The sequence below is a fragment of the Neofelis nebulosa genome, chromosome 10 (genome assembly GCF_028018385.1).
Source record: "Neofelis nebulosa isolate mNeoNeb1 chromosome 10, mNeoNeb1.pri, whole genome shotgun sequence".
NCBI lineage: Eukaryota > Metazoa > Chordata > Mammalia > Carnivora > Felidae > Neofelis > Neofelis nebulosa.
The window spans coordinates 61,655,367-61,726,013 of NC_080791.1; the positions used below are offsets into that span (position 1 = coordinate 61,655,367).

The 70,647-nt window shown below is 41.3% G+C and overlaps 4 protein-coding genes across 7 annotated transcripts; all 4 read right to left on the minus strand.

Moving 5' to 3' along the window:
- Window positions 1-23,341: 23,341 nt before the first annotated feature.
- LOC131487346 (hemoglobin subunit beta-1-like) lies at window positions 23,342-24,686 on the minus strand. Its single transcript, XM_058687979.1, has 3 exons — window positions 24,529-24,686; window positions 24,172-24,394; window positions 23,342-23,596 (listed from the first exon to the last, which is right to left on the minus strand). The coding sequence occupies exons 1-3, from the start codon at window positions 24,618-24,620 to the stop codon at window positions 23,468-23,470; spliced, it is 444 nt and encodes a 147-aa protein (XP_058543962.1). The 5' UTR covers window positions 24,621-24,686; the 3' UTR covers window positions 23,342-23,467.
- A 2,754-nt stretch (window positions 24,687-27,440) lies between these two features.
- On the minus strand, window positions 27,441-28,966 carry LOC131487348 (hemoglobin subunit beta-1). The gene is made up of 3 exons (XM_058687980.1): window positions 28,809-28,966; window positions 28,452-28,674; window positions 27,441-27,695 (listed from the first exon to the last, which is right to left on the minus strand). Exons 1-3 carry the CDS (start codon window positions 28,898-28,900, stop codon window positions 27,567-27,569), a joined length of 444 nt encoding a protein of 147 aa, XP_058543963.1. The 5' UTR covers window positions 28,901-28,966; the 3' UTR covers window positions 27,441-27,566.
- Window positions 28,967-31,051: 2,085 nt separating this feature from the next.
- LOC131487349 (hemoglobin subunit epsilon-2) lies at window positions 31,052-32,716 on the minus strand. 4 transcript variants are annotated; one of them, XR_009249711.1, is made up of 4 exons: window positions 32,504-32,714; window positions 32,169-32,391; window positions 31,669-31,784; window positions 31,203-31,319 (listed from the first exon to the last, which is right to left on the minus strand). XR_009249711.1 is itself a non-coding variant. In XM_058687983.1 (4 exons), exons 1-3 carry the CDS (start codon window positions 32,593-32,595, stop codon window positions 31,709-31,711), a joined length of 318 nt encoding a protein of 105 aa, XP_058543966.1. In that variant the 5' UTR covers window positions 32,596-32,713; the 3' UTR covers window positions 31,203-31,319; window positions 31,669-31,708. The 4 variants fall into 4 exon arrangements, 3 of the variants coding, with proteins under 3 accessions (XP_058543965.1, XP_058543964.1, XP_058543966.1); XM_058687983.1 differs by having other exon boundaries at window positions 31,669-31,711; window positions 32,504-32,713; XM_058687982.1 differs by lacking the exon at window positions 31,669-31,784 and having other exon boundaries at window positions 31,052-31,256; window positions 32,504-32,716.
- Window positions 32,717-42,995: 10,279 nt separating this feature from the next.
- HBE1 (hemoglobin subunit epsilon 1) lies at window positions 42,996-44,552 on the minus strand. The gene is made up of 3 exons (XM_058687985.1): window positions 44,399-44,552; window positions 44,053-44,275; window positions 42,996-43,252 (listed from the first exon to the last, which is right to left on the minus strand). Exons 1-3 carry the CDS (start codon window positions 44,488-44,490, stop codon window positions 43,124-43,126), a joined length of 444 nt encoding a protein of 147 aa, XP_058543968.1. The 5' UTR covers window positions 44,491-44,552; the 3' UTR covers window positions 42,996-43,123.
- Between the last annotated feature and the right edge of the window lie 26,095 nt (window positions 44,553-70,647).

Consider the following 70,647-nt stretch of genomic DNA (forward strand, 5'->3'; position numbering starts at 1 on the left):
AGAGAGAGAGAGAGAGAGAGAGAGATTCTTAAGTAGGCTCCATGCTCAGCACCAAGCCTAATGAGGGACTCAATCTCAAAACACTGGGATTATGACCTGAGTTGAAATCAAGAGTCAGATACTCAACCCACTGAGCAACCGAGCCCCAGCAGTTAAATTTTTTAGTATAAACACTGCAAGTGTTACAAATGTTTTTTTTTTTAATTTTTTTTTTAATTTACATCCAAGTTAGTTAGCATATAGCGCAACAATGATTTCAGGAGTAGATTCCTCAATGCCCCTTACCCGTTTAGCCCATCCCCCGCTGCCACAAACCTTCCAGTAACCCTCTGTTTGTTCTCCATATTTAAGAGTCTCTTATGTTTTGTCCACCTCCCTGTTTTTATATTATTTTTGTTTCCCTTCCCTTATGTTCATCTGTTTTGTCTCTTAATGTCCTCATATGAGAGAAGTCATATGATGTTTGTCTTTCGCTGACTAATTTCACTTAGCATAATACCCACCAGTTCTATCCATGTAGTTGCCAATGGCAAGATTTCATTCTTTTGGATTGCCGAGTAATACTCCATTATATATATATATATATATATATATATATATATATATATATATATATATTGGGGCTCTTTCCATACTTTGGCTATTGTTGATAGTGCTACTATAAACATGGGGGTGCATGTGTCCCTTCGAAACAGCCCACCTATATTCCTTGGATAAATACCTAGTAGTGCAATTGCTGGGTCATAAGGTAGTCCTATTTTTAATTTTTTGAGGAACCTCCATACTGTTTTCCAGAGTGGCTGCACCAGCTTGCATTGCCACCAACAATGCAAAAGAGATCCTCTTTCTCCAATCCTCACCAAAGTCTGTTGTTGCCTGAGTTGTTAATGTTAACGATTCTGACAGATGTAAGGAGGTATCTCATAGTGGTTTTGATTTGTATTTCCCTGATGATGAGTGATGTTGAGCATTTTTTCATGCGTCAGTTGGCCATCTGGATGTCTTCTTTGGAGAAGTGTCTATTCATGTCTTTTGCCCATTTCTTCGCTGGATTCTTTGTTTTGTGGGTGTTGAGTTTGATAAGTTCTTTATAGATTTTGGATACTAACCATTTATCTGATAAGTCATTTGCAAATATCTTCTCCCATTCTGTCAGTTGCCTTTTAGTTTTGCTGATCGTTTCCATTGCTGTGCAGAAGATTTTTATTTTGATGAGGTCCCAGTAGTTCATTTTGGCATTTGTTTCCCTTGCCTCCAGAGACGTGTTGAGTAAGAAGTTGCTGCAGCCAAGATCAAAGATGTTTTTGACTGGTTTCTCCTGGAGGATTTTGATGGCTTCCTGTATTACATGTAGGTCTTTCATCCTTTGGAGTTTATTTTTGTGAATGGTGTAAGAAAGTAGTCCAGGTTCAGTCTTCTTCATGTTGCTATCCAGTTTTCCCAGCACCACTTGGTGGAGAGACTGTCTTTATTCCACTGGATATTCTTTCCTGCTTTGTCAAAGATTAGTTTGCCATACGTTTGTGGATCCATTACTGGGTTCTGTATTCTGCTCCACTGATCTGAGTGTCTGTTCTTATGCCAGTACCATACTGTCTTGATGATTACAGTTTTGTAGTATAGCTTGAAGTCTGGGATTGTGATGCCTCCTGCTATGGTTTTCTTTTTCAAGATCACTTTGGCTATTCAGGGTCTTTGCTGTTTCCATACAAACTTTAGGATTATTTGTTCTAGCTCTGTGAAGAATGCTGGTGGTACTTTGATAGGTTTGCATTTAATATGTAGATTGCTTTGGGTACTATCGACATTTTAACAATATTTGTTCTTCCTATCCAGAAGCATGGAATCTTTTTCCATTTTTTGGTGTCTTCTTCAATTTCTTTCATAAGCTTTCTATAGTTTTCAGTGTATAGATTTTTCACCTCTCTGGTTAGATTTATTCCTAGGTATTTTATGGTTTTTGGTGCAATTTTGAATGGGATTGATTCCTTGATTTCTCCTTTTGTTGCTTCATTTTTGGTGAATAGGAATGCAACCGATTTCTGTGCCTTGATTTTATATCCTGCAATTTTGCTGACTTCATGAATCAGTTCTAGCAGTTTTTTGGTGGAATCCTGTGGGTTTTCCATATAGAATATCATGTCATCTACGAAGAGTGAAAGTTTGACCTCCTCCTGGCCGATTTGGATGCCTTTTATTTCTTTGTGCTGTCCAGTTGCAGAGGCTAAGACTTCAATACTATGTTGAATAACAGTGGCAAGAGTGGACATCCCTGTCTTGTTCCTGACCTTAGAGGGAAAGCTCTCAGTTTTTCCCCATTGAGGATGATATTAGCTTTGGGTCGTTCATATATGGCTTCTATGATCTCGAGGTATGATCCTTCTATCCCTACTTTCTTTTTTTTTTCCCTTTTTTAAAAATGAATTTTATTGTCAAATTGGTTTCCATACAACACCCAGGGCTCATCACAACAGGTGCCCTCCTCAATGCCCATCACCCACTTTCCCCTCCCTCCCAACCACCATCATCCCTCAGTTTATTCTCAGTTTTTTTTTTAATATATGAAATTTACTGTCAAATTGGTTTCCATACAACACCCAGTGCTCATCCCAAAAGGTGCCCTCCTCAATACCCATCACCCACCCTGCCCTCCCTCCCACCCCCCATCAACCCTCAGTTTGTTCTCAGTTTTTAACAGTCTCTTATGCTTTGGCTCTCTTCCACTCTAACCTCTTTTTTTTTTTCCTTCCCCTCCCCCATGGGTTTCTCTTACGTTTCTCAGGATCCACATAAGAGTGAAACCATATGGTATCTGTCTTTCTCTGTATGGCTTATTTCACTTAGCATCACACTCTCCATATCCATCCACGTTGCTACAAAAGGCCATATTTCATTTTTTCTCATTGCCACGTAGTATTCCATTGTGTATATAAACCACAATTTCTTTATCCATTCATCAGTTGATGGACATTTAGGCTCTTTCCATAATTTGGCTATTGTTGAGAGTGCTGCTATAAACATTGGGGTACAAGTGCCCCTATGCATCAGTACTCCTTTATTCCTTGGGTAAATTCCTAGCAGTGCTATTGCTGGGTCATAGGGTGGGTCTATTTTTAATTTTCTGAGGAACCTCCACACTGCTTTCCAGAGTGGCTGCACCAATTTGCATTCCCACCAACAGTGCAAGAGGGGTCCTGTTTCTCCACATCCTCTCCAGCATCTATAGTCTCCTGATTTCTTCATTTTGGCCACTCTGACTGGCGTGAGGTGGTATCTGAGTGTGGTTTTGATTTGTATTTCCCTGATAAGAAGCGACGTTGAACATCTTTTCATGTGCCTGTTGGCCATCTGGATGTCTTCTTTAGAGAAGTGTCTATTCATGTTTTCTGCCCATTTCTTCACTGGGTTATTTGTTTTTCGGGTGTGGAGTTTGATGAGCTCTTTATAGATTTTGGATACTAGCCCTTTGTCCGATGTGTCATTTGCAAATATCTTTTCCCATTCCGTTGGTTGCCTTTTAATTTTGTTGGTTGTTTCCTTTGCTGTGCAGAAGCTTTTTATCTTCATAAGGTCCCAGTAATTCACTTTTGCTTTTAATTCCCTTGCCTTTGGGGATGTGCCGAGTAAGAGATTGCTACGGCTGAGGTCAGAGAGGTCTTTTCCTGCTTTCTCCTCTAAGGTTTTGATGGTTTCCTGTCTCACATTCAGGTCCTTTATCCATTTTGAGTTTATTTTTTTGTGAATGGTGTGAGAAAGTGGTCTAGTTTCAACCTTCTGCATGTTGCTGTCCAGTTCTCCCAGCACCATTTGTTAAAGAGACTGTCTTTTTTCCATTGGATGTTCTTTCCTGCTTTGTCAAAGATGAGTTGGCCATACGTTTGTGGGTCTAGTTCTGAGGTTTCTATTCTATTCCATTGGTCTATGTGTCTGTTTTTATGCCAATACCATGCTGTCTTGATGATTACAGCTTTGTAGTAGAGACTAAAGTCTGGGATTGTGATGCCTGCTGCTTTGGTCTTCTTCTTCAAAATTACTTTGGCTATTCGGGGACTTTTTTGGTTCCATATGAATTTTAGGATTGCTTGTTCTAGTTTTGAGAAGAATGCTGGTGCAATTTTGATTGGGATTGCATTGAATGTGTAGATAGCTTTGGGTAGTATTGACATTTTGACAATATTTATTCTTCCAATCCATGAGCAGGGAATGTCTTTCCATTTCTTTATATCTTCTTCAATTACCTGCATAAGCTTTCTATAGTTTTCAGCATACAGATCTTTTACATCTTTGGTTAGATTTATTCCTAGGTATTTTATGCTTCTTGGTGCAATTGTGAATGGGATCAGTTTCTTTATTTGTCTTTCTGTTGCTTCATTGTTAGTGTATAAGAATGCAACTGATTTCTGTACATTGATTTTGTATCCTGCAACTTTGCTGAATTCATGTATCAGTTCTAGCAGACTTTTGGTGGAGTCTATCGGATTTTCCATGTATAATATCATGTCATCTGCAAAAAGCGAAAGCTTGACTTCATCTTTGCCAATTTTGATGCCTTTGATTTCCTTTTGTTGTCTGATTTCTGATGCTAGAATTTCCAGCACTATGTTAAACAACAGCGGTGAGAGTGGGCATCCCTGTCATGTTCCTGATCTCAGGGAAAAAGCTCTCAGTTTTTTCCCCATTGAGGATGATGTTAGCTGTGGGCTTTTCATAAATGGCTTTTATGATCTTTAAGTATGTTCCTTCTATCCCGACTTTCTCAAGGGTTTTTATTAAGAAAGGGTGCTGGATTTTGTCAAAGCCTTTTCTGCATCGATTGACAGGATCATATGGTTCTTCTCTTTTTTTTTTGTTAATGTGATGTATCACGTTGATCGATTTGCGAATGTTGAACCAGCCCTGCATCCCAGGAATGAATCCCACTTGATCATGGTGAATAATTCTTTTTATATGCTGTTGAATTCGATTTGCTAGTATCTTATTGAGAATTTTTGCATCCATATTCATCAGAGATATTGGCCTGTAGTTCTCTTTTTTTACTGGGTCTCTGTCTGGTTTAGGAATCAAAGTAATACTGGCTTCATAGAATGAGTCTGGAAGTTTTCCTTCCCTTTCTATTTCTTGGAATAGCTTGAGAAGGATAGGTATTATCTCTGCTTTAAACGTCTGGTAGAACTCCCCTGGGAAGCCATCTGGTCCTGGACTCTTATTTGTTGGGAGATTTTTGATAACCGGTTCAATTTCTTCGCTGGTTATGGGTCTGTTCAAGCTTTCTATTTCCTCCTGATTGAGTTTTGGAAGAGTGTGGGTGTTTAGGAATTTGTCCATTTCTTCCAGGTTGTCCAATTTGTTGGCATATAATTTGTCATAGTATTCCCTGATAATTGTTTGTATCTCTGAGGGATTGGTTGTAATAATTCCATTTTCATTCATGATTTTATCTATTTGGGTCATCTCCCTTTTCTTTTTGAGAAGCCTGGCTAGAGGTTTGTCAATTTTGTTTATTTTTTCAAAAAACCAACTCTTGGTTTCGTTGATCTGCTCTACCGTTTTTTTAGATTCTATATTGTTTATTTCTGCTCTGATCTTTATTATTTCTCTTCTTCTGCTGGGTTTAGGCTGCCTTTGCTGTTCTGCTTCTATTTCCTTTAGGTGTGCTGTTAGATTTTGTATTTGGGATTTTTCTTGTTTCTTGAGATAGGCCTGGATTGCAATGTATTTTCCTCTCAGGACTGCCTTCACTGCGTCCCAAAGTGTTTGGATTGTTGTATTTTCATTTTCGTTTGTTTCCATATATTTTTTAATTTCTTCTCTAATTGCCTGGTTGACCCACTCATTCGTTAGTAGGGTGTTCTTTAACCTCCATGCTTTTGGAGGTTTTCCAGACTTTTTCCTGTGGTTGATTTCAAGCTTCATGGCATTGTGGTCTGAAAGTATGCATGGTATAATTTCAATTCTTGTAAACTTATGAAGGGCTGTTTTGTGACCCAGTATATGATCTATCTTGGAGAATGTTCCATGTGCACTCGAGAAGAAAGTATATTCTTTTGCTTTGGGATGCAGAGTTATAAATATATCTGTCAAGTCCATCTGATCCAATGTATCATTCAGGGCCCTTGTTTCTTTATTGACTGTGTGTCTAGCTGATCTATCCATTTCTGTAAGTGGGGTGTTAAAGTCCCCTGCAATGACCACATTCTTATCAATAAGGTTGCTTATGTTTATGAGTAATTGTTTTATATATCTGGGGGCTCCGGTATTCGGCGCATAGACATTTATAATTGTTAGCTCTTCCTGATGGATAGACCCTGTAATTATTATATAATGCCCTTCTTCATCTCTTGCTACAGCCTTTAATTTAAAGTCTAGTTTGTCTGATATAAGTACGGCTACTCCAGCTTTCTTTTGGCTTCCAGTAGCATGATAAATAGTTCTCCACCCCTTCACTCTCAATCTAAAGGTGTCCTCAGATCTAAAATGAGTCTCTTGTAGACAGCAAATAGATGGGTCTTGTTTTTTTATCCATTCTGATACCCTATGTCTTTTGGTTGGCGCATTTAATCCATTTACATTCAGTGTTATTATAGAAAGATACGGGGTTAGAGTCATTGTGATGTCTGTATGTTTTATGCTTGTAGTGATGTCTCTGGTACTTTGTCTCACACGATCCCCCTTAGGATCTCTTGTAGGGCTGGTTTCGTGGTGACAAATTCCTTCAGTTTGTGTTTGTTTGGGAAGACCTTTATCTCTCCTTCTATTCTAAATGACAGACTTGCTGGATAAAGGATTGTCAGCTGCATATTTTTTCTGTTTAGCACACAGAAGATATCGTGCCAAGCCTTTCTGGCCTGCCAAGTTTCAAAGGAGAGATCAGTCACGAGTCTTATAGGTCTCCCTTTATATGTGAGGGCATGTTTATCCCTTGCTGCTTTCAGAATTTTCTCTTTATCCTTGTATTTTGCCAATTTCACTATGATATGTCGTGCAGAAGATCGATTCAAGTTACGTCTGAAGGGAGTTCTCTGTGCCTCTTGGATTTCAATGCCTTTTTCCTTCCCCAGTTCAGGGAAGTTCTCAGCTATAATTTCTTCAAGTACCCCTTCAGCACCTTTCCCTCTCTCTTCCTCCTCTGGGATACCGATTATGCGTATATTATTTCTTTTTCGTGTATCACTTAGTTCTCTAATTTTCCCCTCATACTCCTGGATTTTTTTATCTCTCTTTCTTTCAGCTTCCTCTTTCTCTGTAACTTTATCTTCTAGTTCACCTATTCTCTCCTCTGCCTCTTCAATCTGAGCCGTCGTGGTTTCCATTTTGTTTTGCATTTCGTTTAAAGCATTTTTCAGCTCCTCGTGACTGTTCCTTAGTCCCTTGATCTCTGTGGCAAGAGATTCTCTGCTGTCCTGTATACTGTTTTCAAGCCCAGCGATTAATTTTATGACTATTATTCTAAATTCACTTTCTGTTATATTATTTAAATCCTTTTTGATCAGTTCATTAGCTGTTGCTATTTCCTGGAGATTCTTCTGAGGGGAATTCTTCCGTTTGGTCATTTTGGATAGTCCCTGGAGTGGTGAGGACCTGCAGGGCACTTCCCCTGTGCTGTGGTGTATAACTGGAGTTGGTGGGCGGGGCCGCAGTCCGCCCTGATGTCTGCCCCCAGCCCACTGCTGGGGCCACAGTCAGACTGGTGTGTGCCTTCTCTTCCCCTCTCCTAGGGGCGGGATTCACTGTGGGGTGGCGTGGCCATCTAGGCTACTTGCATACTGCCAGGCTTGTGGTGCTGGGGATCTGGCATATTAACTGGGGTGGGTAGGCAAGGTGCACAGGGCAGGAGGGGCAGGCTTGGCTCGCTTCTCCTTAGGTGATTCACGTCAGGAGGGGCCCTGTGGCAGTGGGAGGGAGTCAGATCAGCTGCCGGAGGTTTGGCTCCGCAGAAGCACAGAGTTGGGTGTTTGCGCAGAGTGAGCAAGTTCCCTGGCAGGAACTGGTTCCCTTTGGGATTTTGGCTGGGTGATGGGCGGGGGAGATGGCGCTGGCGAGCGCCTTTGTTCCCCGCCAAGCTGACCTCTGCCGTCCGGGGGCTCAGCAGCTCTCCCTCCCTTTGTCCTCCAGCCTTCCCGCTTTCTGAGCAGAGCTGTTAACTTATGACCTCCCAGACGCTAAGTCGCGCTTGCTGTTGGAACACAGTCCGTCAGGCCCCTCCGCTTTTGCCAGCCAGCCTCGGGGGCTCTGCTTGGCCGGCGAGCCGCCCCTCTGCCCTGGCTCCCTCCCGCCAGTCCGTGGAGCGCGCACCGCCTCGCCACCCTTCCTACCCTCTTCCGTGGGCCTCTCGTCTGCACTTGGCTCCGTAGACTTCGTTCTGCTAATCCTCTGGTGGTTTTCTGGGTTCTTTAGGCAGGTGTAGGTGGAATCTAAGTGATCAGCAGGACGCGCGGTGAGCCCAGTGTCCTCCTACGCCGCCATCTTCCGGAACTCCTCTATTCTCAGTTTTTAAGAGTATCTTATGATTTGGCTCCCTCCCTCTCTTTTTTTTCTTCCCCTCCCCCATGGTCTTCTGCTAAGTTTCTTAGGATCCACATAAGAGTGAAAACATATGGTATCTGTCTTTCTCTGTATGACTTATTTCACTTAGCATAACACTCTCCTGTTCCATCCATGTTGCTACAAAAGGCCATATTTCATTCTTCTCATTGCCATGTAGTATTCCATTGTGTATATAAACCACAATTTCTTTATCCATTCATCAGTTGGTGGCCATTTAGTCTCCTTCGATAATTTGGCTATTGTTGAAAGTGCTGCTATAAACATTGGGGTACAAGGGCCCCTATCCCTCAGGACTCCTGTATCCCTTGGGTAAATTTCTAGTAGTGCTATGACTGGGTCCTAGGGCAGATCTATTTTTAATTTTTTGAGGAACCTCCACACTGTTTTCTAGAGTGGCTGCACCAGTTTGCATTCCTATCAACAGGGTAAGAGGGTTCCCATTTCTTCACATCCACTCCACACCTATAGTCTCCTGTTTTATTAATTTTAGCCACTCTGACTGGTGTGAGGTTGTATCTCAGTGTGGTTTTGATTTGTATTTCCCTGATGAGGAGTGACATTGAGCATCTTTTCATGTGCCTTTGGCCATGTGGATGTCTTCTTTAGAGAAGTGCCTATTCATGTTTTCTGCCCATTTCTTCATTGGGTTATTTGTTTTTCGGGTGTGGAGTTTTGTGAGTTCTTCATAGATTTTGGATACTAGCCCTTTGTCTGATATGTCATTTGCAAATATCTTTTCCCATTCTGTTGGCTGCTTTTTAGTTTTGTTGTTTCCTTTGCAGTGCAGAAGCTGTTTATCTTCATGAGGTCCCAAGAGTTCATTTTTGCTTTTAATTCCCTTGCTTTTGGAGATGTGTCAAGTAAGAAATTGCTGCAGCTGAGGTCAGAGAGGTTTTTTTTTCCTGCTTTCTCCTCTAGGGTTTTGATGGTTTCCTGTCTTACATTCAGGTCCTTTATCCATTTTTAGTTTATTTTTGTGAGTGGTGTTAGAAAGTGGTCTAGTTTCATTCTTCTGCATGTTGCTGTCCAGTTCTCCCAGCACCATTTGTTAAAGAGACTGTCTTTTTTTGTTGGATATTCTTTCCTGCTTTGTCAAAGATTAGTTGGTCATACTTTTGAGGGTCCAATTCTGGAGTCTCTATTCTATTCCATTGGTCTATGTGCCTGTTTTTGTGCCAATACCATGCTGTCTTGATGATTACAGCTTTGTAGTAAAGGCTAAAGTATGGGATTGTGATGTCTCCTGCTTTGGTCTTCTTCAATATTACTTTGGCTATTCAGGGTTTTTTGTGGTTCCATACAAATCTTAGGATTGCTTGTTCTAGCTTTGAGAAGAATGTTGGTGCAATTTTGATTGGGCTTGCATTGAATGTGTAGATAGCTTTGGGTAGTATTGACATTTTAACAATATTTATTCTTCCAAGGCATGAGCACGGAATGTTCTTCCATTTCTTTGTATGTTCTTCAATTTCCTTCATAAGCTTTCTATAGTTTTCAGCATACAGATCTTTTACATCTTTGGTTAGGTTTATTCCTAGGTATTTTATGCTTCTTGGTGCAATTGTGAATGGGATCAGTTTCTTTATTTGTCTTTCTGTTGCTTCATTATTAGTGTATAAGAATGCAACTGATTTCCGTACATTGATTTTGTATCCTGCAACTTTGCTGAATTCATGTATCAGTTCTAGCAGACTTTTGGTGGAGTCTATTGGGTTTTCCATGTGTATAATATCAGGTCACCTGCAAAAAGTGAAAGCTTGACTTCATCTTTGCCACTTTTGATGCTTTGATTTTGTTTTATTGTCTGATTGCTGATGCTAGCACTTCCAACACTGTGTTAAACAACAGTGGTGAGACTGGACATCCCTGTCATGTTCCTGATCTCAGGGGGAAAGCTCTCAGTTTTTCCACATTGAGGATGATATTAACTGTGGGCTTTTCATAAATGGCTTCTATGATGTTTAAGTATGTTCCTTCTATCCCGACTTTCTCAAGGGTTTTTATTAAGAAAGGATGCTGAATTTTCTCAAAGGCCTTTTCTGCATCGATTGAGAGGATCATATGGTTCTTATCTTTTCTTTTATTAATGTGATGTATCACATTGATTGATTTGTGAATGTTGAACCAGCCCTGCAGCCCAGGAATGAATCCCACTTGATCATGGTGAATAATTTTTTTTATATGCTGTTGAATTCAATTTGCTAGTATCTTGTTGAGAATTTTTGCATCCATGTTCATCAGGGATATTGGCCTGTAGTTCTCTTTTTTTACTGGGTCTGTCTGGTTTAGGAATCAAAGTAATACTGGCTTCATAGAATGAGACTGGAAGTTTTCCTTCCCTTTCTATTTTTTGGAGCAGCTTCAGAAGGATAGGTATTATCTCTGCTTTAAATGTCTGGTAGAATTCCCCAGGGAAGCCGTCTGGTCCAGGACTCTTATTTGTTGGGAGATTTTTGATAACTGATTCAATTTCTTTGCTGGTTATGGGTCTGTTCAAGCTTTCTATTGCCTCCTGATTGAGTTTTGGAAGTGTGTGGGTACTTAGGAATTTGTCCATTTCTTCCAGGTTGTCCAGTTAGTTGGCATATAATTTTTCATAGCATTCCCTGATAATTGCTTTTATTTCTGAGGGATCGGTTGTAATAATTCCATTTTCATTCATGATTTTATCTATTTGGGTCATCTCCCTTTTCTTTTTGAGAAGCCTGGCTAGAGGTTTGTCAATTTTGTTTATTTTTTCAAAAAACCAACTCTTGGTTTCGTTGATCTGCTCTACCGTTTTTTTAGATTCTATATTGTTTATTTCTGCTCTGATCTTTATTATTTCTCTTCTTCTGCTGGGTTTGGGGTGTCTTTGCTGTTCTGCTTCTATTTCCTTAGGTGTGCTGTTAGATTTTGTATTTGGGATTTTTCTTGTTTGTTGAGATAGGCCTGGACTGCAATGTATTTTCCTCTCAGAAGTACCTTTGCTGCATCCCAAAGCGTTTGGATTGTTGTATTTTCATTTTCGTTTGTTTCCACATATTTTTAAATTTCTTCTCTAATTGCCTGGTTGACCCATTCATTCTTTAGTAGGGTGTTCTTTAACTCCATGCTTTTGGAGGTTTTCTAGACTTCTTCCTGTTGTTGATTTCAAGTTTCATAGCACTGTGGTCTGAAAGTGTGCATGGTATGATCTCAATTTTTGTATACTTATTAAGGGGCTGTTTTGTGACCCAGTATGTGATCTATCTTGGAGAATGTTCCATGTGCATTCGAGAAGAAAGTATATTCTGGTGCCCTAGGATGCAGAGTTTTGTATATACATCTGTCACGTCCATCTGATCCAATGTATCATTCAGGGCCCTTTTTTCTTTATTGATCCTGTGTCTAGATGATCTACGCATTGTTGTTAGTGGGGTATTAAAGTCCCCTACAATTACCACATTCTTATCAATAAGGTTGCTTATGTTTGTGATTAATTGTTTTACATATTTGAGGGCTGCTGATATCAGTGCGTAGATATTTATAACTGTTACCTCTTCTGATGGATAGACCCTGTAATTATTATATAATGCCCTTCATCATCTTTTGTTACCGGCTTTAATTTAAAGTCTATTTTGTCTGATCTAAGTATGGCTATTCCAGCTTTCCTTTGACTTCCAGTAGCATGATAGATAGTTTTCCATCCCCTCACTTTCAATCTGAAGGTGTCCTCAGGTCTAAAATGAGTCTCCTGTAGACAGCACATAGATGGGTCTTGTTTTTTTTTTTTTTATCCATTCTGATACCCTATGTCTTTTGGTTGGAGCATTTAGTCCATTTACATTCAGTGTTATTACTGAAAGATGTGGGTTTAGAGTCATTGTGATGTCTTTAGGTTTCATGCTTGTAGTGATGTCTCTGGTACTTTGCAGTCCTTGAACATTTCACTCACAGAATCCCCCTTTAGGATATCTTTTCAGATGGTTTATTGGTGATGAATCCCTTCAGTTTTTGTTTGTTTGGGAAAACCTTTATCTCTCCTATTCTGAATGACAGACTTGCTTGATAAAGGATTCTCAGCTGCATATTTTTTCTGTTCAGCACATTGAAGATTTCCTGCCATTCCTTTCTGGCGTGCCAAGTTTCAGTAGATAGGTCTGCCACTACTCTTATATGTCTACCTTTGTAAGTTAGAGCCTGTTTATCCCTAGCTGCTTTCAGAATTTTCTCTTTATCCGTGTATTTTGCCAGTTTCACTATATGTCGTGCAGAAGATCGATTCAAGTTACGTGTGAAGGGAGTTCTCTGTGCCTCTTGGATTTCAATGCTTTTTCCCTTCCCCAGATCAGGGAAGTTCTCAGGTATGTTTTGTTCAAGTACACCTTCAGCCCCTTTCTCTCTCTCTCCTTCCTCTGGAATTCCTATGATATGGATATTGTTCTGTGTGATTGCACCACTTAGTTCTCTAATTCTCCCCTCATACTCCTGGATTGTTTTATCTCTCTTTTTCTCAGCTTCCTATTTTTCCATAATTTTACCTTCTAATTCACCTATTCTCTCCTCTGCTTCTTCAATCCTTGCTCTAACTGCCTCAAGTTTATTTTATACCTCATTTATAGCATTTTTTAGCTCCTCATGACTATTTCTTAGTCCCTTGATCTCTGGAGCAATAGGTTCTCTGCTGTCCTCTATGCTCTTTTCAAGCCCAGTGATTAATTTTATGACTATTATTCTAAATTCTTGTTCTATTATATTGCTTAAATCGTTTTTGATCAATTCGTTAGCTGTCACTACTTCTTGGAGTTTCTTTTGAGGAGAATTCTTCCGTTTTGTCATTTTGGATAGTCCCTGCAGTGGTGTGGAACTGCAGGGCACTTCCCCTGTGCTGTCCTGAGTAACTTGTGTTGGTGGGGGGCCGCAGTCAGACCTGATGTCTGCCCCCAGCCCACTGCTGGGGCCACAGTCAGACTGGTGTGTACCTTATCTTCCCCTCACCCAGGGGCAGGACTTACTGTGGAGTGGTGTGGCCCTGTCTGGGCTACTTGCACACTGCCAGGCATGCGGTGCTGCTTCCATGGGATCTGGCCTAGGGCGTATTAGCCGGGTTGGATCCTTAAGGTGCACAGGGGTGGGAGAGGCAGGCTTAGCTCGCTTTGCCATCAGTGATCCCCTGCAGGAAGGGACCTGCAGCACCGGAGGGAGGCAGGTCCAGAGGAGGGATGGATCCACAGAAGCACAGCATTGGGTGCTTGCCCGGTGCAAGCAAGTTCAGTGATGGGAACTGGCTCCCTTTGGAATTTCGGCTGGGGGATGGGAGAGGGAGATGATGCTTGCCAGTGCCTTTGTTCCACCGCCGAGCTGAGCTCTGTCTTCCGGGGCTCAACAACTCTCCCTCCCATTGTTCTCTCGCCCTCTCCACTCTCCGAGAGAGCAGAGCTGTTGACTTCTAACATTCCAGATGTTAAGTCCCCCTGGCTGTCAGAACCCATGGAGTCTGGCCCCTCTGCTTTTGCAAGCCAGACTTCAGGGGCTCTGCCTTGCCAGGCGGGCTGCCCTTCCACCGCCCCAGCTCCCTCCCACCAGTCCGTGTAGCATGCACTGCGTCTTCTTCCTTGCTACCCTCTTCCATGGACCTCTTGTCTACTCTTGGCTCTGGAGAGTCTGTTCTGCTAGTCTTCTGCCAGTTTTCTGGGTTATTTATGCAGATGTGGGTGGAATCTAAGTGATCAGCAGGATGAGGTGAGCCCATCGTCCTCCTATGCCGCCATCTTCCCAGGTCTCCTATCCTTAATTTCTTGAGGGTTTTTGTCAAGAAAGGATGCTGTATTTTGTCAAATGCTTTCTCTGCATCTATTGAGAGGATCATATGGTTCTTGTCCTTTCTTTTATTGATGTGATGAATCACGTTAATTGTTTTGCAGATATTGAACCAGCCCTGCATCCCAGGTATAAATCCCACTTGGTCATGGTGAATAATTGTTTAATGTATTGTTGCATCCAGTTGGCTAATATCTTGTTGAGGATTTTTGCATCTATGTTCATCAGGGAAAATGGTCTATAGTTCTCCTTTTCAGTGGGGTCTCTGTCTGGTTTTGGAATCAAGGTAATGCTGGCCTCAGAGAAAGTTTGGAAGTTTTCCTTCCATTTCTATTTTTTGGAACAGCTTCAAGAGAATAGGTGTTAACTCTTCCTTAAATGTTTGGTAGAATTCCCCTGGAAAGCCATCTGGCCCTGGACTCTTGTTTTTTGGGAATTTTTTGATTACTAATTTGATTTCTATACTGGTTATGGGTCTGTTCAAATTTTCTATTTCTTCCTGTTTCAGTTTTCATAGTGTATACATTTCTAGGGGAAAAAAATTGAATAAATGATGCTAGATCCTAAGTGTGTTTGGGTCTGCGTGTTGAAAGTGGTTTGTTCGATTAGAGAAAAAAGAGGGAAAAAAGAAATCATTTGAAAATTTGAAAAAATGAATACACTAAAGTAGACTAAAATGAAATGATAGAAGTAAAATAAAATTTGAAAAAATTTACAAAAAAGTAAAAAATATAGTAGAAAAAATTCTAGAAAAATATGTTTAATTAAAATTGAAAATAAAAATGAAGTTTTCCTCTTTCTGTATTCAAGAAAAATAAAAGAAACAGAAGAGAGAAAAAATAAATAAAAATTAAAATTAAGAAAAGAAAGAAAATTGAATATATGGACCAGATAACAACTGAAATATGACTGAAATTGCTTCATTTTCCCCTAGAAGTCAAACTATGAAGCGCTTTATAGTCCATAAACTAAGCAGGCAGTGAGACTTGTGTTCTTGAAGAGCAAGGTTGGCCCAGTTGGCTGGGGCTTAGTGTAATGGCTCTGTTCTCCACTAGATGGTGCTGCTAGCCTACTGGGATGCATTGTTGTGGCGCTGGTAGGTGCTTAGTAGCATGCGCTGGAGCAGTGAAAATGGCGTCACCCAGCTACCCAGTCTCTAGTATTGGAACTCTATTCTCCCCAATCAGCAATTGTGTACCCGTCCTTCATCTTCAGCTTCCGTCCACTCCCTGCTTCCACATTGTCTGTGACCAAGCCCCAGGCAGCACCTCCCTCCCTAGTTTTGTCTCAGATGCCACTACCTTCCCCGTCCCCCCACTTCTGAGGCACTGCAGCCTTGACCCATTCTTCCCCTTTGCAGAGGGTCTCACCGAGCAATGGCCAGGTGCCAGCCACACCCAGGAGCGCTTGCGGGACCGTGCTGCTGCTGATACCCAGATACTGCGGCCACGTGCCAGTGCGCCCCAGAAAAAGTTCAGGAGACAGTGTAGCAGCAGCGTTCCACGGATTATGGAAAATCACAACACACATCTGACACCAGGCTTCACCCCCAATGACCTTGTTCCAGCACCAGCGAATGTGGCCATTCTCTGGGGTCTGCTGGGCCCAGGTGGCCTCACAGCCTCTATCAAATGTCCTCCCAGCAGTGGAACCACTTCTCCCCATGTGGCCCAAGAACCTCTCACACGCTACTTTGCTCCTGGGGATCCAGCCTTCCTACCAGAGTACCTCCATGTATCGAGTTTCAGACTCTGCGTGCCCCCTGTTTACAGTCTTAATGGAATTTAAACCCTCTCCTTTCTCCTTTCTCCCTTCTCCCTTTTTAGCTCAGTCCCTGCAGCTGTTTCCCGTTTTCCACTTTTTCTTCAGCTGCCTTTGGGGAGGGGTGCTTTTCCTATATTCTACCCCCCCCCCCCCGCAGCTGTCTCCATCCTCTCTCCTCGTGCAAAAGTGGCTCCCTGCCAGCCGCTGCTTCTCTTTCCTCAAATTTGTCTCTCCACACCATGTACCTGCTGAATTCTGTGGTTCAGGTTATACAGATTGTTGTGTTAATCCTCAGACCCATTTTCTAGGTGGGAAGGATGGTTTAGTGTTGGTCTGGCTGTATTTCATGGACGTGAGACACACAAAAAACTTCCATGCTGTTCCACCATCTTGGCTCCTCCCAAGTGTTCCACATATTTTAAATTGTCCCCTGAAGTTTACAGAATAGGCCAAGACTATCTTATTCATCCCCTATGTTTTCAAGATAAAAAAACTTGCAGGGTCTTTCTAGGAAATTGAGTACCAGAATACACACTGCTAGACTCCTGCTGTTGTCCAAGTCATTTCTATGACTTTAGTGTAGGCACCAACAATCACCATTTTCATTACTTCTCTTGTTCTGTAATCCTCACACAGTGGAGAAGAATAGCTTGGCCAGCAATAAAAAAATGTATTGTCATATTAAATCAGTAAGGTCTTCAGAAAGACCTAGAAAACTGGAAAAATTTAATAATGAAATTTTGAATTCACATACTGGCATTAATTTCCAGTTCCACCCTCCTTTACAGGAAGAGGATATAAGAAGAAATAAATTAGTTCCTTTGTTCCTGTTTCATCCCCAACAGAGAGAGCACTACTTTGCTGAGAGTGGAACCTAGGCCCAGATAACTGGTTATTGTGTCTCCAGAGCATGGGAGAGACAGATACCATAGACAAGACTGAACTGGGGGATTCTCAGATGACTGTTCAAACTCCTTCACAATCAGTGGGAACCCAAACTCCCAAGGGCAAAAAGGGCTTCCAGGGCACCCCTAGATAACATGCCTTGCCTGCTAGCCCTACTACTGCCACAGAGATGAGGCTCTTAGCTGCAATACCTTGTGCAGAGAGTAATGCTGGCCATATCTTAGGATGGTAAGCTTGTGGAGGGGCAAAAGTTAACTCACCCAGTGAAACTCTAACCTTAGCCAGATGAGGGAAGGGTGAGAATATAGCCACAGTATCTCAGGGAAGGGAGTTACTCAAAGCAATTTACCAGGATGTTATTGCTAGGATGTGTTGTTTCTGGGGATAAAAAGATGGTGGGTAGACTTCCCTCTAGGGCTTATGTGAAGCCATGGGTGACTAACATGGCCTTTGCTTACCCTATCCAAGATTCTTCTGCTCTGATGATGCAGTGCTGGGAGACTGCTCTTGCTGTGGCCTTTGATAATGTTTTTTTGCATTATGTGAGAATAGATCACTTTTTATTTATGGGAACCAAATTTCAGTGCTTCTCAGCCATTGTTATATTGTGACATTACAGAAAATGTCAAATTTTAATTGCTTAAGTTCCTACAATTCCTAGATCCTTGAATTTCTGAACGCTTCAAAGATGATAAAGGCTCATTACCTGAGATGCTAGTGTCTCAGGTTCTACAGACTTACAAATCAGGTATGAGCCAGGCCATGTCTTTCAGAATAGAAAGAGCAACTATTTGGAAGGTGCTATTGTCCTTGAATGGGACAAAATGCCCAGGAAAAGCACTGGTACCATAGAAGTGGTTCATTCATTTAATCCTTCATAGACTTTATAATTTTTGTCTTTCTTTTTAGCTTTTTTTGGGGAGTGGGAGTTTGTTTTATTTCATTTTGTTTTTAAAAATACACTGTATACAGGCACTGAGGTCCAGGTTCTATGGTTAAAAAAAAAACACAAAGACCATAATCACAGAGTTTGTAGGTTAGTGAGTAATAGAGTTTGGCGTGATACCTACTGTACCACTTTTAATGCATCTCTATGGAAATATAAACGAAGGTCACAGTTAAAGACTTTCAGAAGGAGAAAAGGTCAGAAAAAAATATATTGTAGGAAGTAACACCCAACACTGGAAATACCTTATATATCAGTAAAAATAGTGGCAGTGACGATCCAGGAAGGGATGGTAGCATGTGTAAATGTCTAAGAATAAAAGAATATGTATGGTATATGTGCAATCTCTCCATCGTTAATCTTATCCTGATTTTTCTCATTTTATCTATCATGATTGATTCATTTTCCTCTTTTTAAAATGTATATGTATTGAGCTCTATCATTTTCTTAATATCTGACTTATTTATGCAACATAATATTTGTGAATTGGATTCATATTGCTGACATAACTATAGTTGACTCTTTTCCATTGCTGGATGGTATTCCATTTTATGTGTATACCACAAATACATTTATTGCTACTACTCTGGATGGACATTTGAGTCCTTTCTAGCTTTCGACTGCAATAAATAATCTTGCTATGAAGATTATTGTAGATATTTTGTACACACACAAGAATTTCTGGAAACTACTGGGTCATAGGGTATGTATATGTTCATCTTTAGCATATGCTGCTGAACAGTTTATCTTTCCACTGAAGAAGCTGAGTTCCAGCAAGTTTAAATTGTTCATGGCTACATCCAGGAACAATAATAAGTACACATATTTTTGCCCATATTTGACTAGAAATTGTATGAGAAGAACAATTGTGGGAAGTAACGTGGTCCCAAATAGACACAAAATGAGAGAAATACAAGGGTCTCTCCTCTCAAGGTCATCTCCCAGAAATATCTGATTAAACTTTGAAGAAGGCTATAAGTCATCTTGGTAAGGTAGAAAATCTCTTCCCTGCAGACAGTAGATCATTCTTTTTCCATAGCTGGGTCTAATGTGTAAAGTGATAGCAAGGAAGAAATGCTTATTTTTAATACTTATTTATTTATATTAGAGAGAGACTGGCCAGAGAGAGGGAGAGAATCCCAAGTAGGCTCTGTGCTTTCAGTGCAGAGCCGGATGCGGGGCTCGATCTCGTGAACCATGAGATCATGACCTGAGCCGATATCAAAACTCAGAGAAAGGCTTAACTGAGTGAGCCACCCAGGCGCCCCGAGAAATGCTTATTCTAAATTTTCTATTATTTTAGTTTACTTATGGTAAATAAACAATTAAATTAATGTCCAGGTTTCCTTCAGAATTGTTCTGCTTTTTCCCTTTCATAATTTTTTTTTACCTTTTAGATATTTTTTGTTACTTTTATTTCCTCTCTCCTCTTCATGGCTAGCCTTAGTTTAGGTGAAAAAGCTGATATTATGGTGAAGTTTAAGGCCTAGCCCTACCACCTATCTGAGCAGGCAGGCAGACAGGGAGCTGAGAAGGGAGGGGACCAGTCTCCTACTTCCCTCATGTGCTCTCCACTTCATGAAGAAACTCCCCAGCTCAGGGCTTATCATAGACTGAGAAAGTCAACTTTGTTATGCATTCCACTCCCTTACCAACAAAGCAAAGCTACCTTCATCTCCTTTTTCCCCTTTTAATAATTCCTCCATGAACTTCTTTGTGGTATTTCTTAGTCTTTTTGATGTCCTCTGATTTCCTTTCAGAGATAGGACTTGAGTTAGTTTAAGGACTACAAATTAATATTAGCGATTCAGGTTGGCCAAGGAGACCAAGGGGTGCATCAAAACTATGTGTAGAAATATTTATTGTCCCATGCATCTGAGAAGAGAAGGGTAGAGGTAATTTAATATATTGAAAGAACAGGAATCATCTTGGACTAAATTGTTTATACTGTCTACGTTATTTTTTTTTAATTCCTATGTATAATTAATGTACTGTGTTATATTAGTTTCAGGTGTACAATATAGTGATTCAACAATTCTATACATTACACAATGCTTTTCATGATAAGTGTACTCTTAATGCCCATCACCTATTTCCCCATACCCCCCACTTACCTCCCTTCTGGTAACCACCAGTTTCTTCTCTATAGTTGAGTCTGCTTTTTTTATTGTTTGTTTATTTTTTCTTTGTTTGTTTGTATCTTAAATTTCACCTATGAGTGAAATCATAAGGTATTTTCCTTTCTCTGACTAATTTCACTTAGCATTATACCCTCTAGATCCATCCATGTTGTTGCAAATGGCAAGATTTCATTCTTTTTATGGCTGAGTAATATTCTATCATATATACATACCACATCTTCTTTATCTGTTAATCTATTGATGGATACTTGGGTTGCTTCAATAGTTTGGCTATTGTAAATAATGCTGCAATAAACATAGGAGTGCATATATCTTTTTGAATTAGTGTTTTCAAATTCATTGGGTAACACTCAGTAGTGAATTTATTGGATCATAAGGTATATCTAATTCTTTGAGGAACCTCCATACTGTTTTCTATGGTGACTATGCCAGTTTGCATTCCCACCAATAGTGCATGAAGGTTCCTATGTTTCCACATCCTCGTCAACACTTGTTGTTTCTTGTGCTTTTGATTTAAGCCATTCTGACAGGTGTGAGGTGATATATCATTGTGGTTTTAATTTACATTTACTGATAACTAGTGATGTGGATCATCTTTTCATGTGTCTGTTGGCAACCTGTATGTCTTCTTTGCAGAAATGTCTGTTCATGTCTTCTGTCCATTTTTAATAAGATTATTTGGGGGGGGGGGGTTGGTTTTGAGCTATCCCTCAGGGCTCATCAGCTCCCAGGTAGTGAAGATTAGAGTGCTTGGTGGATTCAGAGTGCATCCTTCCCCATCCCTCATGGCCTTCACCTCCTTGGTTTCTCTTACTGTCTTACTGTGATAACAATATCCTTTCTCACTCCTACTGTCTACACTAGGATATGATCCAACTCTCCTCCTCTGGCTCATAGATCAACAGCCTCTGTGCTTGATTGGTCATCTTGCTTGCCATGGGCCCATATTTCTTTTTAATAGTGCTTTCTTCTATTCTGATTCTCATATCTGAAGTGCCCATTGCCTCCTGAAGGGAGTAACTCAAAGCTTTCACAGCCATGTGTATGTCACATTCTGATATACTTTATGTTACTTTATGTCCCTCTGCTAGGCCCTTCCATTGAAGGCCATTCCTCCTTCCTCATCCATTTCATCATGGGCAAAGTGTACATCTTCTTTCTATTGTGGATGAACCCAGTCATTCATAGCATTAAGACCGACTGGATCCACTGAGCCATTATCAAGGTATTCTCTCTGAAATGGATGGAAATCCTGTGTGTTCCCAGTAACAAAGTGATTAGTTGTGACAAAATTTCAGGCCTCGTTCAGCTCTAACACCAGGCCCTCACCTAAATCTGAGAATCCCCTTTCTCATTTAGTTGTAAGAATTTAGTAAATGCATTCATTTTAATACATTGCCCAGAGACAATCAGAAAATAAAAATCAGTCCTAGAAGAAAAAATAAGTAACTTTATAAAGAAAGTTGCAGAAGCAAGAGTAATTTTGGAACATCTCTGGCCCTTTCCTGTTTTATGAATGTGAATAATTGAGATTGTTCTGTGCTGCTTGATACCTATTGAAGTGAGAGACTCCTTCCCATGAGAAGCACAAGTGCTAAGCGGCTTTCAAACAAGAATAGTAATCTCTATACATGAAATACACACCCTATGTACTCTGTTTCTCTCTTTCATCCTTCTCTGCCTCCAACTAATGCTTGTACTGGAGTAGAACAGCAGCCAGATGGTACCTAGTCGTGTCAAAATGGGGCATTTGTCATTTGGAGACACTATACCTTTGGCCAAGTAAGTGTCAATAAAGCCATCTTTGGCTTAAATAATTTTGCACAATTCTGCTTAAAAAGAGTGCTCTGCTAATAGAATCATCACCAAATTGCACACCCTGGGCCACTTAATATTATTAATGTTTCCCATCCACTGTCAGGCCCTTCTTTTGACCTCCTAGACTCTTCACCTTCCTCCCTGCCACACCTTGCCACTCCATTCAGATGCTTATGTGGACATGTGTAGTCCTCTTTCTTGTAGATACTTGCATGACTCTTCGTTCCACTTTGCTTGTATCAAAGATCTATCTAGATCTACAGGAGCTCTGCTCTTCCATACTCTCTCTGTATGCAAATTCATTAATACTCAGGTCAATAACAAATGTGAAGATTCCTTCAGCAGACGAACAAAGTTGTCAGCAAGGCACACTTTTAACTCCCTTCTGATCCTGAAAGTTTAGAGAATCATCAGTTATGCATTTAGAAGGACAGCTTGTATTCATCTCCATTCTGCGTTTGAATGAAGCCTGCATATTAATTTAATTAATTGATTAATTTACTTGTTGGTTGCAATACTTTCAGAGTCTTCCTAGCTATATTCAGAATGGGAATGTGGGAAAGGACAAGGACCACTTCAAAGTCATTTGATTTCCAGAATCTAGGATCCACATAAGTGGCTATTGACCAGGAAATGAAATCAGGGTGTGTTGCTGATGGTAACACTATACTAATAACTAGAAAGGCAGAGATGTCATCAGAGGCATCAGAGAGAGACGGAGGAGGGAACAGGCCTCCAATCACTTCCTGGGTATGCATGCTGAAGCATCTTGAGGAGAATGGTATTCCGTTTGGTGTGAGCCCACAAAACGATTGCAAGACATTAGTGAATATCAAGACATGAAAAGTCCCTTTTCACATTCTCCTTAGTCATATATTTCTCAAAATATTACTTGTTCCTTCCTTCCAATGCAGACTGTGAAAGTCTCAAGGCCAGGAGCAGTGAAACTACCTCCCCCGCTTTGGGTCCTTCATATGGAGTCTCTGTTATAAGATGATAGAGGGAACCAGGATAAGAGTGATGAGGAGGGCAAATAATGGGACAGCAAAAGACGAAGGGAAATCTCAGAGGAACAGTGGAATCTTCAGGAAGAAAAACTTGGTGGATTTAGGGCTGTGAGGCTCTGGACAACTGGAGAGAAGGAAGACATTTATAAGGAAGGCTAAATAAAATAAATGATTTAAATAAAGCATAGGAAAAATCCAAACCCCAAATCAAGCCTCCACTTGAATCCTTCTCTAAGGGAAAGTAAAATAGGCAGCAGGATCTGTTTCCCACATATGTAGCTATTTACGACCTCTCCTGTCATGGAGGCTAAGATATAGATGTATTTTCCCAAGGTCTGAACTAGCCCCTCATTTCTTTATGTTTTAAATGCTTTGCTCTCCCATACCATGTACCCATTCGAGTGAGAGATGCAGAAATAATTTAAATACACCAGTGCAATGAAAATAAATATTCTTTATTAGGCAGGAGCCAGATGTTCAAAGAATTTCATGATTTAGACATGTCCAGGTATTAGGGTCTGGGGACCAAGGGAGTTTCCCTGGAAATCAAGAAAAGGAGCTCAGTGGTATCTGTGGGCCAGGGCACTGGCCACACCAGCCACCACCTTCTGAAAGGCAGCCTGCACCTGGGGGTTGAAATCATGGCCAAAGTGGTGGGCCAGCACACACACCAGCACGTTGCCCAGGAGCTGTGGGGAAGAGACAAGAGGTATGTACGTGGTTAGCAGAGGGATCCAGCTTAGGCTCAGAGTACCCCAGCCCCATCCACAGATGCAAGTTGTGCACATAGAATATAAGCAGAAACGTACGGGATTTCAGATGCTGCTATTGATGTGACTCTAACCATATCAGCCTGATTTTACATTTAGAAATGTTTCTTTCCTTCTGACCTAAACTGGAACTTAAATATCACGGTTATTCTTTCAAACTATGTAAAGAAGCAATCATATTTTACCCTCCTTGCTTTCAAAGGAAGAGATAAGGGAAAAAATCATTAGACTAAAAAATTTTAGATGGATTAAGAGAAGTGTTTAAATTAAACACTCAAAAGTTTAATTGAAACAATCAAGGAAAGTCATTACAGAGAACAAAAAGAGGACAAGCAAAGAGGGTGAAATAAACAAAATAGTCCTGAATAGTCCATATTGGTGCAACTAGAATACCTCTTTCCCATTTTAAACAACATCCGGATGTCCATACCCTTTACGGAAAACATGAGCTTGTCCAGAAAAAGGAAGAGAAGGAGACTACCCCACAGACTCACCCTGAAGTTCTCGGGATCCACATGCAGCTTGTCACAGTGCAGCTCGCTGAGCTTAGCAAAGGCGCCCTTGAGGTCGTCGATGTTTTTCAGGCCATCACTGAAGGAGTTCAGCACCTTCTTGCCATGGGCCTTCACCTTAGTGTTGCTCATAATGGCATCAGCAGAGGACAGGTCCCCAAAGGACTGAAAGAACCTCTGAGTCCAGGGGTAGACAACCAGCAGCCTGAGGGGTGAAAACAGCACAGAGGGACAGAGGGAGTCAGTGCCTGTCAGAAGCCCCAGGCTCAGTCGAGCCTTCTCCACCTGCCCAGCATCCATTCACTCTCCTTAGGCCTGCCTTGCAACCTGGATACCAACCTGCCCAGGGCCTCACCGCCAACTTCATCCACGTTCACCTTGCTCCACAGGCCATTGACCAGACCCTTCTCCTCAGCACTCAGAAACGACATGTTGTCTGTGTGGTTGCTAGCGAACACAGTTGTGTCAGAAGCAAGTGTAAGCTGGTACTATCCCTGCTCTTCCTTTTATGCCCAGGCCTGATCTTACCCTCCCTGCTCCCGTGAGCAGATTGGCCCAGGCCTAGGTGTGGTCCTGCAGGGGGAGGTCTGAATGATGACAGCCATACCTGTCCTCCAAATGTTCTAAATGTTTCAAAAGCAAATACACACACACACACACACACACACACACACACACACACATTTTGTTTGACCTGTAGGCTTTGAGTTTCATTTTACTAAATTTAAACCTCCATTAGCTTTACCATTGCTTTACATTCAGACTGTTTCCAAGACTCTATTTCACACTCCTGATATCAGAGTTCAGGTGTAAGTGTGCAAAGGGAGGTCTGGACATATCTTTTGTAGATATGTCATGAGAAATTCAGATGCCTTACTAAATAACAATATGGAGTATGTTTATATTTTAAATGTAAAGTACCAAATTGTCAAAGCCATAGCTTTGCTATTTTGACTGACAGAAAGTAGCACCTACTTAGACTTCCCCTACCATTACTTGTACTCAGAAATGGTTCCCCTAAGTTCTGTTATATCTTCTTCCTTCAGTCTTCTTTGGCCACGAATGTATGGACCACTCTTTTGTGCTGACAACTGCTAGAGTCACCATCTTCCTGGCTTCCGGACAGGAACTGCTGTTCTATCTTACCATTGCTACTTAGCATGACTGAAGAGGGAAATGGACTTCTCCTTTTCTTACTCATGACTCTGCAGTGACAAGGCTGAAAGTTGTAATAAGACACCAAAAGCTCAGACTTATCAGAGAAAAATAAGAGTAAATGTGGCTATGTTCTGAGCCTCAGGCTCAAATCCTGATCAATATTTGAAGATTCTAGAAAGCTTCTAGACCCAGTGCCCTCTTTTCCTTTTAAATTTATTTCTACCCTGTGAAGGGGAACCACAGGATGTCTGCTTTACCTTGATTCCAGTTCCATTGGGCACTAACATACACACATACACATATGCACACATGTGCACTCACACATACACACACACACACACACACAGAGAGAGAGAGAGAGAGAGAGAGAATCCCCGAGAGAGATAATTTTTTAAATTTTATTTTTCTCCAGTATGTCAAGTTTGCACAGTTCTTAATGTTTTGAACCAGGATGGGCCTAGTCTGAGTGTAATGAAGAGTATGACTTCAAGATTCTCTTCATGACTATCCATCCTGAAGAAGATTCTCTTGATTGTCATCCAGAGGTATGTTGTTTTACATGTTTCAAAAATGACACTGAACCAAAACACTTTTGTACGTGCAGTAGTGTTCAATTTTACATTCCCTTCAGTCATCTAGGCATTTCAACAATCTAATACATATTTTCCTGGGTCAAGAAAGTTATCTTTTACACTTCTCTTCCAGATGCACAATCTCTCAATTACCTCAGTTTAGTATCCTTTCAAAAATTAAATTAAATTAAATTCATAAAATTAAATAAAGCAAAAATACCCTAAGAAGAGCAGAACTCAGAAAAGTTATGGACATACAGTTTTTAAAAGTCGTAGCCTTATATGAAAAGCAGTAAAGTCAATCTAGCCATAACTTTGATAAAGTATGTGGTAATTATTACAAGATACTTAATGTTTCAGTTTATAATTGCCACTGGTATTTCCTCCACTGGGCTCAAGCTTTTATTGACATCGCTAAGTTGGCCATGGTGTTGACTAATGAAAAGCAAAGGGGCAATTTTTTCCCAAGTTAAATATGAAACTGTATATCTCCAGGGGCAGAATCTTGACTTCATTCTGGGAACTTTTACAAATATGTAAGGCATTAGTTCATAAGGCCCAATGTCCAGCACACAAGGAACAGAAAGCAAATCTCTGATCAGTGTTTTACTTCCCTATGTGCTTCCTCATTGCATTTTGTAGCATCAATACCGGAGGAACTCTATGCAATGCTCTCTTGCTCAGATTGTTCTCTAGTTCCACAGTTCAAAGATGGGGAATAATCACTTATTCATCCACTGACTATTTCATTTAGTACATATTCACTCACTGCCTATGGAGGAACTTAACAGAGCACAGTAGTCATATAAGACAGTATAAAATGGTCAGACACATTTATACAGCATAGAATGTGAGTGTGATGGATAAGAAGAAATGTTAAAAATAAGTAGAAGGGATGGGTTTGAAAGGATTTCCTTAGGCAATATTGGAAAGTTCATTAAGGCCAGGGTCCAAAGGCCTCACAAGTAATAAACAAGCATTGAATTTTGTCTAAAATGGGAGGGTGGGAGCAGGAATTATTTATGAGGGTGTTTGGGGCAAGTAAAAGATGGAAGTTATTCCTTAGAGCAGGAGCACTTGAGGAAGTGTGGTATTTAAAGCTACACTGCAAGCAAGGCATGTAGGCAACAAAAGAAACAGGACAGTGTCTTGATCATTCATTATGTCTCCAGCTGAGCACGGTATTTTTTTAGTAAATGTTGGAAATAGATCAAAGCATTAGCCTGAAGGCTATGCCTTTGGTGTGAAGCCTTCCACAGAGGCCCTGTAATGCCAGTATTCTCTATGTATTTAAAACTTTCTGGACAATGCAAATGCTCGGGAGGGAGAAGTGTCCTACATTAGTGACTATGCATGGTGCCCCTCCTTTTCTCATTTTCCTTGACCTCTTTGAATAAAACACAAGAGCTTCCTATCTGTAGATCCTAAGGGATTTAGCATACCTCCAGACAAAAATAAAATAAATAAAATAAAATAAAATAAAATAAAATAAAATAAAATAAAGCGAAATGAATCAGGAAGTTGAGTTAAAGTTCTTTATTAGACAGAAGTCATACCCTTGAAGGTGGACATTATTTCATCAAGTTCAGAAGATCGAATTTAGGGAAATAGGTTCTTCCAGTGGTCACCAGAAAATAGGCCATGACCTCAATGGTACTTGTGGGCCAAGGCACTGGCCACACCAGCCACCACCTTCTGAAAGGCAGCCTGCACCTGGGGGTTGAATTCATGGCCAAAGTGGTGGGCCAGTACACACACCAGCACGTTGCCCAGGAGCTGTGGGGAAGACAGACAGAAAAATATACATGATTAACAGAGAAATCAAGCTTGGCTTCTGAGAAACTGAGCCAACAATCTTTTTTTTCCTGCCCATGCTCTAGCCCAAATTGATCTTCAGGTTATCTCCATAGGCAGAAATGAGTAACCATATATGTATGTATACTGTATTGTTTTATTATATATGTCTTATATAATAAGGAACAGATTAATTAGTCTGATGATGGCTGTCTTAGCACTACTGCTTCCCTACTTCCCTACTTCTGGTCTACCATCCTCAGATATTCACTTTCCTTTCCTTTCCATTGAGTCTTGATTCCATAAAATTCCAATTATTCTTTAATTCTGAACTGATTTTTGGACTCTAGATGACATCTTGAGCCTCTCCCCTTTGAGGAGCCCTTCCAATCCCCATTTGGAGAGATAGAAAGACTATTCCAAGTGTAGAAGTAGAAGATGAGAGCTAGTATGTATAATTTGGATACTGAGTAGGGAAAAAAGTTAGGGAGAAAAAGAGAGAAGCAAAAGATAAACTATTAAGTAAGAGCTTGATTAAAAATAAACAAGGATGTGAGAAAGGAAATGACATGGAATACTGAATGAAAACTATAAAACTACATACATTTTGAAAAGCATTCAATGATGATATATTCTAAAGTAAAAAGGAAGCTGCAGGGTGAACAGGTAGGTAAAGGAACCAGAGTAGAAGACTAGAAAGTGAAAAGAAAAAACAAACAGAAGATATCCTAGACTCACCCTGAAGTTCTCGGGATCCACGTGCAGCTTGTCACAGTGCAGCTCGCTGAGCTTAGCAAAGGCGCCCTTGAGGTCGTCGATGTTTTTCAGGCCATCACTGAAGGAGTTCAGCACCTTCTTGCCATGGGCCTTCACCTTAGTGTTGCTCATAATGGCATCAGCAGAGGACAGGTCCCCAAAGGACTGAAAGAACCTCTGAGTCCAGGGGTAGACAACCAGCAGCCTGAGGGGTGAAAACAGCACAGAGGGACAGAGGGAGTCAGTGCCTGTCAGAAGCCCCAGGCTCAGTCGAGCCTTCTCCACCTGCCCAGCATCCATTCACTCTCCTTAGGCCTGCCTTGCAACCTGGATACCAACCTGCCCAGGGCCTCACCGCCAACTTCATCCACGTTCACCTTGCTCCACAGGCCATTGACCAGACCCTTCTCCTCAGCACTCAGAAACGACATGCTGTCTGTTTGTGTGGTTGCTAGTGAACACAGTTGTGTCAGAAACAAGTGTAAGCTGGTACTATCCCTGCTCTTTGTTTTATGCCCAGGCCTGATCTTACCCTCCCTGCTCCCGTGAGCAGACTGGCCCAGGCCTAGGTGTGGTCCTGCAGGGGGAGGTCTGAATGATGACAGCCATACCTGTCCTCCAAATGTTCTAAATGTTTCAAAAGCAAATACACACACACACACACTGGAATATTACTCCGCCATCAGAAAAGAGTGAAATCTTGCCATTTGCAATAATGTGGATGGAAATAGAGTGTATTACACTAAGCAAACGAATCAGAGAAAGACAAATACTATACGATTTCACTCACATGTGGAATTTAAGAAGCAAAATAGATGGAATGGAAGAAAAAATGAAAGAAGATAGAAACAGAGAGGGGGACAAACCACAGGAAACTCTTAACTGTAGAGAACAAACTGAGGGTTGCTGGAGGAGAGGTTGGGGGATGGGCTAAATGGGTGATGGGCATTAAGAAGGGCACTTGTGTTGAACACTGGGTGTTACATGTAAGTGATGAATCACTGAATTCTACTCTTGAAACCAATACTACGCTATATATTAACTAAGTTAAATTTGAATAAAATCTTGGAAGAAAAAGAAAAACAGAAAACTTTGTAATGTATTTGTGAGGTAGGAATTATTATTCCACTTTACAAACAAGGAAATTCATTCTGGGAAATGTCGACTAAACTTTTCGAGGTGATGGGGATGTAATTTGATCTTTTCCTGCTATTCCCAAAACCCAGGCTTTTTGCTTCTATGCCAGGGGCTTGGGTATTGGAATTTAAAGTGATGGCCACAAAAATGGCTGTGCTCAACTGCCAGCTCCATACAAGAGACTCTCGGCATTTTCTGTTCTGAGAATAGGTTTTCCTCTTTTCATTCACCAGACAGGGAACCTGGCTATCATCTGTGACTTCACTACTCTCTACTGCTCTCTCTTCCAAGTCCTGCTGTATCTTTGCCACAATGACATCTTACTTTTTTCTTAGTTTAATTGCCCCTGTGAAGTTCAGTCCTTTACCCTCATTCTAATCACAGCACATTCCTATGGATAGATCCACGTTAGACCCTGTCTTGTCAGTTCTATATCCATACATGGATCAGTTTCCCTAAAATTCCCTATACACTATGTTACTCGTGTGTGCAAGAAATTTCACTGGTACTTTGTTTATAATGATAGTTTCTTTTCTGCTTTTTCCTGGCAGCAGTGTCCCTAATTTTATGCCGCTGTGCTGCTTTCAAGGGACTGATTTCTCTTCTGTCACTTACACCCTGCATTTGTCATTTTCCCACATTAATGGCCTTTTGTCTCCACCAAAGGAATTGGAAACATGTTCCAGGTCACAGAACTAGCAGGTGAAGTACAGATTCAAATCAAAGCAGTTACTTCCTATGCCTTAGAGACAGTTCCTCCATTAATACCACTGAAGACACTAGGGAAAGTTTAGAGCATGGTCCTTGCCTAGGTCTCTGGGTAGTCCCATCTGAACTTTATTACAGCTGATAAAAACATGTTTCTTATATTAAATGGAAGCAAAATATAGCACCAAAGAGCTCTGAGCCTATACAGTCCCCTCGGTGAACCCCAACTCACTACAACATTCTTCTTACATTTCTCTAGAGTATCTCCATTCACTCCCTTTTGCTGTAGACATTATTCAACTCGAGTCTACTTTCCCTTCCTAGAAGTACCTTCGTTTGAAGCTACTCTTTTTTTTAAGCTTATTGGTTTATTTTGAGAGGGAGAGAGAGACAGACAGAGAGAGAGAGAGAGAGAGAGAGAGAGAACAAGTGGGGGAGGGGCAGAGAGGGAAGGAGAGAGAGAGAATCTAAAGCAGGCTCCACGACTTCAGTGTAGAACCCAATGCAGGACTTGAATACACGAACTGTGAGATCATGACCTGAGCTGAAACCAAGAGTTGGATGCTTAACTGACTGAGCCACCCAGGTGCCCAAAGCCACTCTTATCTTGAAGAATCTTATAAGGCTCTCTTTTCTATCTTCCCCAAACTCCTTATTTCAAATAACCCCGTTCCTTATAGGATTGCTTTGTTTTAGCTGAATCAACATAAGAGATAAAGGCAGAGAAGACAAGGATGTTTCTTATAGAACACAATGTTTATTTTATTTTTATCATATAGCACTTAAGTAAGGGGGCAGGACACTGCCCATCTGCAGGAGATGGACTCTTGGAACACAGGGCCATCCAGTAGGTGCCAACATGGTTAGATAAGCACCTCAGTGGTACCTGTGGGCCAGAGCATTAGCCACAGCAGTGGTCAGCTTCTGCCAAGCAGCCTGCACCTGTGGAGTAAACTCCTTGCTGAAGTGAGTTGCCAAGACAATCAAAATCATGTTGCCTAGAAGCTGGGGAGAGAGTGGGGATAAAAAGAAAATGTTACCTAGTGAACAGAAAGCCACAAACTGGTCACATCCATTATCTTCCTGATAAGAGATTGAGTAACTTTCAGGGTCATGATCCCACAGAAGTTTACCATAATATGCTTGACATCGGCATCAGTAGGACTCCTAGCCCTGAACCTTCCATTGTGTCTGGCCTTCTCTCATTTGCCCTGCCAGCTTCCACATTAGAATATTGCTATGGATGGTTTCTCTTTTGTAGAGACTCTGTCTTTTTTTTAAGTAGGATTATAGTACTGCAAGTATAGTCTAAGTCCCCAGATAATATGTACATTCAAATTGTTTGGTCACTCACATGACAAAGAATCTTCTGCCATGTATACGAGAGCATTCCATCACTGCTAAAGGGGGCAGGGGTCACAATCATCCATTGAAAAGATTGCTGTTATTTTGTCTTGCTTAGTCCAGGTTCTAAACTCAAGAATCATGCATAAATGTATTCATCATTTTTAGACAAAATTTCAATTACCAAAGGTAAGGCATTCTTCTTCTTGTAATTGTATGCTCAGGCCAAAACCATTTAACTCAGTTGTGGCCAATGTTCTTCCCTGGTCATAATAATTGTTTCAGAAATATAAGATGGCCAGTGGTCTCCACTGGTCACAATAATTATCCTACTCCATCTTAACTCTGACGTTTGGAACAACCTAACTACCAAAATCAAGCTCTTCCTTAAATATTACATCCCAAAAATTACCTTCATAGAATCAGAGTTAAGTACCTGTGTTTCCTAACATACCCACAATGCAAATATACGGGGTGAAGGAACAGAGCACAAGCATGCCTAGAACTCACCTTGAAGTTCTCAGGATCCACATGCATCTTGTCACAATGCAGCTCACTCAGCTCAGCAAAGGTGTCCTTGAGGTCATCCATATGTTTAACAGCGTTTCCAAAGGAGGTCAGTACCTTCTTGCCATGGGCCTTGACCCTGGGGTTGCCCATTATGGCAGACTCAGAGGATAAGTTGCCAAAATTGTCAAAGAACCTCTGGGTCCATGGAAAAACAACCAGGAGCCTGTGGGATGATCATAGTCACAGACCAGATGGGAAGTCACAGTATGTAAGAAACTTGACCAATTCCCCTTTCAGGAACACTTTCTGCCTTCCTGCCCCCCTCCAGTGCCTACCTTCCCAGGACCTCGCCTCCAACCAACTCCACATTCACCTTGGCCCACAGGCTAACAACAGCAGCCTTCTCCTCAGCCGTAAAATGCACCATGGTATCTGGGAGCTTACTGGTGATCACTAAGGTGCCAAAAGCAAGTCTGTGCTGCTGCTTCTCCGTGTGGCCTTTTATTCGTCACTTCTAGTTTCCAGGCCCTTGCTTCTCCCAATGAGGTGAGACTATTGGTCAAGTGTGGGTTGTCACCACCAGGGTGGGGTTTGGACAAGGGAGGGTCAGCAGGATGGACATTTGTGTCTCTGATAGTGTTGGGTGGCTCTATCAGGAGGATTCTGCTGCCCTTCCCCACCATCCACTATGCATGTCGTATCTCAGTCTTCCCACCCCATCAGCCCTGAGATGACCTGCAGGCTGACCATGAGGCACGACTAGAATTCAGAGACGTAAGAATTAGAGATCTTCTGGGCATTGTGTCAGGTGTTTACAAGACATCACTCTGTCGTTTTCTTTGGGTATAAAAGAAGCCATAGCTTTTCTTGGTCACCAGTTTTCCTAAAGCTTAGATGAGGCTTATACTTTTATAAGTGAAGAAGAAAAGATCCCAACCCAGCTTTAGTTCAGAAATAGGATAGGTAAAAACTAAGTAATTTGGAGAACTGAGTACTGCCTGATTGTTGGCGAGTTCTATTAAAATATATGTGCATCTCCTTGTCTGAACAATTTTGTTCACTCTGATTATACACACAGTGTCTCTGGCCAATGTGAACTATTCACTCAGTTGTTTCAGAAGATACAGAATTGAGTATTGGAGAAAACTGAGTGTTCCACAGAAAATATTAGACTCTGTGGCCACAGCTAGGGATTAGGGGAGTTGTCTCTGGCATTTATTGTATCTACACTCCTTTGTTGTGGTTAACCATTCCTCATTTCTAATCAGGCAGAGGCAATCCTCACTGACAGTGTTTCACACACTACTATCCTGTAGCCTAATGTGCTTTGGTCTCATGCGTCTCAAACAAGCATTTATAGGTCTAGATGGGGCACACTTCCAGGGAGAGAGGAAATGGTTTATATTATATATATATTTAAATATAATATATATTTATATATATTTTATATTACATATGTATTCATATTTATATATATGTATATATATAATTAAATATAAATATATATATCATATATATATATAATATAAAATATATATATGTATTTTTTTCTCTCTCTCTCTATCTCAGAGTTTATTGTTCCCATGTTTTAAGCTCCAGGAAGCTGGTTTGTTTGTTTCTCCCGGAGATGACTCTTACAAAAAAATTTTTTTCTCAATTTAAGAAATAATCTCCATGCGTATTTACAAGGGTACTCTAACATGTAAAGAGTTCAGCCCAATATATTAGTGTTGGATTTCTGCTAGTATAAAAGAAATCCTTTGTCTGTTTGACATAGTGAAGGCTTTTATCAATTTATCTTGGGAAAAAACTTACATTTACACTGTGGATAAGAATTGTTAAGGTGCTGGAAGCTACTTTATCATGACAGACTTGATTATCTGTGAGCTCTCAAGTCCAGCTGTGCTGATGTGAACACTTTGGTACAGAGATATAAAGAAAAAATGTGTGAATCAATCCCAAAAAGATTTCTTCAAGGGAAGAAGTCAATGACATAAAAGAAACCCAAGGAAATGTTGACCACAGCCAGGAATCCCACCTACCCCTAGCCATGTGCATGGTCGGAGGGAAAGGCTCAGGGCCCTTGTTCCCTGATGGCCCTGGTGCTTGTTTGGCACACTGTGTGCACACTGGGACCCCACAGACTTGGGGATATCTGCATCTCTGAATGTTGGCAAATAGCCTCCCACATTTCCAGCAAACCAACAATGATTCTGGTAGTTACCTCTAACTCCTGCTTTTCTCTCACCTTCTTTAGACAATTACTTTGCAAGAATATTTTTACTTCTCCCGTTCATGGCTGTTTCACACTTCCACTTTATTTCCATGCTCACTGTTCCCACTGCTGTCTGGAAGCTTATCGCATCGATGCTAGATCATCATCACAGTCATCTATCAGTTTTCTGGTCATTCATCCATCACGTATTTAAAAAGCACATATTGACCGAGGCCAATAATGCCATGCATTGTTTTAAAAACTGAGAATCTTGGGGATCCTGGGTGGCTCAGTTGATTAAGCATCTGACTTCAGCTCAGATCATGATCTCACCGGTCTTTGAGTTCCGGCCTGCTTGGACTTTTCCCTCTTTCTGCTCCTCCCCCTCTCTCAAAAATAAATAAACATTAAAAAATTAAAAAAAAACAACAACTGGAAATCCTGGAAAAAACAAAACAATGTATCTAGTCTCATCATGCTCACATTCTAGTGGGTAGAGGAATCTGACACTAATAATTAAATCAGCAAAGAAGTTCAGATGGTGTTTGTTATATGACGAGGAACAAAATGCATCTGATGACATGGTGGCAAGTGACTAGACAAAAATAATGTAAGGAAAGAGGTCTGAAAGGAAGATACATTTGAACTGGGACCTTGATGACAATATGGAGCCAGGCATAAGTAGTTTCCTTGAAGCCAGGAAAGACAAGTGTGAAACTTGGAGGCTGGACAGAAAAGGAGAAAGAAGAAAGAAAGAAAGAAAAGAAAGAAAGAAAGAAAGAAAGAAAGAAAGAAAGAAAGAAAGAAAGAAAGAAAGAAAGAAAGAAAAGAAAGAGAGAAAGAAAGAGAAAGAGAGAAAGAAAGAGAGAGAGAAAGAGAGAGAGAAAGAGAAAGAGAGAAAGAAAGAAAAAGAAAGAAAGAAAGAAAGAAAGAAAGAAAGAAAGAAAGAAAGAAAGAAAGAAAGAAAGACCTAACACGACAAGCCTAAGGCATGACAAGATCTGAGAGAGAGAGATGTTAAGGGAAGAGTGGGAAGGAGCAAAGTTGGAGTGACGGCCCCAGGCCTCACCATTTGGGCACCTGAGGGTAGAGTGTGGGTATTTTACACTAAGGCGTGGGAAACGAGCACAGATTTGTAAACCTGGCATCAGCATGATTGCTAATCTACTCAACACCCACAGTGAGGCTAACTTTCTCACTGTCCTGTCCATCACATTACAGCTTTGTCTATAACTCGAAATTAACTTCTGGTCAGAGGAATACTCTTGTGATCCTCCCCAACTATTCTGTGCAATATCTTTCCTTTCTCTTTTGATCTCTCAGTGCTCATCTGCTTGGCTGAGCTGCCTTCTCAGCCTCTTCTGGTTCATCTCCCCCCACCTAAATCCCCACCTCTCTGAGTAGTTTATAGGGATCTCCCTTCTCTGAAACACTGTAGCAAATCTGCAGGCTCCCGCATGCTGTCTCCTGATGGTACGCAGTCAATTTAATGTCCCCAGCGGCTCTCACCACTTAAGCCACAAAATTCTTTCCTAAAGCCCAGGGCCGGTTCTTTGGAGGTGATTTCAAAGAGTTATCCCCCTGCTCAGACCTCCAACCCCTCCCATCCCTAATCTATCCTCACAAGAGCTTGTGACAAACCAGCTGCTTTTAGAAAACATGTTCCCCCCCTGTTAGCGGAATGGAATTGCAGCCCTTGCCTGGACCTTGACCTTTTGAGAACTGGGTTAATTTTCCCCAGAAGAATCCCCACTGGTACTCTATCTCCATACTTGGTCTTTCCCAGAGTCCTCACTCAGACCCATGTAATCATCTGGTTCAGAGGAGTTCTTGTCCCATGACACCCATCCTCTCTCATCACAGCCTCCCCCATGCCCCCAGCCACATGTCATTAGCTTTAACTTGAAGAGCCCCTAAGTGTATGTTTTCCCCAAATGTATGTCCCAAGCATATATTCCTTTCATTGCCCTATTGTTTTTTATTTTCTTGCCAAAACCTTTACTGCATACAAATATTGAATGGGGAGATTGCATGCATACACACACAGACACACACACAGACACACAGACACACACACACACACACACACACACACACACATACTCACAGCACAACAAATAATTCCTGGGATTCTCACAAGTGTAACAGCACATGGGAAAAGTAGAACTGAAGACAATCAGTAAAGAATTCTTAGCAGAGCACTATTATTACCATTGCTATTATTATTATCATTACTACTACTGCTACCACTCCTATTGCTATTGTTTGAAAATAAGCTCTTCTTTGCTGACTCTACAATACTAAACAGGGGACTCAGTGATCCCAGTGGGTCAAGGCATTAGCCAGTCCAGTCACCATCTTCTGCCTTCACCCAGGGGGTGAATGCCTCGCCAAAAACGTTTGCCAGAAGAGTCACAAGCATGTTTCCCAGGAGCTGTGGAGGTGGCAAGAGATAACAGATATGTACGAGGGACAGAGAGTTCCAGGTGGGCCTCCAGGTATCTGGCCAGCCAACTTCCATTTAGAACCACACCAATGTCAATCTCCCACAAAACCTGGGGTCTTGCCCAGTGACTAAACACAAGTGTGTTCTCTTGGACTAACCCCTGGCCATGATTCCACTTTTTCTTTCTTCTCCCCACGACCAACCTCCTATTTTGTGGGCTGAAAAACAAGGATCCACAGGTTTCTTTCCATAGCCACTCCAGGACACATGTTCTTGCCATTTCCCTCCCTCAGAGATGCTCTGCCCCACCTTAGGATTTATAGGATGTAAGTTTGAAATGGGTCTCTAGGAGCAATTTTGTACAAGTGTCCAGCCTATATATGAATAACCTTAGCAATGTATTTGTGAACCGTAGATTCCTTCCTTATATAGAGCCAACATTTGCCTGCATAGATATTTCTCCTTGGCCTTGTTTTTTCTGCCTCCAGGAGAGAAAAAAAGTAAAGTTCAAGTTACCAATAGTCATTTTTCTTCACCTCTATACAAGTCTCTTCTAAAAACAAAGAATTCAAACAGGTCCCTCTAGATTTCGAGAAGTGCTCCTTAGGCCCTTTGATCTTAGTTCAGTTCTCTCAGCTCCGATGTTTCCAAATATTCCCCTTCTCACAGCCATCCTAGACTGCAGTCAGGTCAGTGCTCAGTTGTCTAAGCTGTCCCAAAGCTAATAGAGGGTGTGAACATCTCCTAGATTTACCTGAAGTTCTTAGGGTCTACTTGTGACATATCACAGCATTGCTTACTCAAATGGACAAAAGTGGCCTTAAGATCATCCAGGTGCTATGAGGACAATTTATATCTCATTGTGAGTGGGACACAATTATATTAGCAATGATCTCTTTAAGGGGGCAATATTTGAGTTGAGGCCACAATGGCATGAAGTTGCTGCCATGGGAAGATACTAAGAAAGAAAGGTTCTGGAAGTTGGAATAGCAAATGTAAAGCTCTAAGGCAGGAAAACGCACACCCTCCCACACATACGCAATGTACCTGTATATGCAGAGAGACAAATAGTGGGTCGATGGTGTTGATATGGAAATAGCAAAGAAAAGAGTGGTCAGAGATGATAGTAGAGGTAACACATGCTTACAGCTCTTCAGGATTAGCTTCATTATCTTGAATAGGAAGCCATTAGAGAATTTTAATCATGATACTGATACCATTTCTAATCTGTTTGTACTCTTGTCTAGATTAATATTGCAAGAATATCTTGTTCCTTACCAAACTGTTTTGCTCAAGTGGCTTTTATAGACTATTGAGAAATATGAGAACCCATTCAAATATTAAATACTCTGATGTTGAAGGCATGCGTTTTGTGTGTGTGCGTGCGTGTGCGTGCGTGTGTGTGTGTGTGTGTGTGTGTGTGTGTACGTGTTCACAATCCACGAGGACAGCAAGGAAAAAAGGCTGATGGAGGGAAAATGTGCTCAGGGGAGAAATAAGAAAAACACAGGAAAAGAATAAATCCTGCCATTTTAATTTAGAAAATAGAGCAATGTTTAAAATAGAGGATAAGACAAATGCAGGATTCAAAAGTGTTAGATACTGTAAGTGTTTGCAGAAGGTGCTCTATACATGTGTTTTAAGTGTGTGAGTGACTGCAAGTGAATGGTGCATCAGTGACTCCTGTCTATTCTGCTGTGTTGTTATATGAGACTGTGGGACTCCTGAAAATGCCAAAGAAACTCCAGAGGCTGTTGAATTGGAGCAGCCATGACCTCATGTGCCCCATCCAAGAAGCCTACATTTGGGGAACTCTTCGGGGTGGGTGCATGCGGGAAAGATTCTGGGGAAGAAGCAGTAATAAAGATCAGTGAAATGGGAGTAAAAAGGAGATTCAGTCTTCTGAAACCTATTAATTATTTGTTGAGTCAGTTTGAGCTTTCTAGAGACTTCTTCAACACGCTGAGGTTTGAAATGATTGCCAGGAGAGCAGTTATGCTCTTTCCAGCTTCAAAGTAAGAGGCATCTGGGCATTTTTTCCCGTGTCAATAGAGACAGAAAAAATGTCCTTCTTTCTTACTCACCAGACAAGAAACTGGCTATCATCTGTGACTTCCCCACTATCTGTCAATCAATTTCCAAGTCCTGCTGAATCTTTGTCCTGTCTGTTCTTTTCCCAATCACTTCCTCATCACACCAAGCTGCTACGGCCAGTCCCAAGTCTATACTTCTTCTCTGATCAGGTATGCACCCACATATGTATCAATTTTATTAAAACTTATTATTCATATTTCCCTTCTGAACAATAATTTTGACTGGTTCCCTGAACATAAAATAATACTAACTCCCTTCTCTTCATTACCTGGTCTCTCTAAATGCTTTCCAAAATGATTATATCACTCCCTTGTTTTGAAAAAACACCCATCTCCGGGGAGCCTGGGTGGCTCAGTCCGTTAAGATCACGATCATGTGGTCTCTGACTTAAAGGCCCACAGCCGGCTCTGTGCTGACAGCTCAGAGCCCGGAGCCTGCTTTGGGTTCTGTGTCTCCCTCTCTCTGCCCACCTCCCCCCCCCCCGCCCCCGCACTCCCCCCCCATACCTCTGTATCTTTCTCTCAAAAGTAAATAAACGTTAAAAAGAAAATTTAAAAAAATACCCATTCCTCAGAGGGACTCTGCTGTTCATGCCCAATTTGATACTTCATTCCCCCCCCCCCACCTCGCTTCCCTCCTGCACCTATCCCTACTGGCTCCAACCAGTATGCAATTCACATCTCAAGCCCCTCCCTGGCCCCCACCAGCAGCCTGCAATGACTTGAAGATGGTTGATGAGGCTTGGGTTGAAACAGTAAAAAGGAAGAATTGTAAATATCCTCCACATTAACTGAAGAGTTGCGATAATGTATCATTCTGTTGTTCAGCCAATCTTTACAAGAAGAGGCCTCCGCCCTTCTTGGTTTTCAAATCTCTTAAGATTATATTGGGCACACAATTTAATACTTCTTAAAATAGGAATAATGTCTCTATCTAACATCAAAAGGAAGCAGAATAGGAAAAAATATGTAGATTAGGGCAGGATTGGATGTTACTCCCGTGTTTTTTAATCCATTTTATATAGTCTTTTAATCCATTTAAGTATTTTCCTTACTTACCTAAGTAACAGAATATTCCCTTGGAGTCATCTGGCAGCAGTCTGGAAGATTCCATGTATTTTCCAATGTGTCTCTGAGCACATAGGTGTTCAGGCTGGTTGGGGGAGAAGGGTGCCAGTGTTTGTTCAATGCAGAGAGTACTTAAAGATTCCGTGGGATGGGCTGCAGATTAAGAGAGCTGTCTCTGGCATGTGCTGGATCTACCCTGCTTGCTATGTTTAACTTCTCTTTATTTCTAGTAAGCAGAAGCAATCTTCACTGACAGGATGCCACACACTACTGTCCCTGTAACCTATGGTACTTTGGTCTCAAGCATCTCAAGCAAGCATTTATAGGACCAGACAGGACTCACTTTCAGCAAGAAAGGGAATAGTTCGTTTTATTTTATTTTTTCTCTCAGGGTCTATTACTCCTGCCTGTAGAGTTCTAGGAAACTGGCTTGTTTGTTTCTCCCTAAAATTGCTCCTTAAACGTATAACACTGGAAAATCCACTTCCATGTTACTTACAGGATACTCTAAATTTTAAAGAACTCAACCTAATACATGAAAGCTGAATTTCTGCTACTAGAGAATTAATCTTTTCAAACATTCATTCTCTTGTGTTCTGAGACCCTCATTTAATATCTATTTGTTGAATAACTGTCATCATTGCTGTAAGTACTGGAGACTTAAGATAAATGAGGAAGAGAAAAAAACTTTCCTCTTAACATTTATAACATGGCATGGAAGATATAGAAAATGGATAATTAAACCAATCTACAAAATAATTTCAGTTAATATCATTTGCTATGAAAAAATTAATATCTGGACTTAATGAGGGAGAGCCATGATTACACCAGGCAGGATTAGTCCCTCTGAGGAGGTAGTATTTGAGCCGGATCCAGAATGAAAAGAAGGAATTTGCCATGGGGAAATATTGGGATAAAAGGTCTGAAAGCTGGAATAGGGAGTACAAACCTCTGAGTTAGGTACAACAAACCCTTGGGATGCTGGAGATAAGAATAATGGGCTGGTGCAGGTGATAGGTAAAGGTAAGAAGAAGCAGGAAATGTTGCAGAGGAAGCATTAAACCTAATAATTTAGAACTTGTCTTCAGTGGTAGAGTGTAAGAAGCCATTACGGGATTTTAATCTTGGCAATGACATAACCTCCTAACCTCTGTACTCATAGCCAGATTAATATTCCAAGAATATCCGGTCCATCACAACATTGTTTTGCTCACATGGCTTTTATTGCCTATTGACAACAATTAGTCCTTTTTTCATCTATTAAAAATCTGAGTCATCCAGACCTATGTGCCTGTGTGTGCACATGCACGTGTGTGTGTTAATTATGAAGTTGTTACCATGTAAATAGTCCTGGACTGGCAACTTGAAGATCCAAATCTAGACTCTTAAGGGATAAAGAATGTATCTTCTGCCCACCACTCCATCATCACCATCCTTGACCCCGGGGACATGCAGAATCAGAGTAAAAGCTGAGGGCAAGAAAGAGAAAATGAGACTGATTAAAAATGCACATTTGTTGTTGACTGAGACACTGACTGACAGACTGGGTAAAAGGCTTAGTACCTCTAACAGCTCCTGTTTACTTTGCTGAAGGGCATAAAGAGAGGCTACTGAGGCTCAGAGACCACTGTTGTTGACAACCTGCAACTAAGTAATCATTGGTCTCTCATCTGGATGGTGGAGACATAAACTCAAATTAGAAGGTAATTCAGAGGACAAATTCTGATCAATGTGCAGAGGCAATGAAATACCTAACTGATATGAGAGTTTGACTCAAGGCCTGGAGGTCTAGACTCCCTAAGTAAAATAACAACGACTTCCTCAAGAGTCATTCAGTTCTTGCCACTCCCACACAGGGGTCCCCAAGGTAGTACACAGCCTCTTGTTAGATCCCCCAGGGCTGGGAGATTTCAGTCATTCCCTACCACCTCCTTCCTTCTCATCCACCCCAGCCAATCAGACACTGTTTCTTCTTCACTCAACCTCTGCTCCTCCTTCATGTTTTGCAGATCTCACTGCTCTTCTTGGGTTTAGGCCATTATGTCTGTTCTTCTGAATTAGCATCTACATCTAATCTGCAATTTGGAATTCATTTTGTGTTCATTAAACTGATAACTTCCCCCCACCCCAACTCCTATTCCTTGAGTGATTATAGTTCTAAGGATATTTATTGTTTACTCTTGACAAAAACATAGTAATAGTTTTTATTTTTATAATCAAAGCCTTGGATTATCTAGTCTCTCCTAATACTCTTACCGTCTCCTCTACTTCCAGAAAGACTTTTCCTGCAAGAAATTAGCTCAAGCCCTAATTTACTGGTTTTAGACTATGAGCCTTTGTTATTATCTCATTTGCTACACGAAACCTTGGTCATTCTTCTCTCCCCCCGAATTCATATAATATCCTAATGCCAACTTTATTTTAGCATATGTTATGTTTGATTATAAAATAATGCACAGTGATTTCCCACTGTGGCTCCCCACTGAGACCATGCAACCCTTTGGGAAAGAACAGACTTTTCTTGGTTAATGGAGATTTTTCTGGAAAACTCCGAGCCATCCCTCAATTCATCCTCTTATGTCCAATTCAGGCTCACATGACATATGATAAGTTAGCTGATTCAAAATGTACATTAAAGCAAATTGAAAAAGTAACCCTAGCCGAGATCTTAGATCCATGCAAAGCTTTTAAAGCTGAACCCTGACACGCACCACAAATCTATCTTGATTTCTTCTGAGGCACTTCTTAGCATCTCTTTTATTCCCCTCTACTGTAAGTTTCTGCCACACTGTCCTGTAAATCCCTGTTCGCTTAATTAACCCTTTCCCCAACCCAGAAAATTTCTTCCCCATCCTAGCATACACCCAGACCTTCTAGAATTCTCCCATAATACCCATCTTCCTTTGATGAGTCCCTACACACTTCCCAAACGAGCTCTCATTTCTCCCTATGTCTCACCTCACCCCTCAGCCAATGAGTGAAAGATGCAAAAAACACAGTATTCATTTATGATGACTGAATAGAATGAACTTTATTAAACAGAAGCTGTGCTCTCAAGGCCAAACGCAAGTCCCCATATGCAGAAGGAGGGCCCTGGGGACACAAAAGAGCACTGTTGAACTGGAAGGAAGATTCAGTGGTACTTGTGCGCCAGAGCAGTGGCAACACCAGCCACCAGCTTCTGCCACATGGCCTGCATATCAGGGGTGAATTCCTTGCCAAAATGAGAAGCCAGAATGATCACCAGTACGTTGCCCAGGAGCTTTTAGGTGAAAGACAAAATGAAAAAGAGGCACATTGAGTACAATTTTTCGAAAAGAATTGCAGAAAAAGTGGTTCAATACCTACAGTCCCTGCCAACTCCATACCTTAAACTACTTCAAGGGTTGTGTCTGCACGAAATCAGATAAGCTAGTCCCTAAATTCAATTTAATGTGTATGAGCTCTCCATTCAACACCCTCCCCACCTCTATCTCCATCCTCTTGCATCTCACCATTTTTATTTGCATCTCTCCCTCCCTCTATCTACAAGTCGTCTAATTCCTGTAACAACAGGATTTTAGGGTGGCATGGGTTCTCACAGTGAGTTTATTTAAAGTCTCCAATCAGGACAGGGACAAGTCTCCACTTGGTAACAATACTGACAGGTAATACGATATATTTTAGAGAAGTTGTTGTATTTTCCTTGTGACAATTTGTCCAAAACTCCCCCCACCCCAAATCTCTCCCTACGCTTCAGTCATCAGAAACCACGTAAAATAAGACATTCTTCCTTCCTTGAGACAGTCCTTTATCAAATGCCAAATTCCATTCCTCCTTGAACAAGTCTTCTTTTCTCTGATGTCGTTTCAGTTCTGACAAAAGTTCTTGAGAAGTTTTAAGCAAACCCTGGATGCTAGTAGGCCTTTACTGTCACTAGTCCTGAATCAAGGTAGTCCTGGTCATGCCCTTTGGCGGTCTGTCCTACTAACACCAAGTTTGACCCATTATTTCTGAAATTCTTGTTAGTCTATCTCAAAGTAAAAAGTATAAAAAGAGCACATGAACATTTCCTGAACTCACCCTGAAGTTCTCGGGATCCACATGCAGCTTGTCACAGTGCAGCTCACTAAGCTTAGCGAAGGCACCCTTGAGGTTGTCCATGTTCTTAATAGCATCACCAAAGGAGGTCAGCACCTTCTTGCCATGTGCCTTGACCTTGGGGTTACCCATTATGGCAGAAGTAGAGGACAGGTTGCCGAAGTTGTCAAAGAATCTCTGGGTCCAGGGGTAAACAACCAGGAGCCTATGTGATGGGACCATAGCAGGTGGAAAATCAGAGACTTTCAAAGCTCTTCAGGAACTTCCCAGACAAGTGGCCAGGCTCATATTCACCATCCTTTCCCATGCATTGAAACCCAGTGCCTACCTGCCCAGGGCCTCGCCTCCAGCCTCTTCCACATTCACTTTGCCCCACAGGCTAGTGATGGCAGCCTTCTCCTCAGCTGTAAAATGCACCATGATGTCAGATCTGGGAACTTACAAGCGATCAGAGAGAGAAGCGGGTATGTGCTGCTGTTGGAAAGGGTCACCTTTTATTCTTTACTGCTGACCTTCTGACCCCTTGTTCCTCCTAGTTCTTTGAAATCATTGGTCAAGGCTGAGCTGTGTCCCTCAGGGGTGGAGTCAGATCAGGAAAGGGTCAGCAGTGAAGAATGCACACTGAACTTGTGATAATGTGTGTTGGTTCCTGAGGCATTGGTTCCTCCTCTGTCCTCAACACAATTTTCCATTTCCTTTTCACCCTCTTCTCTCTCCATGTGATCCTCCAAAATGACATCCCCCTCTCCCTTTCTTCTTCTTCAAGAAAGACATGTAGAGAGGAGCTAAGCCCAAGATAAGGAAATGATTCTAGCCAGACAGTTTTAATATTTGGGTTAAAGATGGTGACAGGGACAAGAACAGAGTGAAGAAAAAAATACAACTGTTGACACAGAATCTCAGCCAGTTTTAACTCAGTTGAGGAGTGGATTATAACAAAGCCTCTGGTTCTTAGTTTTCTAAAGCTGACAAAACATATACATGGTTACTTCATGAAGCTGAATGGAGTAACAAGGGATCCACAATATGACTAAGACTTCAATCCCAAAGTACAATACCCAAGGGTAATTTCATAGAAAGAATAGACAGAATGAACTTATATCCTGTGCTTCCCGGGAACCCTCTCTCTGTCCTTTTCTCTGTGACTTCAGGGGAAACTGGCTATTTTGAGATTTCCCTGAACTCTCGTTTTCATTTTCTGCCCTACTTACACTTCTTTAATTGGTGAGACAGATAAGGAGTCTGCAATGATTTAAAACCAGGGCTTGTGATCAAACTGACGAATGAATAGATTAATCAGGCTAGGATTTGGAGTAGGTTTAATGTTTGCTGCGGCCAGAGGTGCCAGAGGGTTCAGATGCCTCTAGTGTCCTTTTGTTTGTCTGTTTGTTTGTTTGCTGATGCCACTCTTATCTTTGGGCTTCCCTAAACTCTCATCATGAAACATAGTGTGCACCTTGCAACTTCTTCGGCTGCAATCCACGGTTGTTATTCTGGAGTCCTGTTGATAGGGTGGTAAAGAATGTTGGAGAAGAAGCATTCTCTAATTGCACAATCCAATTTCAATCTTTAATGGACCAGTGTGCCTGGGCTGTGATTTTTACAGCTTTCCCCTCTGAAAAAAGTCAGGAAAACCTCCCTGGGCTAGACTATATGGCTTAGAATGACAAGATTCTAGGTCAAGAGAGATGATATTTTATCACTAAAGGAGAAGACCAGTGAATGGACAAGAAAGACCTACTCAGTGAAGAATAGCCCTGGGTGAATAAGAAATTCATTATCAATAGAGATAGGGCTCTAGGTTCCCAAGGCAAATTTTTTACAGATCTAGTGTGAGGACAATGATCCTTTCCTTAGACCTTGGGTATGAGGATTATACATTGCCATAGCCCAGGGAATAAGAACTAGGCCTCTTAATACCAAGAGTTTGGGAAACATGCCTTTCTCTGAAGCAGACAGTATGAGTATGTTCACCCTCCTCCTGATTCAGTGTAGACACCAGTCTTTTCTTAAATTCAGAGTATGGGATTGATCTTCACCCTCCTGCCTCATGCTCACTGCAGGACCCATACCTCATCCTCTATGAGGGCCTTTGGGAAGAGATCTGGCTTGCCTCCAGGGATCTGGCCTACTTGTTCTCTCTTACTACTAACAGCTGTGGGGAAAGGTTTCAGGAAAGATGACAGGATTGAAAGAGGGGATATCTGTAGTTTAGTGCAAGGCTTATAAATTCTGATTCTGGAGTCAGGTAGGCTGAATGTAGTCTCATTACTGCTTGGGTGTTGGTTGATTCAAACTACATTATCTCAGCTGCTCATTTTGAAGCACTTTACTCATTTCTCCTATGAAACATCATGATTATTATCTCCCTTTCCTGGGAAAAAAAAGTATAGAGATAAGTGATATTATTATCCAGATAGATCAGAAAGATTAAATCATCAAAAAGCAAACAATAAGAATATTTATTTATTACATATAAAATTAAAGTCAATAAAGTAAAAAAAAAAACAACATGTTATGTCTTAAGGTATTTAAGTTTAAAGGACTTTTAAAAAGAAATTCCAAAATTTGACCAACATTAATTCTTGCCTCTTATGTGTTCTGTAGCACTTGTGTTTTTGGAAGCTCTGTGCAGGATTTTAAGAAATTTAAGATGCCTCTTTTCAGGAAGGAAAAGTAAAATATTTTCTTAAATCTTGTAATTAATTTATCACATGTATAAATCCTGTGAGTCAAATATTATATGTGTAGGTGCTATTAATGGGAATTGTATAAATTACGCTGTTGGTAGGTAAACTAGGTCTTTGGCCCCACTGCATGTTTTTTCATAGTATTATCTGAGAAAAATTACTTCAAAAGTTATTCTTCACCACAAATATTTTTTTTATTTTTTATTTTTAAGTGGAGAATCATAGTCAGGGTTTATAAACCACTGAAGGCACAAAAAGCTATGTACAATTCTTTTTTTTAATGTTTATTTATTTATTTTGAAAAAGAGAGAGAGATAGAGTGTGAGCAGGGGACGGGCAGAGACAGAAGGAGAGAGAATCCCAAGCAGGCTCTGCGCTGTTAGCATAAAGCCAGAAGTGGGGCTTGAGCCCATGAACCGTGAGCTCATGATCTGAACTGAAACCAAGAGGTAGATGCTTAGCCAACTGAGCCACCCAGGCCCCCTGTGTAGGACTCTTTATTAGAGAAGTTATCAGTTAGTCTGCTTCCATTAGGCATCTGAATTTATATTCTCATAACATAAGTAGACGGTTTCCATCAAAGGCTCTAGGAGGTGTTGCATCAGCCTAGAATACACTGGTTACCATGAGTAGCAGCAGATTCTTGTGGCTGCCATGAAGGATGCCAGTGAACAGTTTTTGGTCACTGAAAGAATGAGAGAAAAGACCACACTGACATCAGGCAACACTGCTGGTTTCTAAGTCCCTTGCCTCCTTGGCACCTCTCTCACAAAGCCTGTGGGTGAGTCAACCAGAGCTGGGTTGCATTTTCAGAGTGATTTCTCCCCATTTGCAGCTTACAACATGGACTGATGAGGGAGCATAAGGCCGCAACGAATCCCCCTCCCACCCCCACCAGGTGGGATATGTGTGGTATTCCTCAGGTACTTCTGGCTGCCCAAGAACAAAGGAAAGGGGAAAAACAAATGGTTTGCAGATAGAGATCATAGTCCTGGAGGACCTAAGTCTCCATCATCTCTCCATAGCAATGTGGAAAACAAAGGCAGGACATGGCAGATAGAACTAAATTTCCTTATAACCTGCAGCCCATTGACAAATACTTGAGACAGGCTGAGTAAAATGTCTCCCCAGGAACTCCTTACTGTCTTAATGTTAATGCTTTGCTAGAGAGAAAAACAACCCTAGCTTGACAATAGCCAGGCCTCCAGTATCCTGAGTCTTCTTTAGCATATGAAAATCTCACTGGAAACTTCCCCTGAACTTTACTTCCCCTGACCCCATAGTATATAACCAGTCTCTCCTCTTGGTCCCAGGACACCTCTTCCTGCCATGGGTCCTGTCCCTGTGCTTCAATAAAATCATCTTTTTGCACCAAAGTTGTCTTCAAGAATTCTTTCTTAGTCATTGGCTCCGGACCCCATGAACCCCACTATTACCCCCAAAACCTCATCATGGACATCGGTGGCTTGACTGGCCTCTGGGATCACTGTGCCTCGGGCACAGCCAGAGATATGTGTGCATGTTAAATAAGCAAGAGGAAGAGGAAATGGAAACCAGAACCAGCCAGTTATTGCACACTTTTCTATATGATGGACCTTGAAGGTTAAAGCTGGAATCTGACAGTTTAGATAAGTCATAAATTTCCCATTTCCCCTGAAATGTAGCTTTATTTTCCTGCTTTCCTTGATGCTTTTGAGTAAAGTTCCTTCATTTATTTTCGTGATTTATTTTCAAAAGCAGGAAATCCCTGTTCTTTTTCTTGTTTATCGCAAATAATATTGCCTAATGGATTCTATGAACTAAGAAAAACAAAGAAAAAAATACTCCGAAGGAATGACACTCTGATTAGAACCAGTGTTTTCTAATCTTTTTTCCCTTCAGTTTATTGCACCACATGGGTTATTGGTTCATAGTCCAAGGCTCTGACCCAAGACCTAAGTCAAGTAGTGGTTTATAAACTTTCTCAAGTATAGTACCTCTGAAGCATGCATAGACCCAGTATTTAGGTTCTACCTAGGGTTGATTCAAATGTGGCTCTTCTAGGTATAAGGCTTAGTATCTTATATACAGAAGTAATGGAAAAGATCCAGTACTATGGTAAAATTCCATGTCTGCTGCTAGAAGATTGGGAAGTTCCTGACTTGGTGACTTTTGAATTCTAAAAAACAGTTAAGGATTGTTTAAGTTAGACATGCTATCTTCAGTACTTTGGATATTCAGTATTAAAGCTGCAGCATAGCATGTTTCCTGAACAAAAAATTTACATCTCTCTGGAAGAGGATAAATTTAGGGTTTGATAAGTAAGCAGGGCTTAAATGGAAACAGTAATGGTTATGGTTAGACCCCATCTATTAACAAGATCATCTACCATGCAGAATTAGGAGAAACTTGGGCACTTTCCTTTCTTTTGTAGACCTAGAGGGACAGTTAGTGATTGCTCGTCCCCTGAACCCCTTGTAGCCCTCGCTAACTCTCGCTTCAGAAGAGTTCTTTCTGAAACCGAATTCCTACAGCCTGTATCTTACTGAGTTTGAGGCACCTGTGAGGGAAAAGAATGTATTTTTAGATTCCTAGACCAACAGGCTAATGTAGCTCTTCTCTTTACTCCAGCCTCATTCAGGCCCTAATGTCACCAATCTTTTCCTGTCTTTGTTTGATTGATTGATTTTGTTTTTATTTTGTTTCTCTTCCTCTCCTCTTTCTTCTCCTTCCTTCTCCTTCTCCTTCTTCTTATTCCTTAGGTTTGTTAATGTATTTGTCTTCTGGGATTGGAGGAGGGCTTTTATTTCATTTTGTTTTATTTTTAATCAACAGAGACAGATCCAGTGTTTTTCTCCTTCTAGGGACTTGGGCTGGTGATAGCTGGGTGGGGTCAGAAACTGTGGGCATAGATAAGAGCTCAGGACCACACAGAGCTGTGGCAAAGGAGGGAAGTAACTAAAGACAGTGAGAGCCAGAGTGCTTCTTTTCCTGCCTTCAAAGACCCCATCCTTGGTTCCTACACAAGTTGATAAATGCAAAAAAATGTGGGCTAGGGTTTGAAGGTCCTGCATGGTTAACTGCTCAGGAATGCCTGATAAACATGTTCTGTGTAATGTGTGTGTGTGTGTGTGTGTGTGTGTGTGTGTGTGTGTGTGTAGTTACAGATATGTGAGTATTGTCAGAATACAAAGGCTGCAGGGACTAAGTAATGCACAAGACCTAGGTAACCAGGGGAATAAACTGCATTCTCTAAATTTAACTGAGATTAACAAATAAATTTAATGACAAAAAGGGAGACTCAAAGCCACCTTAAAAAGACAGAATGACTCCCAGACCAGAAGCTCTTACCTATAATCTTATGAGATATTCTGATGTATAAAGAAAAAAGATGCTAATCATTACAGAATTGACCACTAAGGAAAGTATAGAAAACAGGAAGACCTTTTTTGTTGGCTTAGATTCTAGAGATGTTCTGAACATGTCTAGAATGTTCATAACATTTATGTCCAGGCCATGGATATCCTTGCTATGCCGATGGGTGAAGAAGGCATTCTGACCCCACTGGCAACAGGATTACTTGGCATGACTGCCCCCAACTACCTGCCTTGGCATCATTTATTTCTTTTCCTTTCGCCTGATTGATATAAGGAAAGGATTTATCGTTCACAGAGACATGAGTGTTCCAGTTACCAATCTCAACATAGATTAGTAAGTACCCTGGTTTCTATTTCGGCCTGCGTGCCTTTTATTTTGGCCAGAATCAGCCTTCAAGAGCCTATGTCAACCTACATATTCTGCAACTCAAGAATGTGACCGAGGTCTTGCCTGCTGGGGTCTGACTAGCTCTCGCTGGCCTTCCTACTGCCAGCATTACTCTGCCGATTGCTTTGTACGTGTGCAGCAGTGGGTGTATGTGCATATTCTTTGCACTTTTAGTTGTGTGTGTGTTTGGCTATTCATTCATTCAACACTGCAGAAGTGCTAAGGGTACAGAAGTGAGAAAAGCAAAGTCCCTGTTTTCATGAAATGGAAAGCAGGGAGGAGTTAGATGAAAGTAACTAAACAAGTAAAATACAGGGAATATGCCAGTGATGGTAAGTGCATGGAGGAAGAGAACCCCAAAATGAAGGGCAGACTGTGATGGGGACAAGTGTGGAATGATATTGCTACTTTAAATAGTGTGGTAGGAATTTTCTCATATGAGGGGACACTTGAGAGGATACCAATAGATGATGAGGAAGCAATTCATACAGAACCGTCATTAAATGTTTAAGGCACAAGGAATTGCCCATATGAAGATTTCTTTCTTTTTTATTTTTATGTTTATTTATTTTGAGGAGAGACAAAGCATGAGCGGGGAAGGGGCAGAGAGAGGGAGACACAGAATCTGAAGCAGGCTCCAGGCTCTAAGCTGTCTGCACAGAGCCCGATGCAGGGCTTAAACCCACACACTGTGAGATCATGACATGAGCTGAAGTCGGATGCTTAACCAACTGAGCTAACCAGGTGCCCCAGGCCATATGAAGATTTCTTAAGTTAGTAGATGCTTAGAATTTTCAGGGAATGACAATAAGGTCAATGCAGGAACAGATTAAGTGAGGGAGAGAGTAGAAGGTGTGGTCATAGGCTGATCTATAAAATTTGGAACAATATCTCTATCATAGAGTTGTAAGAAAAAACATATATATATATATATACATATATATATATATATGTATATATATATATATATGGGACTCTCCTGGGTGGCTCAGTGGGTTGAGCACCCAACTCTTGGTTTCAGCTCAGGTCATGATCTCACGGTTCGTGAGTGTGTATATGTGTATACTTGGTCCTCCTTATTGACAAGGTATGTGTTCCAAGTTGCATAGTGGATGCCTGAAACTGCAGAGAGTACTGACCCCTATATCTACTATGTTTTTTCCTATACATACATACTTATGATAAAGTTTATAAATTAGGCACATTGAGAGATATTGCAGGATGGTGTTTGAGGAAGAGAATTCTGGGGGATGTTAGTAGGGACAAACAGTGTGGGCAGAAATAATGGTCAGGAGACAATGGCTGCAGTTCCATAGCCTGTGAACCGGCTCAGAGGCCTGGGGCTGGAGAGGTGGCCTAGAGAAGGAGGACCCCATTTCAGAGGCACAACGGAAGTGTTACATTGAAAGTGTAGGTAAATTGCTCACCCGATGGGCCAGGTCCAAACACCCAAAAAACATTTCCTAAAACAGGGAAGAATCAAGAACGATTACACATGTTTGCCCACCACTTCCTCTTTGGGGTCTTCCCTTTTCCAGGCCCCTAAAAAGTGAGTGACCTCTTCTTCTTCCAGTTACTATGGTTCCATGTTTGTGTCCTAAATAAATTTCACCTCTGCAACATGCTGTAAATCGCAGTCCTCTGACAATTCTGGAGATCTTTAATAAGATCTCCTAGGGGATTGTATAGAACTTTGATCAGAGCCTTTAAGTAAAAATCCAGCTGTTCTGGGCTGCACTGAGACAGACAACATGGTCAAGATGAAAGAAGGGTCAAAAGTGAACAGAATTTGACCCAGTGGTTCGGCTGCAAGCACTGATCTCTGCCAAAAGAGGCAGGCAAGTAAAAACGTACGGACACTGGTTAAAGGGGCAGGCAGAGTTCTAGGAAAGTTCCTGCATCTCTTTCCTTTGCTAAGAAAATGAATGAGGACTGTATTACCTCAGACTGCAATGCAGCTTCTGCCATAACTGGCCAAAGTTTACCTTTTATTTATTTATATATTTTTTAATGTTTATTTATTTGTTTTGAGATGGGAGAGACAGGGAGAGGGAGAGAGAGAATCCCAAGGAGGCTCTGCACTGTCAGCACAGAGTCCGATGCAGGGCTCAGTCTCACGATTCTGAGAACAGGACCTGAGCCAAAATCAGGATTTTGAGGCTTAACCAACTGAGCCCCCCAGGTGCCCCAAAAGCTTACTTTTAGACAGCAGCCTTCAGAGTCTCTCTCTAATAATATGCCTTCTGCACAGCTCATTCGTTTAACAAATATTTGTTGATCACCTACTCTGAACCACTGTTAAAGGGTGTGGGGATACACAGATAAACATAGAGAACAGAAACAAATACAAAAATGCTGCCAATCCTTTTTTACCAAAAGGAACCAAAAGGGAAGGAAGGGGGGAAATGTCACCAGTTCCTTGGGAAATATGGAATTCATTTATTCTTAGACGGATAAATTTTAGGATCTGGGTTATGTACAGGTTGAGTAATTTCTTTATAAATTTTAGAGTCTAAAGTCCACACAGGTTGAGTGATTTCTGTGAGAAAGACCAGCTTTGCCTGACTCAGAATCATCAGTCTTGAGGAACTCCTCATCTCTGAATCTTGAATTTCCATGAGCTCTGAACTTTCTGCCCACGACTGAATTCTAGCTGGCATCCCAAGCTCCTGTATTCTCATCCGATTTTCCACCAGACTATAGCAGACCACGCTGGGCCTTGATGAAACAGGCACTCACTCCTTCTCCTGGTACTGGCTCAGAACGCCGTCATTTCAAACAACTACTATAGCAATGACCTGCTAACCTCAGCTTCTTGTTGTCCCAGTTCTTCACTCATGTATTTATCCCTTTGGTCAATAAATATTGAAAGAATGATTTGCTTCCATGTCAATTTCTCCATCACAACACTTGTTATTTTGCAGGAAAAATCAACTGTTTATCTGAATGACTAGATACCACCAGAACATATGAATTCCTTGAGCCCAGTGACATTTCCCCATCTACATTTATTCACATTAATAAACTAGAGTCTAACACAGAGCTTATTATAGAGCAGTACTCTGGATATGTTTGCTGAATGAATAAATGACTGACTCTTGTCCAACTCTCTTGTCTAAAACCCGAATTATTTCATTTCCACAGATGTGATCTTATTCTTTGGCTTCGAATCTCTAATCCTTGTGTCCTCACTCTTCACCTGTAGGGTAATACTGAAGTACCTTGGCATGGAATGAAAATGTCTTCCCAGGTTGGCTTCTCATCCATCTGTAGCCTCTTTCGTCCTGATTCTACTCCCATGGTTCACTTGATTCCCGTAAGGGGATACACAGAATTTCTGGCCTTGTGCTATTTCTCTCTCCATCTCTATCTCCTACTGTATTGCCTGCCACAGACCCATGATGAGAGCAAAAATGTTAGCAATAATAATAACAGTGGTCATTTCTTCAGTATGTGATCTCTTTCAGGCACTTCTTAGGAGATTATATGTGACATCCCATAGCCATCAAAACAAACAGATGATTAATTACTACTCATATGTTATATATGATAAAGATGGTAAGTGAATCTTTAATTTTCCCAAGAAGAACACAAACCGAAAATGTCTGACTCCTAAACTCTTTGCTCTCAACTCCTGAGCCTCCTTACTCATACTATGAGGAATGAGTGATTCTCTGATTCTTCAATTAACTTTCAAGTTTCATCCAATACCACTCTTTAAAGCATGTCTTTCAACTCAAATTATACTAGTCTCTCCATGCCCCAATTTTTTTCTCTGTCACTTTTTTAGATAATTTTTATTTAAATGGTTCGTATTTCAGCCTTTCTCTTGGTTATTACACACATAACTCACTCCCTGTATTCCACGGTCTTTGTAAACATTCTTTAGTTAGATCTCCTTTCTTTTTTTTAAAGTTTATTTATTTATTTTGAGAGACAGCACAATAAGGGGAAGGGCAAAGAGAGAGGAGAGAGAGGATCCCAAGCAGTCTACACTCTATAATAGTGTGGAACCTGACATGAGGCTTGAACCCATGAACTGTGAGATGGTGACCTGACCCAAAATCAAGAGCTGGACACTTAACTGACTGAGCCACCCAGGTACCCCAGGTATATTTCCTTTCTTAATGTCTGCACTTACATTAGACAGGTTTCATGTAGCTTGTCTATTCCTGTACTTAAGAAAGAAGTCTTAACATCACTAAATCTTCTCTCTGTGCTCCTATCAGAGCCAACTAGACTGACAAAGGGTCACTCATTCACCAACACTGAACAGAAGCTATGCCAAGTATGTACCAGGACCAGTAATGGACCCTGGCCATCCAAAACCAACATAGCTCAAGACCTCAAGAAGATCAATGTCATAAATGAACCAAATGTTCATCTGAAAATTCTTCATGAGTCAGTTGAACTAATCTGTCTCTCATTTAAAATTTTTTCCCAATTGTGTAATTCCTCAAGTCATTTCACATTTCTGAAACATCATTTTGCCTCCACTTACTTCTACAGAAACCCACTTCAACATCGTTCTCCTGGATACCTTGTCTGGTCCTTTAACCTCCTGCTTTTTCTCTCCACAGGCACTGTCTCAGGGTTTTTATCCCTCTGTAACCCTTGACAGTTACTGGCACATGGGAGCTCTTTTGGCTTTTTTCAAGGAATATTTCTTCCCTATTGGGCTTGGAGTTGTCTGTATTTTCCCAATAAGTGTAGTAGCACAAAGACTGGCCTGAGAGGTGTCCATAAATTGAGGGCTCCTAAGGGGTATTCCCAGTTGGATCAGACCCAGCACATAACCATGTGCCCTTTAAGAGTACAGGCTCTTTGCCACTGGATGTCTGGAGGTGTCCTAAGATGGTGAGTAATGATTTCCTTTTCCTCTGTTTCATTCCTTCCTCTTTCATACCCACATGGCAACCCATGTCTACAGGACTTTGCAAAGTAGGTGTTCAGTAGGAGGGACCCTAGAAAAGTGAGAGCTGGAAAAATCCTCACCAGCCAGCCCTGCCACATCTTAATTACAGGAGGAAACTAAGATGCTGCCCTGTATCATATGACTGTGAGAAAGAATTGACAAGCCCACTAACAAAGGTGCGATACTTCAGATTACTCTGATAGCATTAGATTAATGACTATACATCTGATTGTCAAATGATTATATATTTGATGAACTAAAAATCCATATGCATGTACTAATAAGGATTTTTTTATACCTCTAGGTATGAGGGACAATCTGCAAGATTAATATCCGATGAGCAATGACTGCTCATTCTATGGCATCTATTAAGACAACCAGAAATGATCTTTTAAATCAGAAGGGAATATATTCTGGAACATGTCACATCCTTCCTCATCCATCCCTTTCCCTTCATGATGCTGGTTAGGGTGGAGTTACAGTCACACAGTCAACTTCTCCTTTTCTTGCCATCTGTCCTGTAAGTCTCCTGCTGGGGACCCAGATAGCAGTCATCACTCAAGGCTGAAAACATCTGTCTACACACCCTAAGCCTCAGTGTGACTCAGCATGACTCAGCATGGTTGTCCTGGGGTCAGATCCTGTTCTAGAAGACTGTGCAGGCCAAGAAGATAGGGACCAGAGCATTGACTCAGACTGGGGCCCTAGCAGAAATGTCTATGCTTGCACTATAGGAAGGCAGCAGTGGAGGCTTAGACAAAAAATGGAGTATGAATTAAAGGAGAATTGAAGCTTATTCAACCAGAGACAAGGAGGCTGAAGGGGATAGAGAAGGCTAGGCTTAGAGAAAGTACGGCCATCCAGTAAATGATTTGGGAGTGCCTATTATGTGCTAGACACTAATTTCAGTCCTTGAATCATAAATAACACATGCATCTTGCTTCTAGGAGTCCTAGACAAAAATAATAGCTAAATGCAATACAGTATTTTCTATACTTAATAGAGTTATATATGTGGGCATTATGACTCTCTAGGTGTGGTTCTTTTTGGGAAGTAAGCAATAGACTGAAAGATTTTATAGAATTAAGGAAATGTAAGATGGGTCTTGAGAGATGAACATGGGTTTTTCGTGATGGTGAATACCTGTTCCCCATCTCCCTTCTGGCAGGGTGCATGGAATTGGCTAAAAGGTAGTGAGACAGAGTAATTTAGCCTGAGAGAGGAGCCCCCCTGGTTCATCGTCTGGGAACGAGACTGCATCACTCATTACAATAGTTCTCCCTTCCAACTCTGTTCTACATCACAGGTTTCATAAGCTTACTGGAGTCAGGAAATCACATAAAGGAATAGGGTGTCAGGTGGGGTGTGCATCCCTAATAAAATAAGGCAGTCAGTGTTTTAGCCAAATGTTGCCATGCAGGATTGAGAAGAACTCAGTGACACCAATACCACCCACTTCTTAGGTAACTTTGGTCAATGTGCTTAATGTCTCCATGTCTCTGAACTATACATTGATAATATGACTTTGCTCATAAGGCTGTTATGAGGAGTAATTTAGTTTATGGTGTAGAGATAGGAACATAGTATATGCTCACTTAGTATTATCTGTTATTATAATGTTATAAGTATGTACATAAAACTATTAGGGTCACACCATACTTTCAAAAGATAATTGAAAATATAACTTTCTTCTCCTTTACTTTTATTTTTTAAATAAAATTACGTATACTTATTATCAAATTGTATATATATACATATATATACATATATATGATGATTTGATATACAAATACATAGTGAAAAGATTACTACAGTCAAGCTAATTAACATAACTTTTCCTCAGAGTTACCTTTTTTGTTTTGTTTTGTTTTGTTTGGTGTGTGATGAGAACACCTGAAATCTATTCTCTCAGCAAATGGCCGGTATTCAATACTGTATCACTAACTGTATACACCATGCTGCACATTAGATCTCCAGGCTTTTTCATCCTATATAAATGCAACATTGTACCCTTTGACCAACATCTCCCCATTTCCCCAACCTCCCCAGCCCAGTAACCACTGTTCTACTCTGCTTCTACATACTCAGCTTTTTTTAGATTCCATATACAAGTGAGATCATACAATTTGTCTCTTTGTGTCTGGCATTTCTTGATTTTCAATGTTGGCAGCAGATTCAGCTTATTTTGAAACCCTATTCAGACCTCCCCCAAACAATCCTATTAGAGTTATTTAGACAATTGGCCATCACGTTGCAACTTCTGGTCTACCTTCTCCCTCTCTGACCCTCACATTTGCCCATTCCCTTTACTTTCTGTCCTTGCCATACTTCCCTCCCCCTATTCCTCCTTGGACCAGTGAGTGTCTCCCCAGGCAATGTGAGACCTTATGTTCTGGCTTAGAAGAAAAAACCCTGATGGCTGATTTTTGAAACAGAAAAAAGTAGGAGAACTTAGCCCAACACAGATGCTACAGGGACTTCTAAAGGACTGATGCTGAGTTCTTCTAGTCTGCCTGCAGATGAGAAAGACACTGTGAAGCCAAAACTGATTTTGGAGAAGTTCATATATGAGCAGGGTCTGGCTCTGGTAACATTTGGAAGGACTCTTGTCATGTTCTGTAAAAGGACGTTCAGGGACCTTGCAGAACTTCTTCTCATATTTTGTATTCCCAACTCATCACTACAACACTACCCCTAGCACAGTCTAGTGTTCTCAGTGCTTGGCAGTAGCTAGAATGTCACACAGACTTATTTGGGGCAGTGAGGTTCCAGGTTACTGCAGGATAAAGAGAGAGGCAGTAGGTTATGCCCAAGGAGTAATGGAAGAATATAATGCATGAACTCTGTCTTCCTTAACCACACTTGCAGATTGGCCAATGGCTCAAGGGGTCACTTGGGCAGTTATGGGTCTCCAGTGCTCTTGGGGACCTACCAGTAACCTGTAATCTGACAATCACTGTAATCCAAGCAAGGGCCTCTTTTTATTATGAACTTTTCCCCCCCAAATTTTCTTTCTTTCTCTCTCAAGTTTTCCTAAGGAGGTCCAATCATGTTGAGGAAGTGTGGTATGCAACTGTGGTCTAACCCCTGATCTCCAATATCCTGGGTGTGTGAGTGGGAAGCAGGGGGAAGGAGGATTCATTTGTGTCTACTGGCTCCACAGGGCATAGTCGTCTACAGCAGCCGAATGGTCCTGCACCCTAGCCTCACCTCTTACTGGCTCTGTGAGCTAGGACAGCTTCTTTTACTGCTTTGACCATTAGGCCCCACCTCTAAAGAGAGGCAGTGTAATGTAGACAGTAGGAGAGCCCAGACCACCTGGGTTCAAATCACAAATTAGCTACTTATTAGCTAAGTACCTTCAAGACCCACATGTTCTTACATTTTCTGTGCCTTTTAATTAAAGGATATTAATCCAATTCTGATATTCGTGTAAGGATAAACTAAGTTAATTCATGTCACAAACTTCAATTATATCTTAGTATACACTAAATACTCAAGAAATATTATTTATCACTAGCATGAATTATAATATGTTTAATAATATACAGTTTGCAGAACTCCTATATTGAATGAGATTATTTAAATACCCAAGAATGGCACCTGACATATAGAAAGATTTCAAGGAAGTGTTAATTCCCATTCTCTTTTCATTTTCCTCTAGTCTAAATGTTCTCCATTTCTTTCAGTGTCTCTCCTGTGGTTGCCGGTTCCTTAATCATCCCATTTCCTGCTCACCTTCTGGTCAGATTCTTAGCAAACCTCTAATGCTTCAGAATTACATGCTCCCAGTGAAGTAAAGTTGTTGTCAGCTGGTTTCCTATGTCCCTTGTGGCTTTGGGTGCTTAATCCCTTAAAGCTAAGCTCTGGACTTTGACTGTGGTATCTGGGAGGATGGTCTTATTGGGGAAGGGGTGAGCTTCTACTGCACAACATCTCAGGCCATTGCTAAAGAAAATATTGGGCCTTGAGGTCATCTCTACATCTTTAAGAGTGAGTGATGTTATTTTCTAGAACTTCTCCTTTGCTTTGAGACATCTGGTCCCTAGGGAACCCATCTCTGTTACTGGTCCAGACTGTGTGTATCTCTTGATCTTCATAATAACCTCTTAAGATAGATACAATTATTACCCTTATTGTATAGATGTCAAAACTGAGCTCGGAAGAGTCAAAGCATTTGTCCCTAGTTGGAACAATGTTTCCTAGTTGGAAAGATGGGGAATCTCATGTGGTAGTAGAAAACAAAATGCTGCCATGCTGTGCCTCCCTACCCTTTCCATGCTCGACTGTGAACTCACGGTCTATCTCCCCTGAGAGTCCTGGGATCCACCCAGAGGCGCCAACCTGAGCTAGCCACCTATCTAAACCCACAGACCTTAGCCCTTTTGGTCCCTGATAGCTGGCTGCTAGCCCTGCCCTCTCTGTGACCTCTGATAGACACATCTTGCACACCACCTCGCCAAGTCCCTATGGGGACCTCAAGTTTGCTGAGTCAAAGTTCACTGAATTCTAAACCCTAAGAGACTCCTGCTCCCAAAGTTATAGTCATTGACCTCTCCATCCTGCTCCTTCAGCCACAGGCCAGTTCCCTGCTTTCCCGGGGTCGTCTGTCCACAGAACGCTCCTCAGCAGTGTGGCAAAGGTCTTATGAGCAGTGGGTTGAGTCTGACTTGGGTCCAAGAACCAGCATTGCCCATTACATCTCTGACCTCAGGCAAAATGCCTTGACTCTTTTGAGCTTAGTCTTGACATCTAAAATCAGAAATAATAATTGTATTACCTTAGACAGTTGATATGAGGATGGAAGAAAATATGACACACTGTCTGCAAAGCAGTTACTTCATCGATTAGACTTTAGAACATAAAGGATCTCAATAAATAATAGTGGATTTTATCTTCCGCTAATCCTGCCTTTCTTCTCCCATGACTCTCCTACCTACTCTCCATCTCCTAACTCATCTCCATTCCCCTTCACGCTGTTAATTATAGTCATTCCTTTTATTACTTACAGTGTTTCCAGATTTTTAGAGTGAGACTTGGGGATAAGCAATTAGCAAAAGAGGGATTTCTTGGAGAGCCATGCTCACCAAATGGATCGTCTTAGTAGGTTTGAGGGAGGGGAGGGAGAGTCAAGGTCAATGACAGGAGCTGAGGAAGGAATACCAAACAACTAGATTCAGGACCTCCTGGATGCTGAGACTACGAAATTGCTGATGAGCCCCTAGGTCCTGGGAGGGGACCCTCAGGGGGGAACTCCTTGAGCTAACAGGGGCACAGACTGTGGAAAACAGTCTTTGGATGGAGGTGAGGAGATTCTGACAGGACAGAGTGAAGAGAAGGTCTCTGGAGGTTGGGCCTGGGGGCTTGCTCTCACATGAATGTACCTTGCTTAGGGTGGACACTGGTCTCTTTCTTCTTCATATCCTTTAGGGCTTCTGATTTTAGGCCAGGCTTCACAAAGCCCTAAAGTCCCATCTGCCAGAGTCCTGAATGGGGAAGGAGCAGAGTGGTTTTCACTTCACTCAAAATTCCTTCTTGCTCTGCTTCTCCAGGTGCCTCAACACATACACTTGATCATTTGATTCATCTGATCATGAAGTATGGGGAGATTTTTCTTTCATGTGTGTTCATCACTGTATATATGACAGGGGAGTGGAGAATAAAATGTAATGGCACAGGCCTTCGCAGGGCTATGTGAGTGTAGGAATTCATCAAGACCAACCTTCTGCTTAGGGTGGGAATCCACTCTGAAACACCTCTTTCACATCCATACAGTCACAGATGAAACACTTTCTGCCATGGAGAAGAGCCCATGGCTTTTCCACTGAGCCTTTGTTCTTCTTAGATGATTTAATATCTCCGAAGTTCTTACCTAGATAAAAATCCTTTAATCTGATGTCACATAGTGTAACTCAAATCTGTGTTGCAAAAGGTAATTTTTTCATACTGGAATGTGCATACATTTGTTAAGTTGGAGGCATAACAGTGAACCAGAGAGCCACAGTCCTTGAATTCACAAAGCCAATAATTTAACTGAAGACAATCACCGTAAACACCACTTCTCCACTAAGTCTACTCATCCTTGACCTCAGGGAAATAAGCTAAATGATATTCATGCCCCGTATCTACAATAGTGCCTGGCCTGTAAAGAAGCCTTTCGTTAATGTCAGTTTTTTTTTTAATCGTTCTATTGTTATAAATGAACTGATGTAAAGTGAAGAATAAAATGGTTTTTGGCTGTAGCAAGAATGATTATAGTTAGGGGCGCCTGGGTGGCTCAGTCGGTTCAGCGTCTGACTTCAGCTCAGGTCATGATCTCACAGTTCATGAGTTTGAGTCCTGCCTCGGGCTCTGTGCTGACAGCTCAGCACCTGGAGCCTGCTTCGGATTCTGTGTCTCCCACTCTCTCTGCCCCTTCCCCTCACTCTTTCTGTCTCTCTCTGTCCCTCAAAATAAATAAAATAACACTTAAAAAAATAACAAACATTTGGAGTACTTAGCATATATAAAACACCACTTGGAACTCTTTGCATATATTTACCCAATGTCACAACAATCTTAAGAAGATGTTAAAACCCCATCTTACGTGGAGCACCTGGGTGGCTCAGTTGGTTAAACGTCCCACTCTTGATTTCGGTTCACGTCATGATCTCACAGTTTGTGGGTTCAAGCCCTGAGTCGGGCTCTGCACTGACAGTGTGCGGACTGCTTGGGATCCTCTCTCTCTCTGCCCTCTCCTCTCTCTCTCTCTCTCTCTCTCTCTCTCTCTCTCTCAAAATAAATATATAAACTTATAAAAACCCATTTTACAGAAAGAGAACTGAGTCCCACAGCCAGTGCAAGGTGCTGAGTTGCCAGCCGCTCACAAATTCTGGCCCTGGAGTCTGTGCTCTCATCCTCTGCTCCCCACTGCCTAAGGCTTCCCTGCAGCAACGGGTCTGAATCTCTGAAATGAGGTTGTGGGGAAGGCTATGTAGGAAGGGTGTCGCGTTCTTTTGGGGAGATGTAGACCAACAGAAAGAAGAGGAGCCTCCGCTCTTGTTCATACAGGAGCAAGCACACACACACCCCTCGTACCCACTGGGCCTGGTTAAAGAAGAGAATTTCACTGCTGAGTGAGAGGACCTGAGGCCGTCCTGCTAGGTGAACAGCATTGGGTTCAATAACATACCTGGTTGAGAACTTAAAGGAGCTTATGAATTTAATCAACAAAAATTCTGAGTTATGAGAAGGGTCATTACAGAGAAAACTGAAGTTCAGAGAAGGATGGAACTTTTCCACTGTGATTTAATTCATCATGGGTCTGCCCAGGCCAGGACTCAAAGCTCCTGACTTGCTGTACAGGGTGCTTGCATCTTTTGCTCATTCAGAGAGAAGGAATAAATGGAACCTAAAATATCCTAGGTGGTTTCCATGCGAGAGCCAGGGCAGGGCGAGCTTCTGATTGTTTCTTTAAAAATAAATATGTAATTGGGGCGCCTGGGTGGCTCAGTCAGTTAAGTGTCTGACTTCGGCTCAGGTCATGATCTCACGGTTTGTGGGTTCCAGCCCCGCGTCGGGCCCTGTGCTGACAGCTCAGAGTCTGGAGCCTGCTTCAAATTCTGTATCTCCCTCTCTCTCTGCCCCTTCTCAGCTTACTCTCTCTCTCTCTCTCTCTCTAAACTAAAATAAACGTTAATTTTTTTAAATAAAAATAAATATGTAATTTAAATACACAAATAAGCAAACTGTACTTAGAGACTGGGAGGGAGAGGCAGCTCCTTCTGGGTCCTGGTCCTACAGATAGGGCTATCAGAGCCTTGGCAGGCCCCTTCCCATGGCTGGGCGTTGGAGCCAGTCAGCCCGGCACAGGGGAGAACAAGCCATGTCATTCTGACCTGGATGCTGAGCGGAGGAAAGGACAAAGGGCTCATAGTCCATCAAGTCAGGCTAAGACTGTTCTCCCCTGAGCAAAGAAGCAACCCTCAGAGGTCTGTGTATACCCTGCATCCCCTTTTGTGTGCCTGAGCCCAAAGAGCCTTCTTGCTCTGAAGGTGATGGCAAGGTCATAGCACTGTATGCCATCCCATCCAAGCCTCAGGTCACCCCCACAGAGCCATCTCTCATGTCCACATGACTGTGTTTGCCTGAAAGTCAGGACTCATGGATAAATTTACACTTTCCATTTTTAACACTTTCTCTTGCTTCAATGGCTCATTTGGGGAAAATGTATATGTTGGTTTTTTTTCCCCATAAAGTGGTGATGGGTTTAATTTCACAACTTTGCTGTGTTTGTGTAAATTCACAATTGCTTTTAATTGTTTGTGTCTGGAAAATGACCTTATGGTGAATAAAAGAGAAAGCCACTATGAGTTCAGAAAATAAAAGCTATTATCTCTAAGCTTCAGCATTTTATCAATAAGAAAAAACATTATAAAACTAACAAAATATCATGATATATATTTGTGTATACACTCACACATACACATATATCATCTAGTCCTACACCTGACACATGGGTGAAAATCAAGGAAAGGCATTGCAGAGAATTTTTTTTAATTTATTCATTTATTTTGAGAGATATAGAGAACACAAGCAGGTGAGGGGCAGAGAGAAGGAGAGACAGAATTCCAAGCAGGTTCCACACCATCAGCACAGAGCCCAATGTGGGGTGTGAACACGCGAACTGTGAGATCATGACCTGAGCTGAGATCAAACTGAACACCTGAGCACCCACTGAACCACCCAGGTGCCCCAGCTTTGCTGAGTATTCTGGTGAACAATTCCTGAGCCTGCCTGAGGGAGGTAGACAGTAGACAATACATAGGTAATGTTCCAAAAGAGTGACGAGTGTAGGGTTGGGATGGAGGTGAGAATTCAATTTTTTTTTATAACCAATTCTTTTTATAATCATAAACAGGGGCTTGGATCTTTCCAACAATGGGGACTGAGTTGAGAGAGCATAGTCAGAGGCCCTCTCATTCCTGGTTAGCTGTCCTCAGGTAGAAATCTCTGCAAAGAACTAGTGGTCCCAAAAGGGCACCGCCTGGAGGTAAATATTGCCTCCAAATGAAAGTGCAGGCAAGTCCTCATCCTATTCCCCGAAGCTCTCAGAGAAGTGACCCTTGCCTACCTTCAGGGTTAGTGAAGACGTGAGAAGTCTGGGGCAGTGTCTCTTGGGGTTGTCATAATTTTCTCCTTGGTCTACCAGTGCAGCTCTCCTGTCTCTTTGCCAGTAGAAGTGGGTCTGCAAGGGTTGAGAAGCTGGGATCAGATTCAGGGAAAAGAGAAGACATTAGTGTCCATTCCCTATTAAAATGCTCCTGAAACTTTTTAGTCCACTCATCTAAGAAACATGAGTTGTGGGTCAGAAAATGATTTTTACCTCTTTTGGCTGCTTTTGACATCAGTATCTAACCTATGCACTCAGCGATTAAACAAAGCCAGTTATCTCACCTGGGACATGTGCATTTCAAACAGCGTGCACAAACAATCATGAAAGGAAGCATTTCCTTTATTCATCTATTGATCGATCGATCTATTCATTCATTCATTCATTCATTCATTCATTCATAAATATAAGCTAAGAGGTTAGATTGTAGTAGTTTTTAAAAGCTCAGGTGTGTGTGTTTGTGTGTGTGTGTGTGTGCGTGAGAGAGAGAGAGAGAGAGAGAAAGAGAGACAGACAGAGAGAGAGAGAGAGAGAGAGAGAGAGAGGAAGTAAAGTGGAAGTACAGTTCTGCCACTCCCTAAAGTCCCAAAACTAGCTTATAAATCTCTGTCAGCTGCTTCATTAATTTTGAGACTATTGGGGGAGAGTAGACCCTGCCTTCCCTGCGTTTCAATATCCTCACAATAACCAGAGAATAATAATGTTTAAATATAAGAATAGTGCCATGTGTAGGAGGGTGGTATTTAAAATGAGACTGTGGTATTTAAAATTAGACTGTGAGTTTAGTCTTTGGAAAATATATAGGACATTGGACAATTTCATTAACTTCTAGGAGTCTTGCAGTCTTGAGTGCAAAACTGAGATAGTAGAGTCTGCCTTCTAGTGTTTAAATTAGACTTCAATGATCTAATGCATCAATTGACTTACTATAGTGTGTAGCATAAACTAAGAGTCCTATAAATGTCACTTTAAAAAAAAAGTTTACTTTGAAAGATAGAGAGCGCACATGGGGGCAAGGGCAAAGGGAGAGGGAGGGGGGAAGAGAGACAGAGAGAAAGAGAAAGAGAGAGAGAGAGAGAGAGAGAGAGAGAGAGAGAGAATCCCAAGCAGACTCTGTGCTGTGAGTGCAGAGCCCAGTGATGTGGGGCTTGATCTCATGACTGCAAGATCATGACCTGAGGTGAATTCAAAAGTTGGATGCTTCCAAGAAGCATAAAATACCTAGGAATAAATCTAACCAAAGATGTAAAAGATCTGTATGCTGAAAACTATAGAAAGCTTATGAAGGAAATTGAAGAAGATATAAAGAAATGGAAAGACATTCCATGCTCATGGATTGGAAGAATAAATATTGTCAAAATGTCAATACTACCCAAAGTTATCTACACATTCAATGCAATCCTAATCAACGTTGCACCAGCATTCTTCTCGAAACTAGAACAAGCAATCCTAAAATTCATATGGAACCACAAAAGGCCCCAAATAGCCAAAGTAATTTTGAAGAAGACCAAAGCAGCAGGCATCACAATCCCAGACTTTAGCCTCTACTACAAAGCTGTCATCATCAAGACAGCATGGTATTGGCACAAAAACAGACACATAGACCGATAGAATAGAATAGAGACCCCAGAACTAGACCCACAAACGTATGGCCAACTCATCTTTGACAAAGCAGGAAAGAACATCCAACGGAAAAAAGACAGTCTCTTTAACAAATGGTGCTGGGAGAACTGGACAGCAACATGCAGAAGGTTGAAACTAGACCACTTTCTCACACCATTCACAAAAATAAACTCAAAATGGATAAAGGACCTGAATGTGAGACAGGAAACCATCAAAACCCTAGAGGTGAAAGCAGGAAAAGACCTTTCTGACCTCAGCTGTAGCAATTTCTTACTTGACACATCCCCAAAGACAAGGGAATTAAAAGCAAAAATGAACTACTGGGACCTTATGAAGATAAAAAGCTTCTGCACAGCAAAGGAAACAACCAACAAAACTAAAAGGCAACCAACGGAATGGGAAAATATTTGTTTCTTTATCTCATGAAAAAGCTATTTCCATTACATTATTACTCTTTCTGCAATGCTAGGATAAAGACAGACTAATATCTAAAATCATTTTGAAAAACTGTGACATTTTGAGAATCCAAGCTGATTTTACTATCCTTTGCTTTATTATTTGGTATGGGGAATGAAGTGTTGACATTTTTCTCAGGAGATACAACTGGGGAAAAGGGGAAGTGGGAGGGGTACCCAGATGTCCCATCTCTGCAAGGTGGGGGCTCCCACCTTCAATCAAGAGACCGCTTCAATACTTTCTCAAGTGATGCTCCACTCATCTTGGCATATTCACTTCATGGGTGTCTCCTTCCCTCTAGTGGTCAAAGTAATAGGTGCAGCCTTCTTTTCCACAGAGTTCTTCCAGATACGTTAGGGAATACGTTAGTACAAGAAAAACAATATTTTCATTGAAATTATCCCTTTTTTCTCATTGTGATTACCAGTGACGTTCTCAATATTCACAGTAATCACTCAGATTCTACGGCAAGTGTGGACCACCAGGCCTTGAGACATTAAATCCGAGAAGGTACACTGGTGCTCACTGGGGTATGCTGAAATGGCTTTCAAAGAGTGAACTTGAAAGTTTACCGATATTTTCCCCAGAGAGTGAAATGACTGGTTGCTTTTCCAGATCAGTGCATGGGAACAGATAATGGACAATGGGTCCCATATTACGATAAGCCACACTAGCATAAAGCCATACCAGTTATTAGTCCAGACAAAAGTGTAGGTGGAGTAGGTCATGTCAGGCTGGAGGCAAGAGGGATGAGAGAAATGGTGGGGGCAAGACATGAAAAGTCATTTGATGAGAATGATATAAAGACATACGGCACCCAACAACAAGTGGGGGTGATGCTGCTGACGACTCTGAATAAAGGCAGAGGCATAACACACATAGTAGGAGACAACCACATGGCATTCAGAGGACTGGACCATCAGTGGAGACAATTTCATAAAGACAATCTAAAGCGGAAGGATACTTGAACATAAGCTTAAAAGTTAAACTCTGAGGCATTGCAACACAGGCTCTCCATGACAGTGGGAAGGATGTAGGAAGGTAAAGACCATCTGAGCCAACATGGGGAGGAGCATAGTCTCATCAAGCAAGGGTTCTGTCCTGATGTTGGCCAGGACGGCAATGCTGCCCACGGGGACAGCGTGGAGACAACAGAAGGGATAGAGACCTGGGCGGGGAGGACTAGGAAGGCTGTGAGGATGAAGTAGAAGATTGTTGATGTTAGTCACCACAGGCATGCTGGCAGAGGCTATGTCACGTTAGCAGAGGCTAACATCTTTTGTCTTAAATCCACTTGGAAATCTGGGTTATAGCTAAAATGACAGATGCATAATGATGCAATAATGGATTTAGGAAACATTTGGTGATTCTTTACAATTCATGAAGGATGATCCATCTAGGAGAACTTGAGGAAATGGGCAAATATGGGAGAGTGAACTATGAAAATATTTATCATTTTTGGAGGTCTGGAACTGATGGTCATTTTATCTCAGCCCATGAAGTGAGAATTTGAAATGGCATGTAACAGAAACCAGAAGCAAGTAAATAAGCCACAAATACAAAGTTACATCAGAAATATGACTTGCCTCATTCATTTTAGGCAGTCTCTCATACAATTCAGGATTATTTATGGCTCACGTCACAGTCACATGTGAATTATCTGTTAGTTCTACTGGGTGCTCACCTCCAAGCAGGGGCACAGAAATGCAAGCTCTTTCCAGCATTTGGATTCACCATCCCAGAATCCTTTTTGCCACATGGAAGAATGGAGAGCATGATGAGAAGACACCCCTGGCTTGGCCAGGAATGTATTACCATCTTCACATTCCAAGACCAGCCATATGGCCAATAGCAAGGGCTGGTGGAAAAGACAGAGGAGCACATAGCTTCCAGTGATCTGTACTGTTTCCACCATTCCAGTCATGAGTGGACTCACACGTCCAAAAGCAATAGGAATATTGACGGTAAAATCAAAGGCATAAGAAAGCACGTATGTATTATGCGTAAACAGGGAGGATTAAGACCTGGCGTGCCAAAAGATCACCAAACTCCATAATATTGGCTAAATCTAGCTTCTCTCACCTCAAAGTGGATCTTATTCCAGAACAAATAACTGAGGCTTTGTTTTTTTTTCTTTTTTTTTTCAACGTTTTTTTTTTTTTTTTTTTTTAATTTATTTTTGGGACAGAGAGAGACAGAGCATGAACGGGGGAGGGGCAGAGAGAGAGGGAGACACAGAATTGGAAACAGGCTCCAGGCTCCGAGCCATCAGCCCAGAGCCTGACGCGGGGCTCGAACTCACGGACCGCGAGATCGTGACCTGGCTGAAGTCGGACGCTTAACCGACTGCGCCACCCAGGCGCCCCGAGAACAAATAACTGAGGCTTTGAAAAATGTTTTGCAAGAATTATTATTTGTATAATAGTTAAGAGCACATATTCTCGACCCTAAGAACCTGAGTTGAATTTTCCCCTCTGCTATTGACTAGCTCCTTGACCTTGGGACACTTTGTGTCTCTGTGCATCAGTCTCCTCGTCTGTAGAAATGTGGTTACTACAGATCCTGACCCAAAGAGTCATTGTGAATAGTGAATGAGTTAATGTAGGAGCAGTGCCTTGGGCATCCTGTCAGCCACAATAACTGTATTGTTACTACTGCGATCCACAGTGTTAAGTAGTATTACCTTTGAGTTATTCTTGTGTGTATGTTGAAGAGATGGGATCTGAAGCAAGGACATGAAGATCACATGTAGATGGGGGTGGGAATCAAAGAATGAGATTATATCGTCAAGGGCTAAACATGGGTGTTTTGCTGAAAAGGGAGAGAGATTAGTCCCTTCTAGAGAGCAACATGGCAGAAATAACACTTTTGTTCCAGAGAAGCCACTTGTCCTATATGTATTCAGTGACCAGTAGCATGCCAGGGAGAGCTCTGACTCAGAGCTTGTGGGAACCAGGAGCCATGGACAGACGCACTGCTCTTCTGGTTCCCTCATCTGTGGACATGAGACAAACCTCTCTCCTTCCCACAAATACTAAAATATAGTTAGTCTAAAAGTGCTTAGAAGATTAGGTCCTCATTTTCATGGATAAGTACTCTATATAATGATCACTTTGGAAAGGGATGTGATTTTTATCAGGTAGTTCATAACCAGGGGCTATTTGTTAATAGAAGCAGCAAGAACATAATTATAAATTTGAAATTTTCAGTAATGTATAGAGATTTTTGACCGGAGTATGATGTAAGCCTTTGTATCAAAAATATTTAGAGGTAAGTTAGGTGATGAATAATTTGAGAGTGTTAGAATTCATAAAAAATTTAGAGCTTTGTACAATCTTCTATATGGTGCCCAGATACGTAATATGGTAGTAAATATTTTCCAGCTTCCACTGGGGCCTTCATAGTGGTGGGTAATATAAGACGTAACCTGTCCCATTATTATGCAACTCTGATTGTTAAAAATGTCTTTCCTATACTGATCTAAAAGTTTACCTCCTTATAATCTAACACAACAGACTTTATTTTATATACAGAAACTCTGAATATAGAGATTTACTTTTTCCTCCCAACAGCACTTTCATACCCATACGTTAACTACCTGTCTCAGTTTTCCTAAACATGTTTTTTTTAATCCCTTTTAAATTTCTATTTGTGATTATAAGGTCTTTGTCATCCTTATTCTCTTTTCTTCTTTACATTCTTCTCTGTGTATAGATTCCTACCTCAATTCATATTTAACAACGGGCTAACAGCTGCATCTCAGCATGCAAAGTCAGATTTCAGTTAAAACGCTTAACATCACTATTACTCATTAGGCATGAATATTACTTATTAAAATTGATTTGTTGCATTCATCTCTTCCATCATGAGAACATCATGAAGACATATGGAAAGGGAATTCCTGGCACCTTTTCTACTTTAAGGTAACTTCATATCAGTTAGTTCTCTCTTGTCTGCTCCTCGCCATGTGAGCTGATCATCTTTTCTGTGATCTGAAA

Excerpts from the sequence above, each read along its gene's own strand:
- LOC131487346 (XM_058687979.1), bottom strand. The coding sequence starts at position 24,620 with ATGTCGTTTCTGAGTGCTGAGGAGAAGGGTCTGGTCAATGGCCTGTGG. Across the intron at positions 24,395-24,528 it reads GGCGGTGAGGCCCTGGGCAG|GCTGCTGGTTGTCTACCCCT; the intron begins GTTGGTATCCAG and ends TTCACCCCTCAG. Across the intron at positions 23,597-24,171 it reads TGGATCCCGAGAACTTCAGG|CTCCTGGGCAACGTGCTGGT; the intron begins GTGAGTCTGTGG and ends TCTTCCCCACAG.
- HBE1 (XM_058687985.1), bottom strand. The coding sequence starts at position 44,490 with ATGGTGCATTTTACAGCTGAGGAGAAGGCTGCCATCACTAGCCTGTGG. Across the intron at positions 44,276-44,398 it reads GGAGGCGAGGCCCTGGGCAG|GCTCCTGGTTGTTTACCCCT; the intron begins GTAGGCACTGGG and ends CCCATCACATAG. Across the intron at positions 43,253-44,052 it reads TGGATCCCGAGAACTTCAGG|CTCCTGGGCAACGTACTGGT; the intron begins GTGAGTTCAGGA and ends TTCACCTAAAAG.
- LOC131487349 (XM_058687981.1), bottom strand. The coding sequence starts at position 32,595 with ATGGTGCATTTTACGGCTGAGGAGAAGGCTGCTGTTGTTAGCCTGTGG. Across the intron at positions 32,392-32,503 it reads GGAGGCGAGGTCCTGGGAAG|GCTCCTGGTTGTTTTTCCAT; the intron begins GTAGGCACTGGA and ends ATCATCCCACAG. Across the intron at positions 31,320-32,168 it reads TGGATCCTGAGAACTTCAAG|CTTCTAGGCAACATGATTTT; the intron begins GTGAGTTCTAGG and ends CTCTCTCCCCAG.
- LOC131487348 (XM_058687980.1), bottom strand. The coding sequence starts at position 28,900 with ATGTCGTTTCTGAGTGCTGAGGAGAAGGGTCTGGTCAATGGCCTGTGG. Across the intron at positions 28,675-28,808 it reads GGCGGTGAGGCCCTGGGCAG|GCTGCTGGTTGTCTACCCCT; the intron begins GTTGGTATCCAG and ends TTCACCCCTCAG. Across the intron at positions 27,696-28,451 it reads TGGATCCCGAGAACTTCAGG|CTCCTGGGCAACGTGCTGGT; the intron begins GTGAGTCTAGGA and ends TCTTCCCCACAG.